Below are 69,358 nucleotides of genomic sequence, written 5' to 3' on the forward strand. Positions count from 1 at the left end.
GGTAGCACAGGGATCCAGCAGGGCAAGAAGGAAGGTAGGAGCAGACAGGGCAAGAGGACAATGGGGGGACTGTCGTGTCCAGGCCACCACGCTGCCCGCAGGGTTCGAGGTAAAGCAGGTGTTATGCAGCTTGTCCTACATACCTTGTATGCCACAAACCCCACCAGGACAGGCTTGGCTGCTGCTACACTCCTGTCTTAGCACCTGTGGCTGGTGTTCCCTGTACCCAGCTCTCTCAGGGCAAGGTGGTAGGAAGAGCTTGTGATGTTCACCGCCCTGCGGCAGCATGGGGTGGGAGAGAAGACACTACCATGGTACAGAGAGGTGACAGTGGCTTGGGCACAGTGTCCTGGTTTCAGCTAGTATAGAGTTGATTTTCCTCTTAGTAGCAGAAAAGAGCAACTAAAAAAAAGAAACCCAACTTTTCTTAGGAGTCGTGGGTTTTTGGAGAATGCACATGTCAAATTACAGTCCGATTGTAAGCCCGCTCTATCAAGTAACCCGTAAGAAGAAAGATTTCAAGTGGAGCCCTGAGCAATGACAAGCCTTTGAACAAATTAAACGGGAGGTAGTTTGTGCAGTAGCCCTTGGGCCAGACCGAGTAGGACAAGATATAGAGAATGTGCTCTACACCGCAGCTGGGGAGAATGGTCCCACCTGGAGCCTCTGGCAGAAAGACCCTGAGGAAACTCGAGGTCAACCCCTTTTGTTTTGGAGTTGGGGATACAGAGGATCTGAGGCCTACTACACTCCAACTGAAAAAGAGAGACTGGCAGCATATGAAGGAGTTTGACCTGCTTTGGAAGTGGTCGGTACTGAAGCACAGCTCCTCCTGGCACCCCGACTGGTCCCCTTTACACATCATGCAACTGATGCTACATGGAGTAAGTGGGTTGCACTGATTACTCAGCCGGCTCGAATAGGAAACCCCAGGAATCCTGAAAGTGACTGTGGACTGGCCAGAAGGTAAATATTTTGGGATATCACCGGAGGAGGAGGTGGCCCATGCTGAAGAAGCCCCACTGTACAACAAGCTACCAGAAAATGAGAAGCAATATGCCCTGTTCACTGATGGGTCCTGTTGTGTTGTGGAAAAGCATCGGAGATGGAAGGCTGCTGCATGGAGTCCTACACAACGAGTTGCAGAAGCTGCTGAGGGAGAAGGTGAATCGAGACAGTTTGCAGAAGTGAAAGCCGTCCAGCTGGCTTTAGATATTGCTGAATGAGGAAAGTGGCCAGTTCTCTATCTCTATACTGATTCATGGATGGTAGCAAATGCCCTATGGGGGTGGTTACAGCAATGGAAGCAGAACAACTGGGAGCGCAGGGGCAAACCCATCTGGGCTGCTGCATTGTGGCAAGATATTGCTGCTTGGGTGGGGAACCTGGCTGTAAAGGTACGCCGTATAGATGCTCACGTGCCCAAGAATCGGGCTACTGAAGAACACCAAAACAGCCAGAAGGTGGATCAGGCTGCTAAGACTAAAGTGGCTCAGGTCGACCTGGACTGGAAACATAAAAGTGAATTATTTATAGCTCAATGGGCCCATGATACCTCAGGCCATCATGGCAGGGATGCAACATACAGATGGGCTTGTGATCGAGGGGTGGACCTGACCACGGATACTATAGCACAGGTTATTCATGATTGTGAAATGTGCTGCAATCAAGCAAGCCAAGCGGTCAAAGCCTCTTTGGTATGGAGGACGACGGCTGAAGAGAGGCCTGGCTGATTGGAGAGGCCTGGCAGATTGATTACATCACACTCCCTCAAACCCGCAATGGCAAGCACTTACAATGGTGGAAGCAACCACCAGATAGTTGGAAACAAATCCTGTGCCCCATGCCACTGCCCGGAACACTATCCTGGGCCTTGAAAAGCAAGTCCTATGGCGACACAGCACCCCAGAAAGAACTGAGTCAGACAATGGGACTCATTTCCGAAACAACCTTTTAGACACTTGGGCCAAAGAACATGGTATTGAGTGGGTGTATCACATCCCCTATCATGCACCAGCCTCTGGGAAGAACAAGTGATACAATGGATTGTTAAAGACTATACTGAAGGCAATGGGTGCTGGGACATTCAAACATTGTGATACACATTTGGCAAAGGCTACCTGGTTAGTCAACACTAGGGGATCTGCCAACCAAGCTGGACCTGCCCAATCAAACCTGTTATGTACTGCAGAAGGGGATAAAGTCCCTGAAAAAAAACATGCTGGGAAAGACAGTCTAGGCAATTCCTGCCTCAGGCAAAGGCAAACCCATCAGTGGGATTGCTTTTGCCCAGGCACCTGGGTGCACTTGGTGGATAATGCAGAAGAATGGGGAAGTCAAATGTGTACCTAAAGGGAATTAAATGTTGGGTGAGAATAGCCCATGATTTGAATTGTATTATGTTAATAATTATATAATACTGTAGGTCATCACTGCCATGATTGCTCTATGTCCTATTATCACAGTAACAGTCACTCAGATAATGATGAATGAATTTCGATAGAGCTGGAAAAGCACAGCGATGTGAAGGAACCAGAACGGGATTCAGCATGTGACGATCCAACACCACACACCATCTTTTCTGCCCTGAATGATTTTTGTGATAGATGGGGCCCAAAGTCAGTCACAGACTAAACAAACTCAGTGGACATTTTATAAACATATATGAAAAGGGGTGATTATTTGGAATGTATTGGAAAGTGTGGGACATGAACATGACATAAATGGTATTGAATAAGGAGTGGATACTGTCCTGGCTTCAGCTGGGATAGAGTTAATTTTCCTGCTAGTAGCTGGTATGGTGCTGTGTTTGGGATTTAGGATGAGAATAATGTTGATAACACACTGATGTTTTAATTGTTGCAGAGCAGTGCTTACACTAAGCCAGGGACTTTTCAGCTTCTCGCTCTGTCCTGCCAGCGGGCAGGCTGGGTGTGCACGAGGGTTTGGGGGGGGACAGACCAAGGACAGCTGACCCAAACTGGCCAAAGGGATATCCCATCCCATAGGACATCATGCTGAGTGATTAATAAGGGGTGGCTGGCTGGGGGGTGTAGGGGGGAGACGGGACATTGGACCACTGCTCAGGGACGGGATGGGCATTGGTCAGCCCAAGTTATTATCATTACTATTATCATTATTATTATTATCATTATTATTATTACTTTTCTGTCCTAATAAGCTGTTTTTATCTCAACCCCCAAGTTTTTACTTTTTTTTTTTCCCCAATTCTCTCCCCCCATCCCACGGCGGGGGGTGGGGGGGGGGGAGGCAGGGGCAGGCAAGTGAACGGCCATGTGGTGCTGAGCTGCTGGCCGGATTAAACCACAACAGCACAGTTTCCAGGGCTCCATCTGAAGCAGTCCAGCTATGCAAAAATGCCAAGACACAGAACATTTAACTCCTCTCCTGTGTCACAATTCAGCATTTACCAACCTGGCCACAGCCTGTCGCTCTGCTGGGCCACCTCGAGTGAGGCAGGCATGAGCCTTGGGATGCACCTCTCACCTTGTCGGTCTCTCCATGAAGATTTGCGCTGTGGACGTACAGAAACACAGACCCAAACACGGAGTGCCCATGCCACCTCCAACCACCCATGCACCAACATTTCCCATGGATATCCCAGGGAATTTTGCACCCAGCCAGCCCTTGCAAAAAATATATATATAAACCTGGGTCCGGGAACACAAGGCTCCTTATTCTCCTGGGCTGAGCAAAGCCACCCCTTTGGTGTTTTTTGGGACAGGGAAGGGGAAGCCACCTCTCAAGACACAGCTCTGGGGCTGCAGCTCCTGCTGCATCGCCCCATCTAGTGGCAAAGGGTGGCCAGAGGGATGTCTGCGGCCCCATTAGTGCGGGGGAGATCAATGAACGGTTGCCCCTCGCCGAGTATTTTTAGCGTGCAAATGTTTCATACTGTAATATATATCCCCTGGTTGGGGCTGAGCATGGCTCCATTTCCTCCCAGCATTACGAGGATGCCGCTGCAGCCAGACTGACGAGGACTGGTTTCAATTATAACGCGAGGAACCACATCTGCGGGGCCGGTCCGTGAGATGCTGTGCCGAGAGCCCGGGCGCGCTGGTAGTTCCAGTAAAGGTACAATGGTTTAAGTGGAAATGACTGGTATTGATCTTGGCAGGCAGAGACCAGCAGAAGTAAAAATAAGCTGCTCTCAATTAACCCGCATTGATCTGAATTAAAAGAAAAATGGATCAGCCCTAAATAAAATACTAGCCTCTCAAGTAAGGGAGACTAGCGGTGGGCAGCTTTTTAGCAGAAACAGGTGTTTGACTCGAGAGAGGAAATGCCTGGTTTTAAAGTGCAGTTCTGGTTAGAAAAATGATGGTATGAGCCTGGATGCTCTTCATCTTTTTTTTCCCTCCGTGGATGTCTTCTGCATCATGGGAACCTCGGTTTGCAGGTGGAAAGAGCTGTTTTCGAGAAGCAGGTTTCCATAAGTCCACCAGAAACTTGTCCCACAGCCAGACTGAAGATAGCCCCAGATGAATAGATTGGGGTTACTCAGCCTTGGCAGCCTGCAGACCTTGCTGCTGTGGTCAGCAGAGCAGGACCCAATGGGGGAGCAATGGATCTTCTTTCCCAAAGGCAAGGGAGCTTTTTGAGTAAAAACAAGGGAGAAACAGCAAAAGGGAGAAGCTCAAGCCCTTCCCTGTTCTTTCAGGGCAGCATTTTGGCAGTCATGAGGCCAATAAGCAGTCCTGCTTTTGATCACAGGGCCAGATACTTCATCCTGCTTTCCTGAATCCCAGTTTCTGTGCTAACAGCGCTAAAAGCTCATTTGCATCAGTCTAATCAGAGAGCTGGCTGGAACACTCATGAGGAAGGCAGAGCTGACATATGAGCTGTGAAAGACAACATTGCCTTCCCCTGTGCATTTTCTAACACAGCACAACAGCTCCTGAAGGGCTATGAGCTGCCAGCAGCCCAGTCCTTGCTTTATTCCAGGACCACCGAGTGGGGAGGGAGCAAAGACGGAGGCAAGGCTTTGGGTAGAAGGGAATTAATTGTCCACCTCATCAACCTACTCTGGACTTGAGCTCATGAGCAGTTTGAACCTTGCTGCTTTCCCCGTGGAGAATTCAGCAGAGGAAGGATCAGGGAGCAAGATGGGGAGCAGAGCCTGGTGGGAAACAACAATGAGCTCCCCTGCAGTTGGGGTGGGTTGTTGAACCTGAACTAGCTCGAGCTAGTCTCCTCGGGTAAATATAGACCAGACCAAGAAGTGGGGGAACTGCTCAGCCCCTCAGCACTGTTTATCAGAAGATTTCCCTTGGCTGGTAAGGAGGAGAAGGCACCTGCCCCACTGCTGACATCCCCTGCCCACACCCACACCTGCCCAGCACTGCCCAGCACTGCCCTGTGTGCCTGTCCTGCTCCTGCTGGAGCCTCTCTTTCAGGTCTCTGCTCTCTCCCATTTCTCTCAAAGCTGAATTTGCCTGACCCATAAGCTCCCTCACAATAACTCCTCATAACAGTCACAGGGATATCAACCATAATAACCCCTCCCTAGGCAGTATATAGCCCCAAAAACTAGGATACAGACCTTACCTCCCTTCTTGCTCTGTCTATAGCTGTCACCACCACCCCAGGATGCAGAAGCAGGATTGTCTCCAATCAGACATATCAACTGTAAAAAGTCCAGAGATGAAGATAAGATGTCTAGAAGAAAGGGCAATGGCAAAAAAAAAGGGGAGGCCAGAGAGGAGATGGATTAATATGCTCAAATACACAAGGCATTCCTGCAGGAAGAGAGGCAGCAGTTCTTGGGGGACAGGACAAGAAGCCATGGATTCCAACAGTAGCACCTAAATTAAACATTTTTAACAAAATAACATTAACATGGCTTGCACAGATTGGGAAACCGAGGCCTTGGGGAAGGAGCTGCAGAGAAGGAAAGGGTGCAGAAACCAGGACATATTCCCTGGTGTTCACAACTCCTTGTCTCACTTTGTAAGCCCTGGACCAGACCTGTCTAATGTGCACTAATGAACCTACCGCCCAAGTGGCTCGGAGAGTGAATGGAGCTGCTCCCCAGGGGCAGCAGGAGAGGGATTTGTGGTGAGGAGAGAAGCTGGCATTGCCCCCATGCAGATGGATTTGTGTGCCAAGCCTTCGCCTGGGGAGCTCGAAGTGTCTGTTCTCCTGGCTCCCCCCAGCAGGATTTGTAAATGGAAAATAATATTTTAAAGTATTAAATGTATTTAAAGGCTTTAAACAGGGAGACACAGATGGGCTTTGAGATCCCCCAGTGGGCAAAGCACCCAGACTGTGGAAGAGCAAAACTTGAACACACACATTTTCCAAAATGTTCTGTCTTTGCATGGAAATTCACAGCGCCCTGAGTTTAAAATACTCTTCTTTCCCCTCCCCAAACTCTCTTGCTTTTCCATAACCTGCAATCTCACCCACCCACCTTCTACTGCCACTTCTCGCTTCTGCTTTCATCTACCAATGCTGGAACCAGCTAATGGAGAGATTCAGACTCAGCTTCAGGTGAGCATCCACCCTGACAAACCTGTCTCTGAATGTGAGCTCTTCCCACACCGAGGGGCTTTGGCTGGGGCTGGTGCCTTCAGAAGACCTCTGGAGTGAGTTCAGGACAGCCCTTTGGGGTGCCTTGTTTGTTGAGACAGCTCCCCAGGTGCTGGATGGGAATCTGGCCTCAGGAATGCGCGTATGGCTAGGAAAAAGGAGTGCAGGCTTCTGGTTCCCTTTGGGAGACCACAGAACTTTTCAGAGTATGGGTAATCTGCAATAAATGCATGAGGCCACCAAGTGCTCAGGACAGCATTTCGAGGGATGTAGCTTGGAGGGTGCCTGACCTCAAATAGACCACTTGGAGCTCCTGCAGGTCACCTAAACAATTTCTGCTTGTGCTCATTAGTGGGGGTGGATGGAGAGGTCTGGAACAAATAGTTTCCAGGGGTGACCAGGCAGGTCCTTCCTGGAAGCCCTTTGGAAGAGCAGTGGCTGAAAACCAGCAAGCCTTGGAGGAGCCACTCTTGGAGGAACCTTAGGAAGGGAGAGGAGGAGTGGAAGTACCATGATAAACACTTTCTGCAAAGGAAACCCAACGCATGCTATGGGTCCGAAGTGTCCCAGTGAGTTCATTGTGTTGCACATGGGTGGCCAAAGCACTGTCAAGCAATAAGTCTCATTACAGTGATTGCTTTTTCCTCAAGAGCCATGAGCAGTACTCTGATACTCTCCAGAGCAAGGTAGGTTGGCAACAGCGGGCAATGGCATGTGTGCAAATCCACTTCTTGGCAATGACTTGCTGGTGAGGGATTGAAGCAGAAACAGACAATCGGGCTTGTTTGGAGGGGAAAAAAAATACTATTTTGAAACAAGATGGAAACCAAGTGAGAGAATTCTCTGGATATCTCATGACCTGTCCATAAAACAAGAATAGCCTCCAGCTTCTTTCTTAAACCTGAGCATCAGCACTGCCTAAAGGAAGCCAACAACAGCTGCAGCGCAGCGCACAGCTGGGGAGTGGCCGCCCCTCGGCCCCGCAGCCAAAGGCAGCACATGCCTGAACCCAGCAGATCCCACCCATCTGCCGGGACAGGGCTCACACACAAGATGCTCCACAACAAGATTTCTTGGCGAAAACCTGACACTGACAGACGAACAATCACCCTGTTGCAAAGCTCCCCGCCTCCAGTCCCGAGGCAAGCTGAACCGCGGAGCCATTCCCCAGCACCCCCTGGCATGGCGACCCAAACTGAACCCCACCTAGGAGCGCTGGTACCCCCCCACACACACTCCTCCCCCCATCACTCTTGGAGAAGGCAAAGGCAGACAAACCATCCCTGGCCTGTGCAAGGCAGAGCCTTGCGGCTTTCCTGTTGGCATGGGCGGTTTAAGGCCCTACAGAGGACAGCACAAAACTTCTGGTCCGCACTCTGCTCGGTTTCCAGTCAGTGCCTATGTGAAGTTATGGTATCTACTAGTTGCAAAGAGACACAGAGTCTAACTTGCATCTTGGCACCTTACTCCCATTGATTTCAGATAGGAGGCAGGTGCCAGAAGAGGAGCAAGAAACGCGCCGAACCTCCTGACTTAGGGCTGAAATACTGCCGCTTCCCCAAATCGTTGCTCCTACACCATCCAGTCTGTGTCTATTTCAGGCACTGATCATGCTCCCAGGTGTACACTAACTGCTGGGAAAAGAGTGGCCCAGCAGCCTGGAGGTAAAATTGGGATCCAAAGGACCTGGCTTCTCACTGCAGAGAGCAGGTGGAGAGCAAGGCTATGAGCAAGTCACCACACTTCGGAGCTGAGTTTCCTGCTATCGGTAAAACAGAGAGAATTTGCCAAGCAAATCTACCTGCTGTGCACCCAAATTCTAGTGTGGATCTGTGTCTTTTCCCTACGTATCTGAGTCCTGGGAGACCCTAACAGAGGAAAGGAGCAGATATAAATGCCATTTCCCACAGGTGCCAGCCGCAGAGGCTGCTCCATGCCCAGCTCAGACAGCGGGACTGGTCCCCGGCTCCAGAGCTCTGCCTTTCTCCCATGTTGGCTGCTTCGATTTGGGTGCTTGGACTGCCTTCGGAGACTTTTTTTTTTTACTTTTTTTTTGGAGAGCACTTTTATTAGGGAAGCCCTGTAATTTTTCCGTTTTGGAAGAACCCCAAATGGGCTTCCCGGCAAAACTAATGTGCAAGCGCTCAGCATTAAGCACTGAGTAATCCTGGAAGTACAGACCTGATGTCTCTACAGGCAGCAATAAACTTTTCAGCACAATACTGTAACCTCAACTCTTCCTCCTTTAATGGCTTTTCTCCATGCCATTAGCATTGCTGCAGAACTTTAGGTGCATGGCATGCACGCATAGGTGCACACAGGGGCAGGGTCTTGGGTGTCAGGGCTCAGGTGCAGCCATTCCCCCAGCCTCCTTGGGGCAGGAAGGAAGTCTTAAGGGTAAAACGCACAGAAATCCCGGCCAGGGTTTGGGTACTTCCTGCCTTCAGTCTGCAGGATGCAATGGCATTGTGCTAACCTGGAAGCAGAGGAAGAGGATGGGGCCATGCTCCGCAAGCCTCTGCTTGGGTGCCACCAGGGTGCAAGACAAGGCTTCTCACCCTGGGATGGGCTGGGACACGGCTCAGTCACCAGGTGCACAGAAATCATGCTGGATGAGGCAAGTCACACAGAGAATGGGACATCAATGCATGGTACCCGCAAGTTGTGTTGTGGCTTCTGCCACCGTGTCCTTGGTCTTGAGCTCAGTACACCGAGAAGCTCTCCCATCACTTCTGAGCCTCAGCTCCTCAAGGAAAGGGCTAGGGGAGGGTAGGAAAATATCCTGGGAGCTCAACCAAGGATTGAGGGAGCTCCCTGGCTCTTGGATGTCTTCAGGGTTGATGAGTGACAGGTCCATGCATCAACTTCTCCTGGCTTCTGTGAGCAGCTGCCACTGGCCAGGGACAAGTTTGGGGCCTGAAGCTTGGTGTGACATCAGGAATACTAAAGAGACGCTGCTCAGATGATATTAACGGGTTGTCTTGTGCTGATCACAGCCTCCTGTCAAAGTGCAGCGTGCCAGGGAGGTGCAGGACTTTGGGGTTAGCAGCTCATTGCCTTGTGACACCTCTCGCAGCAGTGCCAGGGGGCTGCCTTCCCAGTGCTACGTCCTACGCTGTGCAAGGGAACATGTCCCCAAGAGCCTGCAAGCCTCTTTTGGTGACACAGCCAAAACACACTAGTTCAACCAGAAACAACACCTGAAAAACATGACTTCACCCTGCTTCTTCCTGCTCAGTGTGGCAACCTAGTTCCAGTTAGATGGATGGAGACTGGGGCTGGAAAACCTGTTTCCAAGCACAGTTGTACTGGAGCATTCCCAGCTCAGTTCCCATCTTGGCTTCCTGCTCCTCGACCCACCGGGGGCTGAGAGGGCTGTAGAGGAAAAGATTCAGGCCCTGGAGAGCCCTGCGTCAGCTCAGCTGGCTCCTCCGTGCAATTAAAAAGCACTACGCGTTGTCTTGGAGGAAGAGCCAGCGCCTGGACCAAGTGCAAATTGATGCGAGGAGGAAGGGGAGTTTTGTGCCACTCAGCAGCCTGAGCAGCCCCGACATGGAGCAGCCTCGGCTGGGAAGAGCACGGGGCTGGGACCTGCTCTGCTTTTCTCTAATTGCATTACATTACATGAGACGGGGACTAGGGGAGTCTGCCACGAGCTGGGTAGTGTCAGCAAGAGGCCAGAGGGAGGTCCAGACCCCAGCCTGCCTGAGCAAATTGGTGTCCGTGGCCCTGCGAGAAGGAAGATTGTGAGTGACACTGGGGCAGTGAATCGGGGGCAGAAGCGTGGGAAACTGCATCAGCAAGTTTCAGCTCTCAGATCATTTTCTTCTCAGTAAAATTAAAGATATAACACTTCCCTCTGAAAGCAGACTGAGTTTTCTGTCTTCCACTCTCTCTCAAAAAAAAAATAATCTAAATTTTTGGGAAAAAAATAAAACAACTTTTCTCCTGGAACCAATTTTCACAGCCAACTGGTGAGACAGCGCATAAGACACTTTCAGACACTTCAGAAGTGGGCCAACGAGCTCAATAATACAAGCAGGTATCCATGTAGGGTCACCCAGGACATCAGGGTTGTCGTCTGGGTCTTTGCATACAATCTGGCTCCTCCACCCTGTGCAGGATCCGATCCTGCTTCTGGTTCTCAGGTCCCTTGTCCCCAGGTCTGCTAGAAAGGAGTACGAGTCCGAACAACCTCAGGAGACCAAGAGCAAGAAAAATACTTAGAGATGGTTCAAAACTATAGACTCCCAAAAGCTAGGGAACCACCCTTCTTCCTCCTGCCTGCCGGCAGGTGAGTTTAGACAACACGAGGCACCCACCTAAATTAATCAAGGATAACTAGCACTGCCCATGTGCTTTCCAGCCTCCTTTGGGCTAAAGCAAAATCTCACCCAAAACCTTTGAATTTTTGCTTTTCTCAAAAGTTTCAGATTCAGGATTAAAGAATACTGTCCCTGGGACAGGCAGCTCAGAGGAGGAGCTTTGGGATACTTTGGGAAGATTCAGATCTTCCAGAGCAGAGGAGGGCTCCCACCCAGCTGATGGGCAGGTGCAGGCAGGGAGAGGAGGCTGGTGGGCCAGCTCCAGCACTCAGCATCAATACTTCTTCCTTGTGGGCACCAAATATAAACGTAAAACATCCACTCATGGCCTGGGGGCTCTCAGCTGCTCTCTACCATGCTCATCCCCTCCTCTTCCTCTCTGACCCGTGCTTCAGCCTTCCTTGGCTGGCAGATGGGGAGGGGATGGATCCAGACGCTACCCATCCCAAAATGACCTGCAGTCACCGCAGCTGCCTCCCAGCTGTGCCAGCTGACCCCGCAGCGGGCAGGGAGGGGGCTTTTCTCCGGTCTGGAGCAAATAAATAAATAAGTCTTCCCCAGAGCTCCCCAAAGGTGCCATTAAGGAGCAGAGAGTTAGTGATTAGTGGCAACAGGAAAGGGGAAAAAAATTATAAACAAAGAAGTCATCGTCTCGTCCATGGGGAGAGCACTTCTAAAAATCCTTTAACAGGGCTCATTAAATATACATGGCCTCGGTGGCTGGCTATACATCCTGATTAGCCCATGACTTCAGCTCGTGGAGTCCAAGGTGTTTCTGCTCCCCGCTGAGGAAGCAGAGGCAGATGGGCCACCCCGGGCAGGGTCCGTGCCATGCGGGGATGGCTCAGGGATCCTGCTGGTGAGCGCCATGTGATGGGTGCACGCACGAGCTGACGCCTTGCAGGGTGTGAAATGGGGCCAGCCTGGGTGCAAAACACAGTGAGAAGGAAAACAGCAGGGAATAAAAGGCTCCAGAGAGCTGCTGCCACGTGTCTCCCTCCACCTCCAACAGCTGTGACCTCGACATGCGGCTTGGGGAGGGGAATCTTTGGGGGACCTCACCCGGTGGCACCCCGAGCTGCGGGATGCAGCAGGGAGATGCTGGGGGATGCCGTGCACCTCTTGGGAGCAGCCCAGCTCCCAAGGTCCAGGTGGCCAAAGCGTGTGTGTGTGCTCCCTGCACTCCATCCTCCCTTGCTCTTCTGCAGAGCAGGCGGCTCACCCACTCGCTCAATCAGAGGAGCAGTCCAAGGCCTCTTCCTAGCCCCCCTTCCTTTAATAATATTAATATTTTATTACTTTTCATTGGAAGAAACATGCAAATGAATGTGTGTGGGAAGGCCCTGGAGTCTTCCAATGTTAACAAAACAAGTAAACAAGGATTGTCCTCCTTATGAGCGATGTTAACACAATATACAAGTGTTGTTCTGCAATCGATAACCTCATAGGAAACTCTGGTGGCTGGAGGCTCTGTTACTACATTAGCTCGGATTGTCATTAAAAGGATTTCTGCTTTGCTGATCAGATTTATTTTATTTTTCATGAAATGGAATAAGAATTTCTTTCAAACATTACAGTGGGATCAGAGAAACACAGGGCTGCACAGGACCTCATGGACCAATTCCTAGCATCTCAGGAGCTGTCATAAAATTCCCAAACACACCCAAGGAGTGGGGACTATAGTTTGGCAGTATGGCTACAGAATCGAGGCAAAGCTGGCTGTAGCTTCACTGCCCTAGATAACCACAGTGTAGCAAGGAAACAGGCAGCAGGAGGGCTTGAATCCATCATAAACAATGTCCTGATGTCTCTGCTTGGAAAGAAAGATGAAACCAGGAATCCCTGCACCTTTGCACATGGTCTTGTACCGCGTGAGCTAAAGGAGTGTACAGCTCTATAAAGCTCTTAACCAGCTTGGCTACTTGCAGGAGACATGCTGAAGTGGGAAATTTGATCCCAAGATGGATCCTATTGAAAAGCCAAAGTCTCATTCAATAGGAACCTTCCCAAATCAGATATGTCAATGTCCTACAAACAATTTGCCAATTTGCCAAAAATCATAATTATTGTTATATGTTACGTATGGGGTCCATGATGGTTTTGCATAAAAGTATAAGCAAATAGCAGCATGGTATCAGAAAAGAGAAGAAGACAAATACAGCATCCCCTTGCAGCACAATCAAATTAAATATTAGCAAAAGCAGGAGGTGTAGGTGCCAACCAGCCTGTAAGACTGGGTTCTGTAAGAAAGTTTCTTAGGTTCAGTCTCATAAGAATCTCTAAGATTCATAAGGAAAGGGGACTTCTGAGGTCTTGTTGCTCTAACTCACGTATCACAACACTGCAAGCTTTCTTTCATTACACTATTCCAAAACCCTTCTAGTTTCAGTCATCCCTTCATGAATCTTGTGCATTAAAGTTGGAAATACTGCACATGAAACCTGGCTCATGTGGCTCCTTCTAAGAAGCAGCAGCTGCACCAAGCAGACGGGGTGCTCAGGATCAGCACAGCACTCGTGGCTCCCCATGATCAAGATAGTCCCTTCCCAGACCCAAATCCCATGTCTCACTCAATCACTTCCATAAGCATCTCCTTTTGAAACAGCAGCCTGTTTTTCTCACTGTTCAGCCTGGCCTGGGCCGATGGGTAGAGTAATTATGTAAATTCTGCCATCAAAATGATTAGCCATTCCATTTCAGCCAAGAAAATGCTGGAAATTGGCTCATGATTTATTCTGCGTTCTTATTTCATCTCATCCTTTTAACACGGCACTTGGGTCTCCCTGCAGCTCGCTGGCCAATTAGTCGAATCAAAGGAGACACGTAGAAATGCAAACCTTAAACGCAGCTCTGGCCCAGGCATTGGCAGGATCTGGACAGATCCGTTCCCCAGGCGGCTGGGGAAGTGACATCTCCTGTGCCCTGGGGACCCTCCACCAGGCCAGACTTCATCACCTTCATGATGAAGAAATCGCCTCCTTGGGGGTTGGGCAGCTCTTAAGTTCATGAGTTTCACTGTGAAGTGGAGAATCTCTGAGCTTGGTCCGAAGATGAAAGAGACTGGTCTTTCACCACCTCAAACAGTGATAAAACCACACAAATAGGAAGCCCAGCTGAAGGCAACCAGAAGAAACTGAGGCTGGAAGGGGCCATGCGCTCTCCGGCACCCCTGCTCCCTGCCGTGCTGCCACCACAGCATTTTCTCTAACCTGTTTTCAAGTGCCCCCCATGGGATCTCCAGAGCTTCCCTGGGAAATCGTCCATGGCCTGACACGTCTCTTTGTCAAGACATTTCCCTGGGCATTTCATTTTCAATTAAAAGCCCCATTCTTCTTCGTTGTGTTCCCCTTATGCCCTGACATTTCCTCTCCCTCCCTGCACACGCATTTCATTTGATAGCAAAACAGAGAAACAATTCTGTGTATCATCCATCCTGAGCACCACAAACCTGGTCCTAACAGCCTGACTGTCATCTTTCCCTGCTCTCTCCGGATTTTTATTCTGATGCATTAAAATTTTAGATGCTTTCCTCATCCTGAGGCATGGGAGCTCAAGAGGGTCTCCTGGCGATGACCAGAGCCACCCTCCTGTCTGCCATGCCCTTAGCAAACCCCTCCAAAGATGGTCTGTTGGCCTGCTATGTCACCGTACATCATGTGCGTGACTCTTGTGACCCATGGCACTGCACCAAGCCCGTACTGTGCCTGCACAGCCAGGTTATGGGGTGGGAAGGACTCACCCTGCCCCAAGGCGCTGAGCTGCAACCTGCTGACACGTCTCTGGCCAGAGCCGCAGGCTGCTAAGTGGAAGTGACTCCCAGGTTCTCCTGGGGCCACCTCACCATTTATCTCCATGAGAGCGGTGACATCCCAGACTGTGATGCATGAGGCATGCCATGTCCCCCTGCACCGCCACGTCTCTGCATTTTCTGCTTTGCTGCCTCTCCCAGGGGACACCCGTCACTGCTGGGGCGCACTCAGCCCTGCAAGCAGCAACGCTTCCTAGGAGAAAACACATTGCTTGCGCTTTCCTGAAAATAAATAAACAAATAAATAAAAATGCACAGACAAGTCTAAAAGTCCGATAGCTGCTTTTGAACTGCCAGGTTTGCTCCTGCTGTGAGAGTGGGCAGTTTCCAGGGAGGGCTCCTGCTCTTGTGACTGCACCCTGTCGCTTTGCGCAGTGAAGAGATCTGTTTTTTAGCTTTTTAGACCACACCATACGCCGCTGGACTGGTGGACACAAAGCTGTGTGGGTGCTCAGTGCAGCCTGGGTGGGGCGGCGGATCCAGAGCATCCCCCCAGCTGCACCCAATGTACAGGTGCTGGGGTCCTTCGGAGCTCTGAGTACATCAGCTTCTCATTTTCTTCTGCTTTAAGGCCATGAAGTTCAATTCCTTCATTTCTGGACAGGGCGTGAAGCATCCGTCACCTGTGGCCATGCAGGTGGGTACCCCCAGGTGTGCTCCTCAGCCCCAGAAATGGGCTGGGAGAAAAGAAAGAGTTATCATGACTCCAGGTGCCCTGAAGAATGGAGCAGCCCCACCAAAGTTAACATGCCTGTTCATGTGTCACGGCCATGGCACTCAGAACTTTTAAATTAACCTTGCAATCAACCTTTTGGGGGGCAAGGAAAGGAAGGGAAATTTACCTCCGAATAGCATGAGATATAGGAATTTGGGCACTGATTTGGATGGTAACACCTTTCCCAAATTAAAATAGTACAGGAAGGTGGTGAGAGCAACATCCCTCCACGCCACAGCCCTGAACTCTTCTGCTCTGGAGCCAAGGGCAATAAATTACCTACAAGTGACTTTTCTCGTAAATGGTTTTAATTTTTGTTTTTATGTTCGAAGGGGGAACTGCATGATCTATAACACAACAGATTGCTGCTGGTTCTCCCACAGAGCTCCTGGGCATCTCTCAGCCTTTTATATTCTGCTTTCCCATTAATGGGCAGCCCTAAAGCAAAGCCGAGGAGGCTCATTGTCGGTCAAGACCATTCCCAAGACCAAGCTGGAGACGGACAGATGCAGCCAGTGTCCAATAATTGCCTCTTCCACGCCACAGCAGGAGGAAGGAGGTAGTGAAGTCCTAAAGGGAGATGCAGCTGCACCTGCCGGGGCATCCCCCAAACATCCAACAACTCCTCCGGGCTCAGCTCCTCCTTGTAGAGGTTTTCTGGGAGTCAGCTCTCCAGGGACACAAAGATCAGCTTCGAGCCTTTGCTCCACACCTCCATGCATCCTGAAACACCATCATACACCAAGACAGGTGTATGCCATGCCCCCCAGACCCCATCCCATGTCCCTGCCAGCACCTCTGCTGCCTGCAGGCTGCTGTCCCACCCACTACACTGGGCAGTGGAGGAGCAGAGCAGCTCCTTCTCCACTAACGCCATGGAGGTGGTGTGTGCAGAAAAGTGGGGGGGCTGCAAAAATCTTCACAGTGCCTGGGATGCTGTTTCCTGAACATGACCAGCCCTTTGGGAAGAAGACCTCGAGGGGATACAGGCTACGGGGTGGGGAAGGGCCCACTTCATCCCTTTTCAGAAGCCATTCATCTCATTTCGAATAGCAACACGTTGAGTTCAGGTGTCTGGAGTTGGACCAAGGAGGCTGGTAACTCCTGCTCCTCTGTCCCAGCTGATTACTGTCATTATTCTCATTAGCAGCGGCAATGCATTTCCTCCTGACCTTGCCCTTCTGCAAGGTCTGTATCCAGCCTCCACCACTCTCATTTCCCTGTACTATCTCTCATGTCTCTGCTTGCCAGCTTGCGTCAGGACACCCCAGTCTCCCTCCAGCACACACACCTTGCCTATTGCACTCCCTCGGGGGCTCTGGCCACGTGTCGTTTTGTCTCAACACAAACCCAAACTGCTCCCCAAAAGTTGTCCCCATTGCTCATCCACCCCTCCCTCCTCTGGAGGCTACCAGCATTTGGAGGGCCATCAGGATGGTTGGGGGGATGAAGCAGCTGGCATACGTGGAGACGCTGGGCAAGCTCCGTTTCTTACCCTGGAGAAACGAACTCCAAAAGGGAGGATCCAAGTGCTCTGTGACGGGGCATCGTGGAGAAGGTGGACCCAGGCTCCCCAGGCGGTGCTGCAAAAGGGCAGTGGGCATGAGCTGCAGTGAGGGAAGCTCCAGCTGAAAGGGGGAAGCAGGAGGGTGGCCCCCAGGCTCGCAGAGCTCCTGTCCTACGTGGATTTTGCGGTGGTTTCTGTGGCATGGGGAGACGGGTCAGGAACCGGCCCGGCTAAAGCTGACCCGACCAAAATGCACTTTGCTGCCTGAGCTCTGGTGGGCTTCGTCATGGAGAGGCTGTCCTGGGAGCAGCCTCGTCCCTCATCCCGTGGTTTCCGACAGTTCTGCTGCATTTGTGCGCTGGGTCACAAGAGGGAGCAATTGCCCTATCTGTCCTCCCCCGGCTGCAAACCGCCGCGGCGTCCTCGGCCCCCGGCTCCAGGGGTTTGGGGCAGCCTGGATTTGGGCAGGGGTCTCGGAGCAGCACCCAGAAATGTCCCTGCCCCCAAATTTCGGGGCTCAGCAAAGCCAGCGGGATGAGCATGCCTTTGGCTGCACGGCGTGGCTGCACATCTCCGCGTCCGAGTGCCCCCAGGTTTCAGCAGGTACCTGAGAACCCCTCTGGGATGCAGGGCTCACAGCCTGGTATTTTGGGATGCACCTCCTAACTCTGGTGGAGACAGTGGAAGAGCTGCCTCTGGCTCAGGGAATGGCAGGAGTATTTGAGGGACAAGCACCGTAGCAGGGAGGAGACGGCGGGCCAGGGGCATCATGGATGTGGCCACAAAGAGGCTGAGTGTGGCTTCTTCTAGGCACCTGCTCTATCTCGTGCCAGCCAGGATGCTCCCAAACAACCACTTCCATCAGAAAATGATGTTCACTTCAGCTGGAGCTGTTCCACCCCTCCAGTTCTCTCCTCATTAAAAGCATTTGAGAGCAGTGGATGTGTCTCCTTTTTCCAGAGACACGTTCTTCTTAGGACAGCTTTTCCTCCTGAAACCCACTCTGAAGTTGGTCGACACAACAAAGTGGCCTGTTTGGAGCGAGCAGCTCCAAAATTGTCTTTTGGCCTCCCACTTACTGAAAGTGCTCATCCAGCTGGGAAAACTGTGAGAGAGCTCCTTTCTCAGCAACTTTGTCCATCAGAGGCTGGGCCAGCAACTTCCCTCACTCCCCATCCAAGCCAGCAGCACAAGGCAGGGCTGCCCAGACCCCTTGCCCCCCATGCCAAATATTCTGTGGAAGTTCAGGGCCACCCAGCACAAAAGCAAACAGCGTGAAGCCACAGCTGTACAAATATCTGGGACCCCTGGCCAGAACCCTTCCTCTGGGATCCCTGGGACCTCTCAGCGTGTGTGTGGCAAGGGAGGAAGAAATGCTCGAGCCTCCCCCCCATTCCCAGTGGGCTCCACAGTGGGAGCAGCTCCATTTTCTCTCCCATGGAGCTGTAGCTGGGTCTGGGTTTTTCAAGCAACCCTTATGTCCACACCTCCATGCATCTCTGAGCCATCGACCTCCTGCACATGGGTCCGGCCTTTGGGCAATGCCCACTGCCACCACGGGGTAGACGGATGGAGGGGATGCAGGGGGTTCTGGGGGTCTCCTGAGCAGCAGAGAGGCCGTGGATGTGCAGCGAGAGCCCCGTGAGGCTGGAAGGAGTCCCCAGGCTGGATCTATGAGGCAGCCAGATGCTGGCCCCACCAGCTGTGGAAAAACCTGTGACCACCTCACTTGGACCACTGTGGGCTGAAAGTGGTGCTGATGGCGGATGGACTGGGGCTGAAGGTGACAAAACATGCAGGTCTCAGGATGTGATTGTCCCACAGCACCCACACAGGACTGATTGGGTCCAGAACCCCAGTAGGCTTCCCCAGCAGAGCCACGGCAACATTTGCTCCATGGGGCAGCACGCTACCTCTCATCCCTTCCTCAGTGAGACCCTCAGCTTGGGGCAGGAGAGGAGCTCGATTTTCCCAATGTGCCCTCACCTGCTGGGTAGCCAATGAGGCCGAATGTCCCCTGTGTGAGCAGCAGTGCCTCCAAGCCCCGTTAACCACGCTCAGAAAGCCCCAGAATCCTATTTCCCTGGCTGGTCCTTCCTGTCCCCACCAGCTGCCCCGGCCGCTCATTCCAGGCATGTTTCTCATGGCCGTGGAGGAATGCAAAGCCCTGGGGTGTTCAGGAGACCAGCGCAGAGCTCTTCCGAAAAGGGACAGCGGGTGATGTCAGCGGAAGTGTATTTTTAACCCGCATTCGAATGAAAAGGAAATAACTCGGAGGAAACGCATCAAAAAAAAAAAATCCTCCTGACAATGAAAAGCCCAGCTTTGCTTTCAAGTTTTGCTTTTCCCAGGACACTGACTGCCTCCTGCCCTCAGCCAGGAGGGGAAAGGGACAGCGAGGGAGTGACAATGCTGCCCGCGCGCCCTGCAAACAGGATGCCTCGGCTATATAAAGATCAGGGGGTGGAGGAGCGGGACATAGGACGTGCCAGGGGCTTGTGACAGCCCGCGGGCCGCTGCCCCTCGTGAAGACGGGCACGTTGGCTGAGCCACCCCGCACAGAGTGGGGCAGATCTGATGCTGTACAAGCCGCTGGACCTCCCCTCAAGGCTGGCAGAAAGGTGCCTCCATGGCGAGATAAAGCCAAGGGAAACAAAGGAAATGTTTCTGCAAGGAGGAACCTTCACACATTTTATTTTTCATGCCAAGCTATAGCTCAGCAGACAAAAATCCCCACGGCAAAGCCTGTTGCAGAGTCGGGGGTTCCCAGAGCCACGATTGCCATTGAGCTCCCTTCACCCCAGCAGGATTTAGGCCATCATCCAGCAGGGCCCAAATTTCACTCCGAGGGAAGGCTGCTAACTTCAGGTCCACTGCTGCCCCTGGCCAAGGGCGTCCTTTTGGTTGGGAGGAGGCAATGGGAGAACTTCTGCTTGCTCCATAGCGTGGGACATGGGGCACACAGCCCCACTTGGCTGTGGAAGGGACATTTGTTGAAATCTCTCCCAGAAAGTCTCATTAGCACCACACGATGCCCCATTTTCTGGAAGGTATGTGGTTCCCAGGGAAGGAGAGGGAAGGAGGGAGGCATGGAGGGAAGGGAGAGGTGGGACCCTGATGAGGGTGTCTAGCCTGTGGCCCCATGGGATAAAATGTGCTGTGAGGGAGCACAGGGAGTGGATCCCCCACAAAACCATCACTCTGGTGGTGTGCAGGTGGACCTGCAGCCTGGATCTGCGCACTGTCCTTCAACAGGGAACCCAAGGCAGCACCGAGTCAGGGCTGAGGGTCAGCAGCCAGGTGGCGAGAGTGCCCCATGAGGTCCAGGTGGGCGCAGATGTCTCCAGGATGCTTCCAGGGATGGATCCCCTCTTCCTACCTGAAGAACCCCCTGTGATGTGTCCACCTGTGATCTGCAAGGGGCTGAGCCCTGGGCTGTGCACGCAGCTGAGGAAGACATGACATCTCCAACCCGTGTTCCCCATCCTGATGGGGACAGCATTCCCGGGCATCGTCCTGTCCATGGGGCTCTGCCTGCCTCTTCCTTATTTAATTTTTCCAGGGCTGAACTCCATCCAGAAGCTCTTCCCCAGACCTGCGTAGGGGAGTTATTTTTAGGCTCTGGGCAGCAGAGGACAAGAAGAGCTTGGGCTCGGCCGCAGGAAAGCGGAGCTTAGTGAGGCAGGAAGGAGCTGGAGGGTGGGTGCGAGGAGCACTCCCTGCCTGCAGCCACCACGGCTCCTTCCTCTGTCACACGCTGCCAGCTTCCCAGAAACACCGCCCAAGGGGAAGATGCTCGCCCATTCACCCCTGCTCACACGGGTGGGCAGCGCAGGGGTCCGTGTCCCCTTGTCAGTCCGCATGCACACCAAGCAGATGAATTAGGACCAGACCTGCTGGTATTTATTTACTGAAGCAGACACGTGTCTGATCCATGCTGCATGCATATCTTCTTTCCTGCCCCATATTTCTGGGAGAGCCTGCTTGCCTCATTGTTCTGTCTGCCTCCAAAATCAGGTGCCTGCCTTTGCTGCATATCCGATATTTCTGCAGGGAGATTTAATGTGGCATGGGACTTTGTGGTAGATTTACTTCTGTTTTAGGCAAGAAGATGATCTGCAAGAGGAAGCTGGGATTTCTTCCAAGTCTTTCTGAGCTACATCCATGACACCCCTGCAGAAGAATGGTCCTCGTCGCTCAGGAGCTCATCTCCAACCATGGCTTGCAACCAGGCTTGCTGACATGCCACACACACAGCAGCAACCAAGCAGACCAACCTTTGTCTGCAGAGCAGATTTTTCCCTTAAAATAAAGTTTTTCAGCCCCCAAAATTTATTGAAATCCTGATGTGGGGAAATTGTTTCCAGGCTTGCAACAGTGAGTTCCTTGGGTTTGGTAGTGCCGGGTGAGAGAAAAGCAGCAGGGCCAGCTGCTTTGCTGAGACGGGCCCTACCTCCTGCCCTGCAGGTATTCCCACAGCCTCCCCCGGCTTTGATGGACAACTTCCTTCAGGCTGAATGACACTTGGGGACCCACCAGGGTGTGCGAGGGGTTTCAGGGACGGCTGACCCGGCCTCCACCCTGCAAAAGTGACAAGAAAGAGCCCTTGCCCTCTTCTTCGTCCACCTCCGCCCCATTGCCCAGGGGAGCCGGTGAACCCTGTCCCTTGACCTGCGAAGGAGTAGGAGGACAGCAGGACCCGCGGAGGCTGGCTGCCACCGGCTGTCCCCCGGGGTGGCGGGCCACCCCCAGCACTCGCCGCCCCGCATTGTGCAGGGAGGAAGGGGCACAGGGATGGCCCCATCCCACCGGCACCGTGAAAGCCGCCTTTGTCACAGGGCTGTCACCCGGGGCAAGGCGTCATGGCCTCTGGTTTCCAGGACAACGGGAGGAGGAGGAGGACGGGGAGGAAGGTGGGAGACGGCAATGGGAAAAATTCGGACAGCAAGATGCTGAAGCTGAGCCCTGATTTGCAGCAAAGCCCAGTTTGAGGGGATCGGGAGGGTCAGGATGGCCCCACTTGTCCGTACCCCAAGACTGAGTGCAGCGTGCTCCCTTCCGCTTGCACCTCTCGGTCTCAGATCCATCCCATGCCAAGCTCTCCCCTTCCATCAGATTTCAGGGGAGCTCAGAGGTGTTTTCCTGCCTCTTTATGGCTGTGTCAGATGCTGGCAGTCCCACTTCTGTGGACAGCTGCACGGTGATGATGTGCCCACGGAAATGGCTCGTTGCTTGTGAGTAACTCCAGGAGCAACCACGAGTGACGAGGTGCTGCGTATAGTCCTGCAGCACAGTCAGAAAGGGAGGGTGGCAAAGAGTAGATCAACGGGCTGGATATTACAAAATATAGATATATATATCAGAGTTTCCCAGTGAGATCTCAACCTTTGGGATTCTCCTCAGGGGGAATGATGCTAATCCTTCCCCATGGGCTATTTCAAGCAAGGGTGGCCTAGTTGCCGTAGCTGTTCTTGCTGGTTCTAGCTCTGGGGATGCTCTTGTTCTTCCTTAGGTTCAGGTGAGGATGAATATTATATTATACCTGCACAAATTGCTGCCGGTCTCTGAACTCTGCTTGTTCTTTCCTGGGTGCTCTTCTAACGCAAAATGGTTTCAAATGCTGGGGCTTGGGGCCATGGGATCCCATGCTGCATTGGCAAGAGCCAAAAGGGTCACTTGTTACTCAGGGAGAAAACAACAGGGACCTCAGACAAGAGCTTTGTCTTTCCATGGTGACCATCGTGTCCATGGAAAGACAGCATTTGGGTCTTTTGGGATTAATTTTCTTAGGTGAACTGGGATTCTTGCTTGCCTTCCTGGTGTGTTGCTTTCCTTTCTCCCTATGGAAGATGTGTGCCCCACATCCCTGGGAGGTCATAGCAAGGTAGCAGTTCAGAGTTTGAGACACCAGGGCTCTTGATCCCTATAAAACAGCTTGCACGCACCTCTCCCCTCAGCATCGGCTGCCAGCATATGGGAGCATGGCAGACTATTTAAGGAAAACGTCCAATAACGTTACAATTACTTACCATAAAAGCCTCATGTTTCCAATAACAGCCTAATGTTCCAGGCACCTGTCCAGCAAATTCAGATTTTTCCTTACCTGCCCACTGCAGGATTCACATCCATCACATCCCAGCAAACATCTAGGTCTGCAACTGCAAAGCTGCACAGCTCTGGAGGACCTCAAAACCACTGTCACGTCTGCCTGTAGCAGTGACAGTGGCTGGGAGGATCTTTCGTCCCTACTGGAAGTCGTCTGTGGGGACCTACAGCAGGTTGCAAGAAACAGTCAGCATGCAAGAAGCCAAGTTAAAACCAAACATCCACTTGCAACCAGCTCAGCCTGCCCCTGGGAGGTGGCACCTGCCCGGCTTTGGCTACTATTGCAGTTGCAGCATGGCCCCAGGATGGCCACGGCTTCTCCTGCCGGTGGCAGATGAAGACAGGGGGCCCAGTGAGACCAGATGCCACTCTCACCCCCTAACGCAGTCACCCTGATGCTGGAATGAGGCGGAAATGGACAAATGGAGAAAAAACAAAAGGGCTCATAAATGTTTTTCTTGGTCAGATCCCATGAGCCCCATCAGCAGTATCCGCAATGGCTTTTACAGACCAGGCTGGGCAGCACGATTTTGTTCAAGTGTTCCCAGGGAACAAAAAAACATCACGAACATGTGTCTTGCTGAAAACACTCCCTCTGATATGAAACCATGATTGTTCACCAGCAAAGTTACTTGTGGGCTTGGGAAATAATTCACGAGCAGAGGAGATGGTGTAACAGGATGTGGGCATCTAATCTCTCCATACCAGGAGACAGTCATAAGCACTGGCACTTACCCAGCAGTCAGCTACAATTTGTTTGCACACAGGGTTTGCTGGAAAATTGCATCCAGCCGTCCAGTTAATAAAAATCATCTTCACACAGCTCACCGGCAATGTTTGCTGAATGAGAGATGGCTGCTAAATTATTCACTCTGCACCATTGGAGTCTCAGCGGTGGAAGAGAGGGAAGGAAGATTTCGCTGCTGCTAGTCATGTTATGCTGTCGATTCATTCTCAGGGCTGGGAGTCTACCATCTGGTACTAAACTCACCAAGAAAAATGAGGAAAAAAAAAAGGCAACATTTTTAAGCACTGATTGCTCATCGTACAGCAGCTCTAGAGAACATTTTCTAACATTCATGAGAAGTACGAATCTAGAGGGAAGTGCAGAGCGGAAGGGATAATATGCCATTTAGAGTATTCCACCTACACAGATGTAGAGGCAATATATGAGGGCACAAAATCCCATTCTGCCTATCCACTTTGGTACACCGAGGTCAATGGAGAGGCTAGATGTAACGTAACCTCCTAGATGTGTCCCTGGGAGACACTTTCCTGTCACTCCAAGCTCTCTTTGGCTGCTGAGCTGCCTTTCAGCCCACTTGGATTTTGATGGATTTTAACCCTGATGAGCAATTTGGAAGAAGATCAGCATGATAGGAGATCCTTGTTCCTCGCTGCATAACTGGAAATGCCCAGAGAGCAAGTGTGGAAAAATTGCTGCTGGAGATTCAAGGCCAGGTGCTTTGGTGCTCGCAGTGGAAGTGTTTTGGTGGAACTGCGTGGCTCTGGATGCATCACCTGCGTTTGGAAACACACCCGGCCCTGCTGCACAGCACGCTGAGCAATTCATTTTATCAGGAGCCAAACAGAGGAGATGCCTTAAGGAGCAGGACGGAGCGTGTCCCCGCAGTCAGAGCTGCAGAAGAAGATAGAGCACCTTGGCTGGATATGAAAGGCCCCAGAAGAACAAAAGAGGAGGAGGAAACAAAAGTCAGATGGGAAAACAAGCTCGCTAACTTGTTCAAAGAGCCACAGGCTGTCAGCACTGAGCACTAGCGATTTTGGGGGGCTTTAGTAAAGGATTGAGTGGTGGAGATAAAAGCACCACATGATTCATTAATGTCTTATGTGGCCTAGACAGGAAGGAGGACAAAGATGCACAACTGCCATGGACTTCCTATGCTGCATCGCAACACTGGGAAGAATTGAAACAACTGCAAGATGTCCTGGGTAGGTCCGTTAACAGAGATGCTTATTCCTTTCTATGCCTTTTTGCTCCAGGCCACCCATCTTTCACCTTCAGTATGGCTCTGGGGATGATAGAGGCTGGCATTACACTGGGAGATGAAGATGGAGCTTGAATCAGGTTAAGATCTTCATTGTGCTGTACCTTGGACTTAAAGCATCCACAAGACCCTCAGAGTGCTACCAAGGCTATAGCCTTCACTAAGATGCAGTCCAGACACACATCCCATGAGCTTTATAGCTGAAGCTGTTGATTCACTCACCACACAGGTCACTTTTTCACCAGCTTTCAGGCCTGGTGTTCCCTAATGCAAGAAGAACCCACTGATGGAAGGGGGCAGAACCTGGCTGTTTCTCCTCAGCACCTCCTTACATGTCCCTTGCCACGTACTCTGCCCCTTGGCCTCTTCCTTTGGCCACAGCAGCTCATAGCAGAGCAAAAAATGCTTTGACACAAGCTTGAATTTCCAGTCCTCTTTGGCTTCTTCCACCTCTCCCATCTCCTCCTGCTCTGGACTGGTAAAGCTGCTGCTTTCTTCTCACCCCCATCATCTTACCGGTAAAGAAGAGATGCCTCTGCACATCCACAGGTGCTGGATCCTCCGTTCATTTTCTTGCTCTCTTTCCCTTTCTTTCTCAAGTTGGTCTTCATGTGCTTGAGGAACTGAGGCACATTTAGTAAAATGCCCCCCCCCCAAAAAATACTCATGAAGTTCCATATCCACACCCCAGGTAAGCCATGATTGTGCTCATGCCAGGTACAAAAAGGGGCATTTTTCCCCTTATTTATTCTCAGTCTCATTCAGCCCATTTCTTTCCCTCTGAAACATGGTGGGCTTTTAGCTTGGGCACTGGGGGGGTGGGGGGGTGGGTATTTGATTTTTAATGCTTACTTATTTATTTTTGACATTGCACAGGCCATTCCAGCACCCGCTTTATCTCCAGTGATCTTTGACCCCTGCATGTCAGGAGTTCAATCTGGTACGTTCCACTCTTTGCCCCCACTTAATTCTTTTTTAGCTGCTCGGCCTTTGAAACCTGGTGCCATATGCCAGCCCAAAAGAGCCCTGATCAATACCAGGGGACCGTGTCCCTGTAACCTTGCAACCTGCACCGTAAAGGGCAGAGGGCAGAGCAGAGCGTTGGCCATGTTTTCATTACGAGATTTCAGCTGCGGTTGTTGGAGGGGGAGGGAGAGCCTTTCTGTCTCACTTTCTTTCTTGCTTTCTTTTCATGAAATTTAGCCCAGCTGGAACACCAGTGCTCCTGGCTGCTTGTCGACTCCTCTGCTTCATTTAATGAAAGTGAGCAAGAGAACCACTGAAAATTGAGATGCCTGGGAAGTTAGAATGGAAAGATCAGCAGCACATCTTGGTGGAAGAAAGGAATTGTTTGTGTCTGTCCTTTTCAGATATCCTGGGCACTTTGGGGGTGCAAAGTCTTGATGGCCCTTGTAATGAAGGGACCCATGAAAAATTGCTTGGTCTGCACAGAAGAGCCCTGGAGACATTGCAAAGCAGGCACCCAATTTCTCCCCCCAAAAGCTCAATTTCTCGCATGGCCGAGCCTCTGCCCAAAGGATGGGTCTGTAGGAAGATGCTGGGGATGTCCAGCTGTCCCTGCACCCCACATTTCAGGTATGGGGCAGTGTGTGGGGTTGTTTGAACCTCACCTACGCAAGGGACACAAGTCAAGGGCCACCACATTTTAAAGCCACCCCTTCTTCAGGCACACACCTGCCTCTTAGTCATCTCTTTTGACTCTGCACAAAGAAAAAGTATATCTGCCTGCTTTCTGCCCTGCTTGCTTTCATTTTTAGAAGGAGATGAAGGGGGAAAAGTTTGCAGTGCCTCCATGGGACAGCAGAGCTGGAACAGCTCCCAAAGGGAGATTTAACCCAGCCTCACCTTGTCAGAGAGGGAAACCCAGCAGCTAAGGCTAAGAGAAAGCCAGTCCCCCAAGAACAGCCAGCTACCAAGTAATACAGCGTAGAGAGACAGAAATTCTCCTTCGGCACAGCATCTTCTCTGTCTGCTGCTGTGGGTCCCATCCCCATGGTGTTCGGCACCAGGGACCATGTGGCAGGACCAGGCTGATGGTGCTCTTGCCCCGTTTGCAACACATCAACACACTGCTTGCCTCGGGCAGAGGTCATGTGCAGTGCCATGTCCATAGGCAGGAGAAAGCTACTCCCAACACAAGCAGCAGACCTCCAAGAGGTGCAGGACAGAGCATGGCCATGCCACCGGCCACCACCGTGCAAGCCATGAAGTGCCTGGACCACTGGTTCAGCACTCACGTCCTGCTAAACCTCCTGGTTCCCCAAGGTGCTCAGCATCTGTTTTCGCAGGTGTCCAGAGGAGCAGGATGGGACCAAGCCAAAACCTTGAGCAGCAACACCTGGAGAGGGCCAGTGGGGTGATTTGTGTGGCATGGTTCTGGCTGCTGGCTGACGAGTTTAATTCCTGGTGTTATCATGACTGCCCAACCCAGCCACATGCAGACCTTCCCTTCTCACCTTTGTTTCCACCTCTCCACAGAGGGAGGAACGTGCCAAGCTCTGCAGGACACTGACTCCCGTCATGACAGCGCTTCTGCCCGACCCTCTCAGTTTGGGGCCAGTGGTTTCTCTAAGCCAGTTAGGGGGCATTTTTGAGCTGAGCTGAGTTGCAAACTTCCCCCTTACCCTAAATACCCAAAGACCCATGGGGTGAAAACGTCCTGGCTCTCCCCAAGGTGTCTGGGATATTCCCTGAGGCTGGAGAGCAAGGAGTTCCCCATTTTGCATTGCACTGTGACCCAAGAGTTTGTCCAAGGACAGGGACGATGGGACATTTTATACTTTTGATTGAGTGCACGGTACCCATGGGTGGCAAGGGGAGCTGATACCCCAGACAGAGGGCACTGCTGCGCACCATCTAATTAACCCTTCTGGCTGCTTCGATTAAAAATAAAGGGGCCTTCAGGTCCCTGCTGGAGTGGCCTATTTTACGTGTGCATCTCCTTGGTTTTGCCTCAGCATATGATGTTCAGGAGGCGGTTATTTCAGGAAAGGTACGCTATAGATAACTGATCCGCCAGCCAGGTGTCATGTTCCTTCATTTATTTTCAATTACTTTGTCTCATTAGCTCCGGTGAGAATTGCCTGGTGTCAATTCATTTGGTCACCTCCGTGCCTGCTGCACCTCTCCGGAGGCACTTCTCCAGTGTGGTGTGATCTCTCCCTGGGGGACACTGTTACAAAACAGCTCTGCTTCTCTTTCAGCTTCATCTTGTTCTCATCCTCCAGGCCACCCCCAGCTTCCTGCCCCTTCTCAGGGACACACAGAGTTTCTGGAGAAAAGCTGTGACCAGGTGAGAAACCAAGTCCTTGGGGTGCGAGCCACCCCTCTGCTCCTCAGGGCGCTCATCACAGCGATAAGCAAGGGAAGCACCAGTGCCAGCATGCTCAAGCTGCAAAGGTTTCCTGCAAACCTCCTCCCCAAGCACATCTGGCTGTCGTTACTGACCAGGAGGCCAGCACAAGGCCCCTGGACCTGCTCTGTCCCTTGCCTCATTGCTCTGAAACTCATTTGTCTCCTCAGCTGCTGAACACTGGGCCAGCTCAGGAGTTTGTGTGCAAGAAGTGAAGTTTGTGTGCAAGCAACAAGGGGGCTTGTGCTGTCAGGGGAAGTCTTCGTCTCCATTTCATGGGGAACACTCTCAGGCAGAGCTGTCAGGATGAAGGTGGGAACCCAGGACCTCCTGGACCCTCATTTCAGTTTCCACGTGTTGTGTGCACACACACATACAGAGCTGCCTCCATGCCCTCAGTGCAGAGCCCACTTCTCCTGGCCAACAACCATGGTCACCCTTTTATCTGGGGCAGCACTGTGTGCCTGCAGATCTAACTCAAGAATGCCCCAAAGCCATCAGAGCTTCAGGGTAAGGTGGGTTCAGGTAGGCTCAGGGCTCATCCTGCTGCTTGCATGGACTCTCTTTTTAGCCCTTTTCTCCTTCCCACTGACACCAACACCATGCTGTGCCCCTCCAGCTTCTCGTCCCTCTACAGCCCAGCACAGATGTCCATCCATCTGTGCCCTAGCTCCACGAAACAGGGTGGGGACAACTGCTGGGACAGACGGCGCCATGCAGAGAAATGGGGACACTCCTGGCAGGAGGAGATGCCAATGCCATTCCAGATGTGTCTGGAAGAGCCAAGCCAGCCAGCCTCCCTCTAGCCACAGATTCTTCCTGCTTTCTGACACAGAGCTTTGTGATTAAAGCCCTCCAAATCCAAATTCCCAGATGACAGGGGAAGTCCAGACCCGGAGTTTAGATCTAGTTGGTCCTCTAGCTGAACCCACGGCGGGTTCTCACGGTGGACCACCACGAAATATCCTTGTGCTTGCTTACGGCACTGGGCACCTTTTTACCTGCCAGAGCTGCTCTCCAAGTGTGATCTGAGCCATCCCTGGCATGTCCCCACTCTCTCTGGCACTGCTGAGCTGGCAGGGCTGGTGGCATGGGCTGCTCATCTGCCTGCTCACTGTCAGCAGCATGGCCAGCTCAGCACTGATGGTGACAGCAGCAGGGACCAAGAAGGGCATGATGTAATTTTCAGATCCGTCGGGGAGTTTTCAGCAGCGATGGCTGGAAAAAAACAGCATTTTCCTTGTGAAAAAGGGCACATTCACTCTGGTTTCAATGAGAAAGAAATAAATAGAAAGCCTGGTAGTGACTGTCCTTAATTGATTAGTCATTTCTGCAGATGATAATTGCACATCAAAAGACAGAGATCCTACTGTTTCATGCAAATGTCCTTACGAATAACAGCAAGACACAGGGGAAGTGGGTACAGGAAATAAATCCTTTAAGAATCTGCCCAGGAGAATTTACAGTTTGAGGTTCATTTCGGGAAGACAGTTTTGCTCTGAACATGCCTGGAAGAAATATCCTCAATCTCCCAAGCATCAGAAACACGGAGAGAGAGGAGGCCACGGGAGTGTCCACTGGCCAGGAGAAAGCATTGCTTCTTCAGACCCCAGTGGGGAACTTCACAGTAGCGCTGGCTGATGAGCCAGGGTTTGAGACCTTCACTGCTACTCATGCAGCAACCCCCAATTTGGGGTTCTTCCCACACACTGCAGTTTCCTGAGCTCTTTGACCTGTGTCTGAGGTGTCCAGTCCCACTTCTTCTCCCCAGGCTGTCACATCTGGGACACCAGCTGAACCGCCATCTCCGCGGCTCCTATGAGAACCTCCGTGCTCATTTAATTATTTCAGTGAAGCTGCTAGCCCTGGTGTCTGGCAAAAGAGGCTTGTGAGCATGACTCAGTCAGCCTCCAAAAGCAGCAGCGAAAAACAAGAATCTGCTGTGAGCTGCATCTTGATTTTTTTAAGCCAACCTCGTGATGTTTTGCAGGGCCAAACGCTGGGTCTGTAATATTAGGACAGTGCCATAAACTGCAGGCATTTTGGGGTGCTCATAACCAAACTGGCCATTTTGCAAAAGGACCGTGGCACATTGCCATCTCTGGGGACGTGGAGACCCTCTTGCTTATAGGGAGCAAGACCCTCTGCATCTTCAGGGCTGCAGTCTCAGCACGGGAGAGTATTTTGCAGGTGTTATCTCTTGTTTGGGCTATTTCAGATGTTCCCAGCTGCTCCCTCACTGCTCCAGGTGAATCCCAACCCCATGATCTTTCCAGGGCCCCATATCCCAGAGTTTGCTGAGCAGCTGTAAGCAAAGCAGACCTGGGGGCATTGTCAAATTGTGCTCTCATATCTGCTCGGACCCAAGCAGCGTTTACTTCTTCAGGCCAGAGCAGTGGCCAGAGGTCTACAGAGCAACAAGCTGCTCTCAGCCCTACGTGGAGGGTGACTATGGAAGACCTAGGAGATGTTTGTGACTGTGGAGAAGCCGTTCTGCAAATTCCTCCAGCCTGAGCTTCTGCTGTGTGGTCCCTACAGCCTATGGTGACAGCTGGGAACTAGATTTGACCTTCTACCCCACCTTATCCAGCTCTGTATGCCCAGGTTCCTACCATATCACCTTCAGCATGAGGGTTAAAAAGAGCTGGCATTTAAGTATCCCTTCATCTCCTCCTCACTCTGACTGATGAAGTCACCGGCAGCGTTTAGGATCCGCAGGTACAGCCGAATTCCCCTGCCGACCCGCGGGAGCAGCAGCCAGGTTCAGATCTGCTACCTCCAGACGTCCCTCACGGAGGACTGTTGAGAGCTCCTTCCCCTTTTGTAGTCAGTGAAGAGAAATAGGCACTTTCAGGGCATGAGTCATCTGACCTATTTAGCCATCTTAGGAAGAGATGAATGAGTCCTTAAGAGGGCTTGTTTCTTTCCGCTGTCTAGACAGACAACCTCTCGCCTGCAGACACCTACCCTTGCTCTCCAGGCTGGGGAGGGCTGCTGGCTTCTGGTGGGTTTCCAGTTCAAGCAGAGTGCTGGGTCATGCCTGGATATCCAGGAGAGATTTGCGATTGGGCCAGTTTTGCTCCCTCAGAAGATGAGGGAAGATTTCAACGCCAAAAGGGTGGAAACCCACTCTTGCTTCTGCCTCCAGGGGAGGGCTTCATGGGCCTAGGACCGCATGGCACGAGCCGCTCGGGTCTGGACGCCATCTGGCCATGTTAGCCAAGAGAAGGCGGTTTATTATTCTCAGCTAAGCCGACAAGAGTGAGTCACCCCCCCGGTGGCACAGCTACGTGTCCATGACCCACACAGCCCCACCAGCCAGCCCGTGGCGCTGGGCCCAGCAGCGTGTGCCATGGTGTGCTTGGGCCTGTGAGGCCTTGGTCTGCACAGGGGCGCGAAGCACCAAGGACTGCAGTTCAAAAGATTGCCCTGCTTTCCAATTACCATGACTCTGAGATTCCTGGGACTATCATGAATTTCTCTGTGCAAGAGAAGGGAAGTGTCTAAGGAAGCGATTACCAGCTTTTTCATGTAGTCTGTGAACCTGTGCTTCTTTGTTAATCTGGCATTAGGGCTCAGGTCCTGAGCTTTCCTTCAACTTTCCTCTATGATTTACAGATCATAAAGATACGTAGATGCCAGTAAGATTGGTGGCGTGAACTGATAGGGACAGATTAGGCTTGGGAAGGTGGAACTACACAAACCAAAAAGGCTCCAGCATATTTAAAAAAAGCTATGCATCTAGGAACAAAACTGGTTGGCTGTGTCTAAGAATGAGGGACTCTGTCAATGAAATGAGGCAATGGGTGACAAATGGCCCAAAGTCATCTTTTGTTTTAGAAGCAGGGGGAGAGTGAGTCACAGCAGGGATTGGACTCAGATCTGTCCTCCAAAGCCCTGAAGCAAATCCCAAATGCTGTGGCTGAGGCCTTGGCACATGTTTTGGAAAGCACACTCTGGCACCAGAGATGGTACAAAGAGGACTCCAAAACCAATGAAACAGACTGAGAAAAGGCTTTATGGTGTGAGGCTTGGAGAATGCAAGCTTTTAGTGAAGCACAAAGGTTGAGAGGGGTCTTGAGCACAGGTCTACCTCAGCAAAACCATCCTGTGAAAGAGGAGACAGGGTCAAGGGCTGGGCACTGAAGCCAGGGAGTTCAGACTGGGCTACGGGAAGTGCCACTATCCGTGGGCTTCATTGGCCACTGAATCTATAGGAAGGGACTTTATGCCCTGGAAGTGCCTGAATAAAGATCCAGCATCTGTGTGGCAGGGGAGCTCCACGTGAACAGAAGATACTCTTGAGCCGAGAAGTTGTTACTGGGCTCTGCACATGCAGATGCATTTAACACTGGCCTGTAATGTGCAGGCAGATCCGGGCACGTCTGCTCCAGCAGCTGCTGGTGCTGCGGCATAGATTTGTCCCTCAGAGGCCAAACACATCGTTGAGGTGCCTCCTGCAGCCGGTGGGGAGAGACAGCTATGGACAAGCCACAGTTCCTCCTGCAGATGTCCACTGCCCTGTGGCAGCACCCCAATTCTCCTGGCAGCAGAAGGGCTTCAGAGATGTGTCGTGGTGACCAAAATCCCCCAGATCTCAGCGATTTCTTACCTCACTCCCTCCTTTTGCTGCCCAGGAACCCACCCTGTCTCAAGGATCTGGGCCATTCACAGCAAGGAAGCACTCACTGAGATTCGTGAGGTTTTTTTGAGCATCAGAAGGGCTCCCAGGGGAGATGTTGGAGAGCCCAGACTGATCCCCACCACCACCCATCCCATGCCAGCAGTGCCCATGCAGAGCCAGCACCTGTTAAGAGCCCTTCCAAAGCCTGAGTCATGCCCTGGCCGCCATGAAGACAAGAAGACACGTTCAAAATTAATATATATTTTTATTGAATATTTGCTCTAAGTGGGCTTGTGAAGCCACCCATAGAATTACTTCTTTCATCTCAGCAGTGGTTCAGTAACAGTTATTAGCTTTGCAAGAGAAGAAAACCAAACAGAAGGGGGTGCATTAAAATAAATAGGTTATTTTTTCTTATCTTTAAAATAAACTTTTGAAATAAATACTTTGTGTTTTTTTTTTTTTTAATTTTATTTTTTCCCCTTAAAAGGTACAAGAGTATTGTCAAAAAACAGCCATCAGGTTATAAACATGTATTATACCTTATAGAAAGGAACCCAAATAAAGGCAGCCGGGGAGGGACCTCTTTATACACTGTACAGAATGCCTTTGTACCAATTAAACGGAGAAGGAGAGGCTTCGGTTCTTGCTACGAGACCCTCCTTTGAAGCCAAGGGGACCCGTCTTCTCAGCAGAACTTTGTGCTGAGGACCCCTGGGGAGGCAGGGGGCTGCCTGTCTGCCGAGCATCATGAAGGCCTGGGGGAGCCCTTGGGAGAAGATGGGCAGAGGAGAAGGGGAGGAGAAGGGGGAAAGGGGCTCCAGGCAGGGAAGGAGGGGACCAGCCCTGCCAGCTCCAGGGGGGCCACAACACCAGGGAGGGTTTGGTCCTGCTGAGGCCCTTTGGGTGCTGCAGGAAGGCGCAGCAGGACGGAGACCCAGTGTGAGCCCTCTGCCCCTGCAGCCCAGTGCTTCCCCTGGCTCAGCACTGGGACATTCACCATGCCCCTAAGGGGCATTTATTCTCTCCCCATCCATCCAACACCCCTCCTGCCTGCGGGCCCTTGCGGGGCACCTTTCAGCCCCCTGGATTATGCCCTCAGGGGATTCTTCTGTGACAAGCACCCCAGGCAGACCAAGCCTCGCCTGGGCAGGTTCCTGCTCTGGGGGCACAGAGCGGTTACTAGAAGGAGACGGAGCTTGCAAGAGATCCCAATGCTCACTGAAAAGTACCCCAAACCATGCCAAGCCCAAAGGAGAGCACAGCTCTGGTTCAGATCCCAACCAGCAACGTGCAGCTGCTGCGAGCATCCTGCAGGAGTGGGCTCCGTGGGCTCCCAGAAGGAGGCGAGCCTCACCTGGAGCCTACTAAAAAGCACCAATGGGCTTTGGGGTGGGGAGTAGGGGGTACATCCTTCTCTACTTTCCCCACACGCTGATCACAAAAAGACCTTCCAATATCCAATGCAGCCTCAAAACACCCACGGACCAGAGAGAGCGAGCAACCTAACAGAGCAGATGCTGGAAACAAGGCTGGGGCATGGCGCATCCCCCCCCGGGCCAGCCCACTCGCACAAACCCTACAGCAGCTTCTCTCGCCCCGCCACTCATCCCTCTTTATTGCACTAAAGCAGCTGTCTGCAAACTGTAATTTTGTGCTTTGGCATCTTTTGGTCGATGACACTTCCCCACCGGTCTTTGGGATCATACTTGAGGATGGGGAAGAGCCAACTCAACAGGATTTTATGGGGATAGGAGAATACAATCCCAAAGAGCTTCTCCCCCCCAAACCCAACGCTACAAATCAATTTTATTATTTTTTTTGGGTGATCCTTAGCTGCCAGCTTCTGCTTTGATGCGAGGCACCAAGGTTTCTCAGGGGTAGGTGGCAACCCGAGCAGCAGCCCAAGGAGCACCTCTGCCCTTCCACCAGGAGGGCTGGAGGAGCTGGTATGGGATGGAGTCTTCACCCCGGTCCCCAGTAACCTCTCCTCAACAGTGTCCATACATTTACCAGTATTGAAGGAGGGGAGCGGGGCTGGGGGAATGGCACAGAGCAAGCACCATCAGGAGTCTTTGGAGATCCGGATGGGAAGAGCAGAGCAGGGGGAGCTCAGGTCCTGCTCAGCAGCTCCTGCCCTGCCTCCTGCTCCTTTGGCACCTGAGTCTCTCTTTCCTTAAATTTGCCCTAACATGTTTCTTGGAAAAGGAGCCCACGACCAGCACAGACACACAACGTGGAGAAATGCTCTCTTGTGAAGCAGATCCATCCTTGTCGGGTCACAGGGGTGCAGGGAAAACAGAGGACTTGACATGTGACTCTCCAAAAAGAAAACCAGAAAAGACACGTCGGGACAGAGAGAAACCCAAACTGTCAGGACAAGCAGCTGCAAACAAACATCTGGAGCAGATGTTATCTGACTCATTACAGGGTGGGGCAGGAAAGGGGCTCACAATTCCAACCAAAATTGGAGTCCTCTCGAAAGGGAAACCAAACTATCTGGCAGGCAGAGATGGGGAAGGAGCAGGATGGATCTGGTCTGAAGACATTAGGAAAAGCTTGGGAGAAAAAAAAAAAAAAAAATGATCAGAGACTGCCCACAGTCTTCCTGACAGCAGAAGAGCTCAAAGAACCAGAGCTGGCCTCCTCTGAGAGCTTTTGGCAAATCCCAACCTGTCTTTTCTGCCGAGAGCAAGTAATGGGAGCTCTTCGAGGCCCCTCCAGATGAGCAGGAAGCAGTAACCCCGCATGAAGCCTCCATGAACAGGGTAGGGCCAGACAGTCCTGAACATCTCCAGCCCATGCAACTATAAGACCTGGACGTGGCTCTGCATTTTACCCTCAACACAGCCAAACCGAGCCCTGCATGGCCTGACAGCCCTCCGTGCCCACCCGGGGCTCCCTTCCTGTCAATGCCCGTCTGCGTGCCCCATATTCCATACGATATATCTCACAGACTTGGCATTTCTTGCAGATCAGACATCCAAGAGACCTGGCCGGACTCCGCAGCCCTGCGCCCAGGCTGTGGCATGGTTCCCTATGGGAAATGGGACTTCCGCACTGACCCAGAAAAAGCCCATTAAGCAGAAGACATCCTGGCCTCTTATCAATCACAGAAGGCAAATTTGCTGCAGTTGTAGTGCAGGGCTCCACCTCGCCATGCTGGTGCCAAGCCAAACTGGCGCTGAGGAGCTGGTATCTGGACAGCCATCTCCTCATCCGGCAGCTCCAGCACCTGGGGGAGGTCACCCCATGCTTGCATGACTTGGGAGGCCGTGAAAATGATGAAGCTTCACATGTTGAGTCATTCCACCATCAGGAGAGGAAGCAATGAATTGCAAAGATACAGAGGTGGTAACTAAATTTACAAGACAGCTCCATTTAAAAAGGAGGAGGAAAAAAAATCAAAGTAGAGCAAGTTGGAAAATTCTGTTCATTAGTTTTCTTCTAAAAGTTTCAATGAACTATTTCACATTCTCATTGAAGTGAGACAGTTCAAATCCTCAATGGAAAAAAAAAAGGGGGGGGGGGGTTGGATTTTTACCCTAAAAAGATTTACACTTTCTAGGAGGAATAAGTTTAATCAGCGCCAATAGAGAAGTGAACAGAGTGTTGAAAAGGAAGGGTGCCTCTTGGTGGAAGTCTCTCCCCGAAACACTGCTTGGAAATAGGGAGCCAAGCAACTGTTGGCATATGGAAAAATACATTTGCAAAATATTTTACAACCAATGCCACAGAGATGGACTTGTCTTGTGGTGGTACAGACACCTACAGGCTATTTTCTGAGAAGGTTATTGCCTTAAAACCCAAATGGCTGGCCATGGAGGACCTGCAAACTGCTCGGGCATCATCTTCTCCCTTCTGAACACCAGGAGATCCTTGCTGCAAGCCCCAGCACCACCCTGAATTCCCTACCACTCACGGAGGTGGGCTCTCTGTCTGGCCAGAGGAAACATCTTCCATCAGCACCCCTCAGGCTCCAGGTGAGACCAGGGTCAGGATCTCAGTCGTGCCCGTAACACGCCCCAGGCACAAACTTCACACCACGGATGGGATCCACCTCCCCTGCCACAAGTTCAACATCTGGGTCCCTTAGAGTCAAGGGAGTCGGGCACCGCCAGAGCACGATTTAATTAATGTTTTCAAGGGGGATGAATCACTCCCTGGAGCTGCTTTTTTCTGCAGCAGAGGGAGCTTGGATCAGACGCGGATTTTAGATAGCAAATGTATGGGAAGATGAATCCCATCATGAAAGCCTACCTCCTGGCTCACTGCAAGCCAGCACTAAATCCTACCCCCTCTCTGCAGCCTGCAAACCTCCCTGTCCCCCTCTCCCGACTACCCAGGAACTAAAGGTCTAGGATTAGCAATAAACAGACTTGGAAATCATCTTCCAGCATGTGCAAGTGTACCAGGAAGCCAAACCTTGCATCTGGCACCATTCACAGCAGTATCATGGATATTATTAGTAATAGTCCTAGCCATCCTAACGTTATATTTATATATACAAAAATAGATCCACAGAACTCTACGGAAAGAGGTGGCTGAGTGAATGCAATGGGCAAGCCCTGGACGGCAGGGTCTTGGAGGAAGCCAAGGGAGACGTTGCATATATTTCTCCAGGGGAACCATTCACTTCCCTCCGCACACACACGTCTTGAGGGAGGGACGGGTGGGCAGAGCCGAGCGCTGGGACAGCATCCCAGCTCCAAACTCCCCCGACCCATGGCCGATGCAAGCGGAGATGGGGGTCCAGGTCCGGGAGGATCGCCCCCCAGCTGCAGCAATGGGATTGACTTTTTATCATAGCACATAAATCATGGAGCACTGACCCTGTCTCAGGTTTCCTTCTGGTCTGCAGATGGCCCAGCCCAAGGGCTCGGTTCAGCCCCATTTCCAGTTTGCCAACGCTGTCACAGAATGCCCTCAGCAGTGACACTGGTGGTGGTGTGGCACGCTGATGGCAAAGGAAAGCAAGGCGAGGACTCAAAGGCAACCTCCGCAGGGAGGGAAGGTCAGGTTCCCGTCTTTGGACATCCCTTTCTGCTCTCCATTTTCCCCAACCCAAAGCAGGGCCCCCCCACTGGGGAGTCCCCCCACATCAGTGCTAAGTGGCAGGGAGAGCAGCGCTGGCTGTTGATAGTTGGGTTTAGGGACTCTTTTAAAGTGAATTCAGTGCTGGTGGAAGGTACCAGACAGGCAGAAGGCAGATCTAGGGAACAGGATGGTGGGACAAAGCTCCTATCCCCATGGCTACTTCACCCTACCCCCAAGGACAAGCCTGTGAGGGTAGAAGGGGAGGTGCAGCATCTGCTCAGTGATGGGACAGAGCTTGGGGGGAGCACCAACCCCCTCCCATCCCACCAGGTTTGCACTTTGGAGGCAGCCCCTCCAGCACTGCACCTCCAGGCGTGGAGGAATGAATGGCTATTTCAAACCAGCATCTCGCTCTCCATCAAATCCCAGGGGGACCTTCCCCTCGCTGCAGCTGGGCGGGAGCCAAAAGGTTTCGAAAGCTTCCCACACCTTCCCTTCCTCTTGGAGGCAGCACAAAATGAGATGCCATCTCATTTCAGAGCTAGCTGGCATCTCCCAGTGGCTTCCAAGCAGGCGGGGAAGCCGCTGCTGCCTGGGGGAGCCCTGCAGCACCTGGGGAAGTGGGCTGTGGGCAGTGGCAGAAAGTGGAGACCACCCATGAAAAGTGCTGGAAGGAGAGGAGGAGAGAACGAGTCCAGGCTCCTGGAGGACTCCGGCTTGGGATGCGTGGAACCACCTCTTCCTCCCGTGGGAAGAGCCACAGCCTGCGTGCTCCTGGTGGCCGGGGGACCCTGAGTCTCGTTCCCAAGAGGAGGCGGTGGGCAGGGGGAGCACAGCAGAGCGGAGGGAGCCAAAGGAGGACAGGGATGAAGGGGAGAGGAGGAGGAAGAGGAATCAAGCCTGCTTCTCCTCCCCGGGAGGGTCATACCGGCTTATCCAGCGTCTTGGGGAAAGGCGTGCCGCTGGAGGAGGAGATCTTTCTGCACACCGTGTTGGTGTGGGTCTGGCAGCGGCAGCCGGGGCGTTTCAGGCCGTCGTAACCCCGCTGGCAAAGTTTGAGGCACCCCAAGGTGGGAAAGTAGCAGCAGAGGCAGGGCATGAGGAGGGAGAGGAAGCTCATGGCAGCCCAGCGGGCGCAGCAGGACCCCGGCCCACAGGAGCAGGGGTCATCGGCGCAGGTGTCCTCGTCGTCGGTGGAGCAGTGGTAGAAGAGACCCTTGACGCAGCAGAGGCAAGTCCCATAGTCGAGGAGGCTCTCGGGGGAGCAGAGGCAGCGCTGGTTGCAGAGCCAGCAGGAGGGCAGGCTGCGCGCGGCCGTGCAGCGGGCGCACTTGCACCGCCCGCACTCCTCGCAGATGAAGAGGTGCCCGGCGTGCAGGCTGGGCTTCTCCACCGCCCCCTTCAGCGGAGACTCCTCCGGCTTCAGCTCGCCGGCCCGGGGCTGCGTCCGGATGAGCGAGTGGCCCGAGTGGGACGGTGTCAGGCTGCTCAGGAGGCGCTGGTCGGAGGCGGTGGTGCTTTGGGACACGGAGCTGGCCGTGCTGGAATGGCTCATGGGTTGCTGCAGGGGTGGCATCTGGTGCTGCTGGCTGTGGCTGCGGTGCAGGTCCGGGAAGGTGGAAGACACCAGGCGGTCCTGAGGCCACTCCTGCTTGTGCGGTGGCTGCGACAGGGACGGGTTGGAGCGGGCTTGCTGGAAGCAGGCAGCCGGCCTCTCCACGTAGTTGTTGCTGGCACGGATGGAGCGGATTTGGTCAATGGACAGGACCTGCTGGAAGTCCTCGGCGGGTGGGTCCATCGTCTCGTCGCAGCTGAGCTCAGCCACACTGGAAGAGAGCTGCATTTCCAGGAGCAAAGAGACCCTGCGGCATCAGGGCACATATAAAAATCCTAAAACAGGGCAGGAAGACAGAGAAAACATTCATGTTACATTTCATAACGAGACCGTCCCTACAGCCCTGGGAGCAAAGACTGACCGCAGAGCTCCTAACGAAGTTATTCCCACAGCAAGCCTCAAAGTACTCCTGAGCCTGGGGAGACTTTGGCCCGGACATTTCCAAAAAGCGGGACTGTGAGAGCTGTCCCTTGACAAAGGAGGGTGCAGCATCTCCCCATGCTTTCCATGTCCTTCCCGAGGAGGTTCCCCATCCTCCTGCCAGCACTGATGGGCGCTGTCCTTCCTCCCTAGAGGAGGGGAAATGTGAAGCTGAGGCTTGTCCAGTGCCGGAGCTGGGAACAGCATCTCCTCCAGATCAGGAGACTGTCATGAGCCAGGGGCACAGAGAAGGAGGGGAACCAAACACATTTGATTTCAAGCAGCAACAGCAACAAATCACCACTAATACGACATGTGCTTGGCCAGGGACTGGGACTCCCCTAGTCCTGGCATCTCCCACTGCAGGGTCCAGGTTTCCCACTTGCATCCCCATCCTGAACACCAAGGAAGGGCAAGTGTCTCCTTAACCCCACCACAAGCACAGTGTGAAGCTGGCAAAGCTGATTTAGCAGCTTGTCTTGCTCCTGCACTGAAGCTGCCACGCAAAAATGGAGCAGCAGCAGGGATGCCCTTCATTGCATGCCAGTACCCATCCAGAAGCTTTCCCCCCAGCAAAATCATGTCCAGATTTCAACGTCGGATATGTGCTTTTCGTGTGCAGCCAGCTTCCCCGGGACAAAGCCATTTTCTGGCAGATCAAATGTGTGATCCACGGGTGACACCGATATTGTCACGGTGCCCACAGGAAGGCTGTGTTTCGATAGGAAGCTCCCTGTGGCCAGCAGGCCAGGCAGTGGCTTTCAAGTAGGTGAGGGGCCACAGGTAGAATCTGCTCATGCAGCAGAGAGAGGCAGAGGGAAGATTGATTTTCATTAGCTAGGCTGACCTTGAAGAGCAGGGAAAAGCAAAGGCAACTTACTTCGACTGTTAAAGCAAGATCTGCCCTCTCCCATCCCCCTTCCCGGAAAGAAAAGGCAACCAATCTGCTTAGATTTGTTGTTTTTTCCTTTGCAAGGAGCCCATCTCCAAGCTGTCTCGAGCGAGATGCTCGCCCCATCCAGGGCAATGCGGGCAGCGAGGGGGTCACTCTCCCTGGCTGCCCACAGCTGGTTTGGTACCGATTTCTTTAGCGGCAATAGCAAGGTGAGCTGAGAGGGCACGGCTGGCCCAGACAATTTTTGTGAACATGCTTCCAGGATGGGAAACAGCCTCCTGCCTTCTGTTACCTGCTGCCGCTGAGCACATCACCCGGAGGCTCTTGCTGAGGCAAGGGCTGGAGAGCTGGAGCGCTCCGGACCCCTGCGGAGATGTGGCACATCTGTGGATGGGACCGTGCAGGAGGGAGCAGAGCCACCTCAGTGGGGTCCTGTGTCCCTCGGGACCCAGATCCCATCTCGGGGGGGATCACAATGATTTACACCCAGTGCAGGAGGGGCTCCTCGCATCTGGGTGTCCGTCCCCTCCATCCTGGGTGCTGGGATTTGGTGGGATTTGGGCTTTAGGATTCCAGCCAGGCAGACGGGGGGCTCTGGGCAGGTTCCCGTGGGGGGCTTCAAGCAAGTTGTGAGCCAAAGGGAGAGACCAGGGACAGTGGAGGGTCCCACGGGGATGGAAAGAGTGGAACTGAGAAACTGAGAGCAGGCAAAGAGCAGACCCAGCACAGCTACGCCCAATCCTCCAGGCAAGAAGCAGAGCTCAGGAGACACGAGAGCCATGCTTAGGCAGGAGGAGCAGCGCGGCGGACACTGCAAGGTGGGGGGGACAGCAGGCAGTAGGAACGCACAGCGCATTGCAGCCGGGACACTTGGGATCTGGGTCCCGGCCTTGGATGCAGCACCCAGGGCGTGACAAGTCCTAGGAGGACCCACAGCAGGGTCCGGATGCTCCTGGACCTACCATCCCCAGACGCAGGGGTTAGACAGAGGTGTCCCCTTCTGGGACCTGAGCAGACATGAAATGGGGGTGGAGGACCTGTGGGTCCCCTGGTACAGTGGGATGGGGGAAGAGGGGCTGGATGAGCGGGGTGGGGACCCCACTTGCTCCCATCCCTCCCTGCTCCAGACAGAAACCAGCCGGGCTGGGGGGGCTGCAGCAGGTCCCTGCCCTGTCCCCAAAGCGTTGTCCCCACTCCCTGCCTACCTGCCCGGCCGGGGGGGGGACCGGGGCAGCGTGTCCCCAGCCTCCTCCTCACACCCTGCCTGCCAAGCGGGCATGCCAGCCCCGGAAACCGGGCGAGCTTTATGGCCGCCAGCAGCCCCAAACATATAAAGTTCGTGTGATAATGGGCCAGAGGAGGGGATCGTAAAAGCAAATGATTTACAGGCGCTGGAGGCGGCTGCGAGCCGGGGCCGAGCCTCGCAGAGCTCCCAGGTGGGAGAAGAGGGGGGCTTCACCCACGCTCTCCCCTCCGGCGCCCCCCGGTGCCCACGCGTGGCCGGGCTCCCACCCGCACCCCCGTGCCCATCCCCGCCGCCTCCGGGCGCCCGCAGCCCTCCCCGCACGCCCCCCACGCGGGACACCCCGAACCCACGCACCCCGCGCTGGCAGCCGGCACCCCCCTTTCCCACCTTTTTCCCTATTTCTTCCTGCTCCCCGTTCCTCCCCCGCGGCCACCCCCGCGCCCCAGCGCCCACGCGTGCCCCCCGCCCCGTCCCCACTCACCCCGCCGCCGCTCCATCCGCCGTGCCCAGCCGCCGCCAGCCCCCGCCGCGGGGCTGCCTAGGGGCGGGCGACGGGCATGGGCGGGGGGCACCGCCCGCCCCCCCGGCCCCGCAGCCGGGGGCAGCGAGGGAGAGCCCGGGAGGGCTGCCCGGGCCGGGTTTGTGAATGCAGGCAGCTCCCCGGAGCTCCTTGTGAATGGGGGCAGCGTGGAGGATGGGAGGGAGGGAGGGATTTATTGCTGCCCGTTAGCATCTCTCGCTCTCCCTCTCTCTCTCTGCCGCTCGCCTTCCCGGAGCTGGAGCTCTTAATGCTTACCTAAGTGGCGTCATCCAGCTGAAATTGAATCGGCCCATTAGCGGTCCCCACAGAGCCCTGTGCATCCGCTCCCCAGATAATGACTGCAACAGAGCCGAGAGCTGCGGGATGCAGCAGGCGCTATTTAAACATTTCCGTCTCCTCTCGGGCTCCGCTTCCCCCCTCCGCGCCCACCAGCACGGCCCCGCTCTCCCCGGCCCTGGTCCCCGGGGGCCGCGGGTGGCAGCCCGGCGTAAGCCCTCAGATCAGTCGCCGTGGCCGAGCTGTGTCGGGTTTGGCCATGGGAGCAAGGGCTGGGAGCGACGCGCGCTGTCACCTCGACACGGAACTGGCCAGGCGATGGGCACCGTCACCTGCCCTCTGATCCCCGTCCCAGTCACCTCTTCCTGGGCATCTCAGGAGCATCAGTAGAGCCTGGATGCTGTCCACACCTTACTCTACTAAAAAGTCCACGCCGATGACCAAATTAGCTCCTGTGATAGAAGCTCAGAGGCTGGGAAGGGGCTTCTGCATGCCAGGCTCCTCCACACCAGCCCCCGGCTCTCTGTTCTCCCAGAAACAAACCTCAGCCTCAAGGTCCTTACGGGATGGGGACCTTCTGTCCCAAACGCTGCGCCCTCCCTCCTCGTGCTGCCTGCTCTGAGGCTTGGGTGCACTGAGGACCCTTGTGACACCCCTCGGCCCCATCCAGAGGTAACTGGACGGGGATTAGCAGCTCTGAAGATACAAGACCTCTGCATGTTGGACGGGGCTACGGACCCTGCTGGAGCTCCCAGCCTCACTTTGTTCCCCTCGAGCCCTCCTGAATCCTTTTCTAGTGGTGTTTGTTGGCCTGGCAAACAACATCAGCAGCTCGGGGGATGCTGAGGACCCATTTCTGAGGAGCTGGGCTGAAGCCAGCACAGAACCCACTTCCCAGGGCAGGGCAGGTCTGGGTGCGTGGCAGCGGGACGGGCTGGCGGGGCAGAAGACGGCACAGCACGTGGGCACTAACCAGGAGGATCCCACTGACCTCAGTGGCTCCCTCCCAGTTCACGCCAGCAGAAGGCCAGCAGTGACCAGGGCCTCTGCCCTCCAGTGGCACCCAGCTGAGCCCTTCCAGGCTCATTTTTTTGCTGAGCATTTCTCCGTCTACATGGGATGCCTCCAGAGATGCTCCTCCAGGAGGGGTGAAGGCAGCCCTGAGAGCATCCCTCAGCCTGGGCTCCGGGCAGAGCCTCAACGCCGCGTCTCCACGCTCCAACCAGTCCCTCCTCTTCTCCACATCGCTCTCAGCGCAGGCTTTAAAGGCGCAGAAAGGAACGAGGTGCCCAAATCCCAGCGACCGCCGGCTGGCTGCCAGCGCCTGCCTCCGAACAGCACGTGTGCGTCCTGTCCTCCCTTTCTCTCAGCCCCAATCTCTCACTCCCACCTCGAGGCGCGCGGTGATTCAGGCTTTCCCTCCGCCGGCTCACAGCATCCCTGGCGCAGCCCGCGTCGTGCTCAGCCCGCGCCGCTTTATTCCTCACCGGCTGCCGAGGGAGGGCCGAGAGGCATGAATGCGGAGATGCCGAGACAAGTGGGAGGGTGGGAAGCGGAGGGAGAATAGCAGCCTCCTGGGGAGTTATTGACCGCAGCATCTCCGAAGAGGAGGGCTGGGAACCGGAATGAATGTGCAGAGGAGAAAAGTTTAGGGATGCTCCCAAAGGAAGGGTCTGGGACTAAGCCTCCAGCAGGTTTTAGGAGGGATTTTCGCCATAGGGATGAGGATGCAGACCCCTGGCCATGCACTGCCACAACATAAGCGGTATCAGAGGATGATGCGAGACCCCCTTGGCTCTAGGATAATCTCTCCCCATGAGTGGAGGCGAGCGGAGGATTTAGCATCCCTCCCGCAGCGCTGTGCCCCGTGTCCCCAAGCTACCTGCGACAGCCAGCCAAGCCTGATCCTGGCTCCCCCGCTGGGTTGGCGTCACTCCTCCCAGCTTGAATCCGCCGCCTTTTAACCCCTCAAATGCCCTTGGGGTCCTGTCCTAAGGGGTGGGGAGAGAAGCAGCTCCCCTGAGTCCTGTTCTCTGCTCTTATTTTGGAGCATCTCATCCTGGGACAGCTGACAGTAATAGAAGTGGGGAGTTACCCATTTTCCTTTCCTCAACAGGAGAAAAAAAAAAAAAGTGTTTTTTTGGAGATGTGCAGAAACAAGCGCACATTTTAACGAAGGCAAAAGGGCTAAATCGGGAGCCTGAAGTACTCAGCTGGGATTTTAATGCAACCAGGAGAGCCTGGTGCCTCCAAGCTTCAGCACCCCCGGTCACCCTGTGCAGGCGGTGGGACAATTCACTGCCGGGAACCAGTCGGGAGAGGGGAATGTCCCAGGGCAAGGCTGAAGGTGTCTGATCTCTTCTGATGCTGGTAGCCAAGCTTGGGCACCGGGGGAGGGAAAATTCATCTTCAGCTAAAGATGATGCGGGGGGGAGGAAAACAAGGTGGGGGGAAAAAGAGAACATGCGATTCCCCTGATTAAATCAGGCAGAAACAAAGAAGTGCTGGTGCCCTCTAATTTTTAGATTCACAGATTTTAGGGCCAGAAGGGACGGTGATGTTCATCTAGCCTGACAGTCTGCATTATGTGAAAGCCACTTGAAGCCAGACAGTGCCACCCGCTCTTCAGAAGCAACAGCCAGTGCAGGGAAAGGTATCGAAAGGCTGCAGCTCTCCCAGGGTGCAGGGGCATGTGGCTCCAAAAACGTGCCTCGGTGAGGAGGAACCAGGTACAGCCACCCCACCGGGCTTGAAACAAACAGATGGCAGCACAGGGAGGGGGAAAACATAATTTCCCTTCCATATCACACAGTTCCTCTGCTCAGCAGGCAGTGGGGAGAAAAGCAAGCCCTTCCTTGCGCTTTCCTTCCGAACCTTTCTTAATCCCTGGAAAGAAACTGCCGTGCAAGACTTCTGGCCCGGAGACGTCTCTCGGTTGCTCTGGAGTCAAACCTCGCTCTGCTAACCCTGCCTGCGCTGGCGCGGCTCGGCAGCAGGCAGGGCTGAGCCCCGCGGGCCGGATCCTGCGCCCCTGGCTCAGCCTGCGGCACCGCGGAGGCGCAGCCATTGAGTGCAGTGAGAGCTTTTTCTCTGAAGATGGAGCCAGGCAGCACCGAACACCAACGAAGAGCTCAGGATGCGTCCTTTTAATGAGCTGAGACTGGAACACGCCGAGGGAGCAGAAGCTGCCCAGATCCTGCGGGAGACGTGCTGAGTGGGTCCTGCTGACTCACGGGTGCAGATGGCGCGGTCCCCACGCGGCGGCGGCGAGGCAGGAGGTGGCATCTCGGGGGGAGCATCCAGCACCTGATCCCCACCAAATGGTGGGCACAGCAGCCTCTCCCCACGTCCCGTTGCAGCTAGCGAGCAGCAAGTGTTGGCCAAAGCTGGTGCTGGTGCTGAGTACCAGCATCGACAAGCTCCACGTGCTCTTCTTCTGCAAAAAAAATGTGTTTGGGACCATGAGGTTCCCCCACCAAAATCCACGTTGCCCTCCCAGCTGAGAAACCACGGTGCAGAGCAAAGAGCACTGGAGAAGCAAGTGGATGTGCAACACGGAGACCTGGGCACACGCACTGCTCCACGGGGCTCATGGGCACGTGTCCCCAAGCCCTCAGGTCCACCTCTCTCCCTGGATCCTACACCTTGTGCTCCCTCCGTGGCTTCTCCACCACCCTGATCTTCTCCAGCAGCCATCGCCAGCCATCGCTTTGGGCCTACTGGCTTTCCAGAGGTGCCAGATGAAGTTCCACCATAGCTTTCAGGAAGTCCTCCTGCAGGTGCCCGGCTGTCCCCAGCTCTCTGCAGACCCATGCACCCAAGACATCTTCCACCTCTCGTTCCCCTCCCAGCCCAGGTACCTGACCCGAGCATCCTCCCGCACCCAGGTACCACCTGCCCACTCCAAACCCAACCCAACGAGCAAAGCTCATCCCCCGCGGATGGGGCAGGGGGCGGCTCCCCCCAATTTCTTTTCCTTCAGCTCTTTGAGCTCCGATTTCAATGTCACTTTAACTTGAGCGCGTGTGTACAGGGGAGAAAGGCTCGGTATTAAATTGCCAATCTGGTCACATGTTGCCTGGGATTTGGCCGTAGCTAAGCAGCACCACCCCCGCATTCACTTTTTTGGCTGGTGACTCCTCTGCTCGGCGTAAGGCAGAGTCGGTGAAGAATAGGGGGGAAAAAAAGAAAAAAAAAAAAAAGCAAAAAGGCGAGTCATTGTGAATGTCAGGAGCTCCTCAGCTGCGGGTGTGACAGCGATCCTCCCCCTCCAAACTCACTCCGGGTGAGAGCCAAAGGGAGAGGGATTTCATTAGGATCTGGTAGCGGGCTATTTTCAGAGCTGACATCCTACCCACGGCTAAAAATAGCTGGTCCCCTCCACGCAAACCAGGGTTTCTGTTCTGTTAAACTTTAATAAACCTCAGCAAGGCTCAGACCTTGCTTTCTCCCCACACTTTGCTCCCTTGCTTGCTCTGCTCCCTTCCAGCATCCATCCCTTTGCCCCATCCCTCAGTTCCCACCACCCGGGTGCCCTCTCCCATCTCCCACCCACGGGGAGCCCATCCCAGATGCTTGCTGGAGCATCCCCAAGCAAGGGCCACCCCAGAAGGGTGCAGGAGCACCAGAGCCACCAAGGGAAGAGCAAAGCTGCAGCAGGACCTCGCTTTGCTCATGGTCGGGGAGCCCAGGACACCTCTAAGAGGTGCATCAACTAAAAATCGTGTCTGTCCCCCCTGTCCCACTGCTGCTGGCCCTTGTCTCTCTGGGGGCTGCTGGCAATTCCCTCCCTTCATCAGCACCGCCACCTCGCAGGTAGTTGGAGCCATTTATAGCCCACGCTGACCCTGCTTTTCTAAAGAAAACATGAATTTAACTCCTTCTGATGCTCCTCTTGACTCAGCCCATCCTGGTGGTCCAAAACACCTCAATTTGGAATAACCAAGCTCTTCCCTGCTCCATGTACATCCCAGCCCCAAATATTCCTCCTTTCTCTGTCCGTAGCATGGCCAGCCACGCTGGGTTCTTCCTGCTCTTAGGATGGAGAAAAGGTTTGTTAAAGGATGCTCAAAGCCTTCTCAGCTCTCCCAAATCGGGGAACAGCTCCATCCCTGCCTGCTCCGAGCATCCTTCGCACCACATCCCCGTGCAGGCTGGCACAGGGGCAGGGCTGGCTGGGGGGGGACAAGCTGGCATGCCACGGGGACAGCGGGGACGGTGTCATCGGGACGGGGACGATGCGCTCGCCTGCTGCCTCGCGCTGGGTGCATGCCGGCCCTTCGGAGCCCCTGGCCGCCGGCCAGCCAGCCATTTCCTGGTAATCTAATAGCCGCAGCAGATGAACCGAAAATGCATTTCCTGCCACCGTGCTGTAAAATTTTTTTATTAATGTAAGGAGAGAAATGCAGTGCTGGTCCGGGGCTGCCAGGGCGGGGGGCAGCGAGGACCTCGGTGGAGAAGCTGGGGCTGGGGGACGTGGGGACGGTGCCATGGGGATGGTCGGGAGGGTGCTGGACATCCCCTGGGGACACACACGGATGTCAATAGAGACCAGGCTGGGGTCACATTAAAATTCATCCTTTGGTCCGGCTTCAGGTTCCCAGCCCTGCAGGAGAATCTCGGCCCTGCCCTGCCACCTCCGGCATCGCTGCCTGGGGAAGGATGGGGTCTGGGGACAGGGGTGGCCCTGGGCTGCCTCCTGCCACCCTGGGCAGCACGTCCCGCTCGTGCCATGCACGTGTCCTGGTGCCATGCACCCTCGGGGACGGGGGACACTCCCCTGGAGCTTTGCAGCTCCAGGATGTGCCGAGCCAGGCGTCGCTCGCAGGGAAACTGAGGCACAGGTGGGGAAGTGCCTGTCATCCACTGGAGAGCCGTGTCCTTGAAAGCCACCCGAGACAGGAACACCGATGCTGCGGGTCCCTCCCCGTTGTGTCGCTCCCTGGGGACATGGTGTGATGCTCTGCATGGTGCAGACACCACCTCCACGAGGATCCCGGCCAGGGAAGGGACACCCCAGGGAAAATCCCACAGTAAGGGACAGGCACGGCGCTGCCGGGCAAGGAGGGCTGCATGGATGCTTGTAGGAGGAGTTGGGGCACCAGGAGGTGGGCACAAGAGCCCACAGCCCTCGTGGGCTTTGTTCTGCACCATCAACGGGCTCAGCACCCCCTTCAGCATCCCGCTCACCCCAACCCAAACACCACCCCCAATCCCACGCCACCACCCCAGGACGTCAGTGACACCCCAGGGGCTTTGCTGCCACCTCGGCGGGCACAGCCCTGGGGCTGCGGGGCCGGAGACGTCGGCGCAGCCCTTTTCCCACCCGGAGCCTGCTCCCTGCGCCAAGGCAGAGCTAAATTGGAAAAACACACACAATGACCTCTTGTGGAATGTAGTATGAATATTTGATAGGTCTAATGTAATCATATCCAATCGATACAGGCAGGAATATCTCTCCCTCCTCCCGCGCTCTCACTCTGCCCTGTCCCTTCCTCTCTTTTCCTCTCTCTCCCTCACTCTCTCTTTCATTAATGCATTCTCCACTTTACATTATTTATTAACTTCCTTCCTTTTTTCTTTTTTTTTTTTTAATTTAGAAAAAATAAATTAAATAACAGTGGTTATCTGGAGGCTCGAACCCTCCTGCCTAAGCGCTTTTGGGCCAGGCAAAAACTTTGCTGACCTTCTCTCACCTCCCTGCCTTCCTCCACCGAAGCAGAGAGGCACCTAAATGCTGCCCCATGTCTTAAAAACATTTTGCCAGAGGCTGCAAAGGATTTGGGCTCGTGGATGCTTAAAGCCCCAAAATGGGCTGGGGAAGGCAAGGAGGAGGTTGAAGCTCCTGGTGTAGGGCTGGGCTCTCCTCAGGTTCTTGCAGGGCTTCCCAGAGGTGCCGAGCACATTGTGGCAGCTCCCCAGGGATGCTGCTGCTCCAAGCTGCCCTGCCAGAGTGGACTGAGCACTGGAGCCCCCCTGGAAATCAGGAAATTAAGTTGGTTTGTGGCTCCTGACTCGATTTACCCCTTCTGGTGGGTGTGATCACTTATTTTTGGTCTGCAGCCATCTGGGAAGGATCCATCCTGCTCCCCTGCTATGGGAGGTGTAGAAGACCCTCAGGGCATGGCCAGAGGAGGAGGTTGGCTGACAAGGAGGAACTGTAGGGAAAGAGCTCCAGGTAGCAGCATCCAAGCTGCGTGCTGTCCTCAGGGCCAGCGGGCACAGAGCCAGCAAGGTGGCCGAGTGGTGCCGGGGGTGCCCCAGGACCCACCGAGCACCCCCAGAAAGACGCCGGTGCCCACCACTGCAGGAGGCCGCGGGGCTTGGGGTGGCTGCTGGGGACCGTGGGGAGGTTTGGGAGGTTGACTTTGCTGGGGGGAGTTCGAGTCCCTCCTTCCTCCTGCACAAGGACAGCAGCAGGGGATAGCGGGGGGCAGCACCCACACTCCCCTAAGGGGGAGGCATCCCAAGCACCCGGTTGTCTTCAGGGCTCCCAACTGCTGCAGAGCAAAGGGCATCGGGAGCGATTTCTCCGTCTCTAACAGAGAGAGACCCCCTGGCTACCTTCTTGCCCCACCGTTTCCCACCTCGCCTCTCCCTGCAGCACCTCCAGCATCTTCGTTCAGCCCACAAGAGCCTCTCCTCCTGCTCCCTGTGGGGTCTGCAGTGGCCCTGGGCATCGCTGGGTGCCCGCGGTTGAGCAGGACCCACCTCGAGCAGACGAAGGTGAAGGTCTGTTAGGAGGGCACACCCCCGCCACCTCGTGTTAACTGCGAGGGAGATTTGCCCCAGAGGGAAATTTCGGTGGGAGAGGGAGCAGGAAGGGGTCTCTCGCCCCTGCCCTGCCCACACGTAGGGCTCTGGCTACCCCAGTGCTCGATCCCTTGGGGGCTCTCCTCGTTGCGGTCCCAAATCAGGATGAAGCACGGTCCCAGCCGCACCACGGGGCTCAGAGGCAAGGCTGAGACAGCGGGGAGACGCTCTCCTCGCAGACATCGCCCTGCTGCCCCGAGAAAGGTCCCGGGAGCACTTGTGGGGTCCCAGCACTTCCCGCTCCATCCCTGCCAGCTCCGGGCACCCCAGCAGCGTCCTCCTGGTCCGGGTCCCCACCACGGGGCCGCGGCGACAAGCCGCGCGGAGGAGCCGAGGGAGCGAAGGCAGCTGGCAGCCCCAGGCCAAGCTAATCGGAGAGCAACCGTGACGTCGGGGCAGGGGAAGCGGGGTCCCGGCCTTTCCCAGGCCCCGCCGTGCTCCGCGCTCCGCTTCCCTGCCAGTTTATCGGCCGCTGGAGCGCGACCAAGGGAACATCGGCCAGGGGAGAACAAACAAACATCCGAGCCTGGGCTTCCTTCCTTCCTTCGAATAACCAAAAAATTAAAAAAAAATAAAAAAAAAGGGGGGGAGGGGAGGGGAATTAAACTGACTTTAAATAAATAAATACATAGAATAAAAAATTGAATAAGCCAAGTAACTAAGCATTTGGGTTTCCATCGGTACGCGGTGCGTTCCTGGGGAGCGGGAGCTTGGCCTGGGGGAGAAGCCGCGATGGAGCGGTGGGCAGATCGCCCCCGCAGGCGCCACGAAGTCCACCTGGACTCTCGCATCCCGAACACAGCCCGCTGTCCCCTGTTCCCAGACAGTTCAGAAGGGAAGTCCTGGTGGGTAGAGGCTGGTTTGGTCTCACTGCGGCTTTGTGGCAACAGCCCACGGACCCTGCTCTCCTCAACCTTTCTAGAAGGTCCTCTGGACTTCCCTGGATGTTGCTGTGTTGTGATGCTTTTTGTTGGGTTGGGTTGGCTTAGGTTGGGTTGTGTCGGGTCATTCATTGTGGGTTGGGCTGCGTTGGGTCACTCATTTGGGGTTGGGTTGAGGTGGGCTGGGCTGCACCACTTTGGCTGAGCTGCGCTCTTTTAGTGGTACTGGGTTGACCTGGGCTGGACGGTGACGTTCAGGTTGGGCGGCTCTGCATTCGAATTAACCAGTTCCTACACCCACACTGGCATTTTTCAGTATTTTTGTCCTAAAAGCCACTTCCAGGAATATCCCCTATCTGCTCAGCCATCCTTTGTTCCTGCAGCTCACATGGAAACTGCCGCGTTTCCTGTAAAACCGCGATTTCCCTGTCCTGACCTGCGGAAATATCCCCCAGATTTCGCCGGTGCGAGGCCACGTGCAGCGATAAACCCGCCTGCGCCCTGCACGCCGAGGAAAACACCGCTCGGCATCAGCACCAGCAGCCTGACCTCCGAGAAATCCCGCGAGCACGAGCCACCAGAGGGGAGCGAGCGAGCCCAGCGGAGGATACATCTGTAGGATGCGGAGCAGCGACGCGCTGCTGACCCCGGAGCCCCGCGGCGCTGGAGCTGGCGGCCAGGACTGGCAGGGCCTTTCCCATGCAGAGGGCTAATTCTGTCCCCTCGGGGCCGGATGTGCTATCTCGTCACCAGCACCCGGCCGGGGAAGGGAAGAGCATTGTGTGGGCTGCTGCTTTTTTTAAAACCCGCTCGTGACCCCAGCAGGAGCATGCGAGCGAGAGGCATCGCTGGAGGAAAGGGGGTGGGGGGGGAAAGAGAAAATTCCCAGCTCCCGACTCTCGCTGGGAAATCCCCAGAAAGCTCCCAGGCACTTTCTTTCCCAGCACCCGAGACCCTCCGCGCCCAGGCCACGTGGCTTGGGCACGTCCTCAGGCGGGACCACGAAGCCTGGTGAGCTCCAGACCGTGCTCACTCCTTGAGAGAAACTCCCCCAGGACGTCCTGATCCTGAGTGCAGCCAGCACACACCGCAGGGATCTGCCACCACCCAAATCCCCAACCTCTCCCCCTCCTCTGGGCACACAGCAGCCCAGGAAAGGCCGGCGACAAATTCTCATGGAGGCCGAGATGCCTCTGCCGTGAGCTCACCGAGTGACTAACTTGTTTATCTCCTCTGGGAGCTGCACCAAGCTTTTGGGAAGCAGCAGATCCCCGCCAGCTCCTCTGCCTGTTCCAGGCGCCTCCCCCACCCCTTTCCTGAATAAACACGCTCGAAAAACAGAGCTGTGGCGACATGCGACCGCTCAGCGGCAGCACGGCAACATCGAGGACTCGGGAGGCGTGAATTTTGGAAAACCACATGCGGAAATCATGGCAGAGCACGGCGGCGATGCCTGGGATCAGCACTCTCAGGGCGCAATCCATTACAGCAGGGTTTGTCGGCGCTGGGGAGGTTCTGCCATCAGCACCGCTGCCACTGCAGGTTGTCCCCAGCTAAGAGATGTCCTGGACTCTCCAGCCAAGGCCCCCAGAGCACCTGCAGGAAGAGGATCAGGGGGATAATTGCTGATAGGATGAGCAGGGGGAGGACCACCTCCTGCCTACAGCACCACCACGTCTGTAATACCTGTATGCCTATGACGGGTTACAGCACCACCATACCCGTGGTGCTTAGGGACATGGTTTAGTGGGTGACATTGGTAGTAGGGGGATGGTTGGTCCAGATGATCTTGAAGCTCTTTTCCAACCTTGATGATTCTACGATTCTATAATATTTCTGTCTATGATGGCTTACAGAACCACCATATCTGTGTTTGTGTGTCTGTGACGGGTTACAGCACCACGTCTATAATACCTGTATGTCTATGTCTATAATACCTGTATGCCTACGACAGGTTACAGCACCACCATACCTATACCTGCATGTCTACGACGCACCACCATATATATACCTGTATGTCTATAACAAGTTACAGCACCACCATATCTATACCTGTATATATCTGAGGGGTCACAGCACCACCACATCTATAATATCTCTATGTCTATGACAGGTCACAGCACCACCACGTCTGTAATACCTCTATGTCTATGACGGGTTACAGAACCACCATGTCTGTAACACCTGTATGTGCCTGAGGGGTCCCAGCACCACCACCACATCTACAATACCCCTATGTCTATGATGGCTCCCCCATGCCCCCAGCGCCACCCCCGAGCCCCCCCCTCCAGATACAGCTCCCGAGGCCCGCACCCCGCGACCCGCGGCGGCCCCACACGCGGCCCCGGGCTCCTGTGCGCCAAAACCTCGGCGTTTCGCCCCAAAACGCCGGGCCCAGGAACACCCCACCGCCCCCGTCCCCCCACAAGATGGCGGCCGTGAGCAGCCGCTGTGCGCATGCGCCACGCCCCTCCCCGCGACTTTCTATGCGGCAGCGCGCCTCTCTATGGTCTCTGTGGGCGCTCTAGGCTGAGCCAAGTGAAGCTCCTCCCCCCTCCCCGGCTGGCGGCGCTCTGCCCTTCTTCCGCCAGCTCTATGGCCTCTCTATAGCCGCCCGCCCGTCTCTAGGGCGGCGCTCTCAGACCTCCCAGGCCTCGATGGCGGGCGGCGCTCTAGCCGCGGCCTCCCTCCTCTCGGTGGCCTGGCCCCGCCTCGGGAGCGGGGGGCGGGGCCGGGGCTGCGGCGGCGCCTGGCGGCGGGTGCGGGCCGGGGGGGGGCCGGGGGGCGTTTTGGGGGAATTTCCGCGGGGTTTGGGGGTCGGTGCGGGAGGGTGCTTCGGTGTGACCCCGGCAGGGTTGGGGATTGATTCCGGCGGGGTGTCTTGGTGTGATTTCGGCAGGGTTTGGGTTCGGTTTCGGCAGGGTGTTTTGGGTTTAATTTCGGCAGGCTTGGGGTTTAATTTCAGCAGGGTTTGGGTTTGGTTTCAGCGGGGTATCGTGGTTTAATTTCGGCAAGTTGCTTTGGTTCAATTTCAGGAGGGTTTAGGTTTGATTTCAGCAGGGTTTTCGGTTTAATTTCGGGAGGGTTTTTGGTTTAATTTCAGCAAGTTTTAGGTTTGATTTCAGCAGGGTGTTTTGGTTTAGTTTCAGCAGGGTTTAGGTTTAATTTCAGTAGTGATTTTTTTTTGGTTTAATTTCAGTAGGTTTTTTTTTTCCTGGTTTAATTTCAGCAGGGTTTTGGGTTTAATTTCGGAAGTTTTTTTGACTTAATGTCTGCAGGGTGTTTTGGCTTAATTTCAGTAGGGTTTTTTTTGGTGTAACTTTAGCAGGTTTAAGGTTTAATTTCAGTACGGTGATTCGGTTTAATTTAGGCTGGGTTTAGGTTTAATTTCAGTAGGTTTTTTTTTTGGGGGGGGGTTTAATTTCTGTAGGGCTTTGGGGTTTAATTTCAGCAGGGTTTCTGTGTAATTTCGGCAGGGTGCTTTGGTATAATTTCAATAGCTTTTTTTTGGTGTAATTTCGGCAGGGTGCTTTGGTTTAATTTCATCCTTTTCTCTGTCCCCCCCAGCAAGACAGCAGGCCCAGCCCCAGCAGCCGCCCAGCCCCGCAGCGGAGGAGCGATGCCCACCGGGGGCGGCCCAGGCAGGAGCGGGGGCACCCCCCAGCACGGCCCCTCGGACACCGGGCCCTGGCTCTGCGCCCTCCTGTAGCTCGCCCAGGCCCAGGTAACGAAGGCTGGCAGCCAGCCGTGCCTCACAGCAGAGCTGCTTTCTCCCCTTCCCTTCCCAATGGCATCCCCTCCCTGCCTGGGAGCGCTGCCTGGCCCCGCTCAGGGCCCAGAGAAGTCAAAGGGAATGATTTAATAGCAGTTCACCCCCGTAAGCGTGCGTCCCTACTGGGGTCACACCGCAGGGGCTGGCTCCCGTGCCGCAGAAAAGCTTTAGAGCCCTGCGGGAGGCTTTGCCTTCGAGGTAGGTGGAGAAGGTGCAGTAAGGAAGGGGTCTGGAGTCCGGCGGTTGGTGCTGAACCTGGGGGGAGCGGGTAATTGATTTTTACTTCTAGGAAAATGAAGTAGCTGCGAAGCTGGCAGTGTCTGTGATGTCTTCATTAGGCTGCTTAATTTAATTGAAAATTTTCTGTTGCTGGGAAGGGCTGGAAGGGGAATCTGATACCTGACAGCTGAGATCTAATATAGCTGTCTGCCACAGCAGCGCAGGCCTGCCGGGGGAGGAAGGAGCCTTTCTCAGCAGGGGACAGCCAATCTGCCTTTTGTTTCTTTTGTAATTAATAGGTAAGCTATGCCAGTTTGGGCTGTTAAACCTTAAGCTCTGCTGACAAAGAAGCGTCTGTGTGTGTGAGACTCCTGTTCCAGGGGACTTGACCCGCCGCAGGGGTTCATCGCTTGGGTTAGTTCACGTCCCTCAGCTGGTTCTGGGGCAGCAGCCCCCCTTTTTGTCAGTGTCCCCTTTTCGAAGGCTGCCGTCGCTCATGCATTGGCACTGCGTGGTGTTTGGGTGCCTCCTCCAAAGCTACTAGAAATGAAAGATTAAAAAACGAGCCAAGTGTGTAAGGGTTTTTGTGCTATTGAAATCTGTGCATTTCTTACAGATCAGAAAACTTTGCTTTATACTGAGAGACTGGACGTTTTGAAATGCTTAATGGAAAATAGATAATTTTTTCGGATGCCAAATAAGCTTGAAAAACAGGCTGGGCATGCTGTCACAGAGTGATGAAACAGGTCTGTTCACAGCTCCAGCAGTTACAGCAGCAGAGTGGCTTGCTGAACACCAGCGGGCCGCTCTCACGATGCTCTGGGAAGGTTTTTGCTAAAGGCTGGATGAAGTCCACAGATTAGAGTTCTTCCTCCTTCCATATATATATAGATAGATGGGAAATACTTGGTTACTAATTTTGTTCAACTTGGTATGTTTTTATTTCTCAAAATGGGAATTGTGGCTTTTTTTTCCAAGAGCTTTAAACAGCACAATTGGTTACTCCGAATGCTTCTTGCATTGGCAGTGAGCAGACTACTGAGGGACTGGGAGGAAAGTCTCCTGGACTAATGAGCCCCTTGTGAGGCTCTTCCTTCCTCCTCCTCTCCCAGCATGTTTCTCGTCTTCACGCTCTCAGGAGCCTTACAGTGTTCTTCAAATCACAATATATTCAAGTTTTCTGCCTTTCCTGCAGCTCTGTGCTACCTGCTCAGCCTGTCACCTCTACTCATTCACCAGGTGATGGAGTCTCGGATAAGATGAGGCAAGCACGATGCTCCGTACAGTGTCTGCACAGGACCTTGTCTTGCTTTGACAGAGGGGCAGAGTTGGAAATTGAAGATCTCACCCTTTTGAAAGTCAGTTTGCCTTTACATGAAGGGTAGTTTACTGTCTTCTTCCTCCTGATGATCATTCATTATGGATTTAAAGGGAAATTTGGTCTTGAAACCTTGCAGCTGGTGCATTTCACTGGTGTCCAGGTGAGGTGTGTGTGATGTGGACAACATAAAGATCAGAAGTGTAGACATGAGGTGAACAGGAGGAGTGGGAGAAAGAGTGAACTGTTCACATAACTGATTTCAGTCAGGAGAGAGCTGTTAGCTTTGGTTAAACAAGCTCAAAGACAAAATGTAAATTCTCTCTAATTATGTAGATTTGTGTGTGTGTGTTCAGCTCCTCTTAGTTTTAATGTCTTTTGGAAAGATTTAATTTATGGCTTCTCTGAGCTGTTTGTGGTGTCTGCTTCCAGCAAGAACAGCAGAGAAGCGAGAGGTCTCATTGATTAGATTAAATATCTGGGTCACTTACCATTTTACCTGTGTTTATCCTCTGGTAAGTTTTGATACTGGAAGAAGACAGAGATAAAAAGAACATGTGCAGAAAGATAACTATGGCTGGAGCTGCCCCAGGCGGAGGCCACTTTCTAAATGGATTTATAGATGAGCTTTTCCTATCAGCTTTGTGTCCTGCGCGGTCCTGCGTGAGGAGATAGGAAGCTTATTTGCACACGCCTGCTTCTTTTTATCCCCTCTAAGTTAGTGGATATTCTTGAGATCCAAAAGCCAAAAAGGAGCGAGTCTTCCCTTGTTTTTTTTCTTTCATGAAGCGTGGTCTTGAGCTTTGTGAGTGGTAACTCGTGGCTTGGTGAGTTAAATCATTTCTTTGAACTTTGTAAACCCAATAACCACCAGATAACTCCTGATTGCCTAGCTCCTCTTGCAAATTTCCTTCACTTAGTTATTAAGTTTGTGTATCAAATCCAACCCAAATCCAGCTGATTTGCAGCACGGCCAGGTTCCCAGCAGTCCACTTAGGTGGGAATATTGCACTTCAGCAGGCACAGAAATCAGAATCTTCTTTCTGCAGCTCTAAAGCTGTTAGTGACTTGTGCAGACTGCGGCCAAGCACCTTGCAGAACACAGTGGTTTGCATATTGCTCTCAAACTGCATTATCTTGATAAAAACATTTCCACTTTCTTTTTTTTTTTTTTCCTAGAGTTCTCAGTCTATTTATTTCCTACTCAGCAAATTGTTTTCTGTGAGTATGCCACTTCTGTGCCGATTTTACTGTTCTTACTAACTTTTGATATCTCTGCAGTAAGTCAGCTATGAAGGGGAGAAGCAGGTCGGACAGCTGAGGCACCAGTCTGTGCTCTTCAGGTAGAAAGTGAAGGGCAGTCAGAAAACTGGGATAAGAAATTTTTCCTGTGCCTGCGTCTTGTCCAGTGATACTGCATTTCTACGTGCTTCAGATCAAAGCGTTGTTGAAATCCTGCTGGGTTTAGACCTGTCCTCTGGAACTTAATGAACACGTGACAGAGCATTTAGTGTGGTTTCACATCTTAAAACTTGCAGGGTTTTTGCCTTTTGATTGCACTGAAGTGTTACAAACCAGCCTGTGGGAAGTCACCTTCTCATCTCTGGTCAAAAGTTAACTGTGGCTGGTTCCTCTTCCATGCTGGCTGTGCCCTTTGGCAGAAAGAGATCTTTCTCCTCCTCCTCCTCATTGTTTTGCATACTTTTTCTAGAACTGACCTAATTACTGGATTCCTCTAGTTCTTGCTTCTGTAACCATAACCAAGGTCGATTTTCTCTGCTTCCCTGGTCAACTCTGTCCAGGAAGGGGAAATTCGTATTGGGAAGGCCAACGAGGGCACGAGACCTGCAGCAGATGAGGTTTTGCCAGTGTTTTGTAAAGAACACACAGCTGTCTCTTCTGGAAGTGATAAATCCTGAGATCTCATTTACTTCTTCTCAGGACTATTTTTCTGCTGGAGATTAGGGTGGTCACAAAATAAGTCAGATGCCCTTCTCTGTTCTCCTTCTGTTTCCAACTGGTGTGCTTGGATTGGATTCGCTTATTTGTTTTAAAAAAGTCATCACTCCCCTAATGGTTAATTCCTTGCTGCTTCCATTGCACCCAGTTTTTAAGGGCAGCCAGCTTTCACTTGCCAGCTTCACAGCCCTCCTGGGTGTTGGTGATGTCTACAGAAGTATCCGCTGCAGCTGACTGAAATTTTGCAGAGATCACCGCGTGGTCTGTGTGATGCCACCAGTCACAGCAGCACAGCTGTCTCACCTTGTTCTCCTTCTCGTCCTCAGGATGTGGTGCCGGAGGCTGGCATGCCTGCTGGGCCTGCCGTGCTGGCGGAGTGGACGCGCTGGGCATGGCTCGCTGGGGCTGCCCCGCAGCACAAGGACCGTCCCCGCTGCTGCGGCTCGCTGCCATCACACAGCCCCGGAGTCCCTGAGCTGTGCCTGGCAGCTGCACGGCGATCACCTGGGTAGGTGTGTGGTTTTGAGCCTGCTTCTGAGCTTCCTGGGGAGGGGAGCGAGGTCTTCCTGACCTTGTTTCCCAGTAGTGATTCTCTTCTGAAACAGGTCATGGTTTTTTAGAGGGGTGCGTGCTGGAGTCTGCGTTTTACGTTCCCTTTAGGAATTCCCAAAGGCAGGATGGAGCAGGTTTGTCTGCTGGCATTAAGTCTTTTATGAGAAACGAAGCAATGATAACTGAGAAATCAAGCGATTCCTGAACTCTGACTGCATCTGAATCTTGCCCTGTCCGTCAGTTGTTCGCTGTGTAATGCTCGGGGCTGTGACTTGCAAGTGGGGTGGCTTGTTCGGTGTGTCCCCAGCTCTCTGCCTTGCCCCCGCTTGCAGGTTTTCCTTAAAACAACAGTGTGTGAAACACAGTAGTTCAGAGCAGTTTCGTAAGCAGCCTGTTTGTGTGGCTGGATGGCATGAGCACGAAAGGCTTTTTGATGCCAGGCATCCCTCACTGTGAGACAGCTTAAGGAAAAGCAAGCAATGTATGCCTTAATGTAAGCAAGCCAGTTATAAATTCAGTCTAATGCTGCTTCGTCCTCTGGTTTTTCGAGACAACTTAGCAACCGAAGCACATTTCTCCATGGTCTGCTTCGTTTGGTACCTGCAGATACCCAGCATCAGCCTGGTGATGTCTGCTGAGGCTGGTCAGAAGGCATTGGTACTGTGGAATCCCTTGTAAGCATATCTCTAAAGGGAATTGCCGAGTGTTTTATCCAACGTAGTCACCCCCTGAGAAAGGATGTTGTTGTTTCATCCCTCGGATACTTGGATCTCAAAGCTGAGCAGCAGTAGAGCAGGAAGGGCTCTTCTGTTGTCCATGCTGGCTCTGACCCCCCTCTGAAGGCCTTTGGGCTGTCCCAGGAGGGAACAAGGAGTTGAGGCTTTGTAGCAGTGATGAACGGGTATCAAAGCTCTGTGCTGAGGTCATGGTGTTGTCTAATGTGTGTTTAGTTTGCATGTCGATGTGATTAGTTGGTTGATTCTTATCTGTATTGGTGTGATGGGGTCTGCACCTACATGGGAGGGAGAGAGGGAACCTTGTTGTGTGCAGCAGCTGCTGGGCAGCTCCAAATTTACTTGTTGAAGAGAGAAGATAGACATAAATACATGGCCAGTGTTTGTTAGCCACGCTTCTTCTCGCTGTTGCAGGATGAGGCTGCCTGTGGACTTGGTAAGAGGAGAGACCATGGCAAGATCACTGACAGTGATATTCTTAATTTCTTCAGTATTTTGCATGGTCTTCAAGTGAAAAGCTAGCTTCAGTTGCACAAAGAGGTGCTAAGTCTAACAGCCTCTGCATCCCCTAGAAGTGGGATCGTAACTTGTGGGTTCTCCTGTTATGTTTTCTTTCTCATTGTTCACACCAGAGCATCTTCTGTGCCCATCTCCCTTTGCAGAGCTCAGGTATGCGAACACACTGATGCGCTTCGATTTCGTCTGGCTGCGGGACCACTGCCGCTCAGCTTCCTGCTACAACGCCAAGACGAACCAGCGCAGCTTGGACACAGCTAGCGTGGACCTGGGAATCAAACCCAAGGCTGTCCGAGTGGATGAGACCACACTCTTCCTCACGTGTGAGTATCAAAACGCCCATCTTTCATGGACCACCAGCCCTGTTTGGAAGGAGGCTGGTTGATAGATCCTGCTCTTAAGGCTGCCCTCTCCTAGAAAACCTTATCTCTAAATCAGGAGCTGTTTTGGGAGGAGATGTAGCTCTAAGCAGATCTTAAACACTGCTCTTCTGAGCAGGGCTGTTGCTGTAAACACAACTCAGCCTTACTTATGTCTGGTTTTCTTCTCCCCCTTACCTCCTCCCTCCCCTCTTGAGTGCATCTCCAGTGTCTGGGTAGTTTATTGGTTTGTTTGAGTGTGGGAGCCGTGCAGATACTGAAGAGATCAGTCAAGAAATGGTTGACTTTCTTTTCCTTACCCTGTCCTACTTGAACTGGTGTCTCTGATTAGAATTCACATCTTGTGTCCTTTCTCCTCTGCTTCCCGGCTGCTTTCTTTGTTCTGCTGCAATTTACTTTCATTTATTGTACCCTCGTTTGTGGGATTGTCATCAGTGCTTCTTCTTCAGTGTCCTGTCACTAGAAAACAAAACCACTGAAGTAGAAATGCTTAGGCCTGGATTTGGAGTTGTTGACAATACCTGTAGGACTCGTGGCCTAAACCAGGTAATACTTAAACTTTCATCAAGGTTCAAAAGAGTCTGTCATTAGGCAAAATTAGAAGGGGATTGTCCTAGATTGATGGTTGCAGTGGCTGTGATCTCTCTGTCTGTTCGGTGCGATTGCAGCGACTGTGACCCTGCTCATTTGCCACAGGGCCGGATGGGCACGTTACGCGGTACGGGCTGGAGTGGCTGGTGAAGAACAGCTACGAGGGGCAGAAGCAGCGGGTCATGCACCCGCGGATCCTCTGGAACGCAGAAATCTACCGCCAAGCCCAGGTCCCATCCGTCGACTGCCGGAGCTTCCTGGAGACGGACGAGGGGCTGAAGGAGTTCCTGCAAAACTTCCTGCTGTATGGGATCGCTTTTGTTGAGAATGTCACTCCCACCAAAGAGGACACGCAAATCTTAGCAGAAAGGATCAGCTTAATCAGGTAACTGGGGCTGCCCCAGGAAGGCCACAGACAGCTTTGTAGATGAGCCATGAATGGGAGGCTGTCGCTTCCTTTTTCTTTGGAAAGGTGCTGCCCTCATATCCTATGTATTGTGCAGTATGGCCTGGTTTGCAGATGAAGGGTCCGGGTCATGTACAGTCCCTGGCCAGTCCACGTGAACTGAGATGCGGCACTGCACTGTGGGATCTGGCCTCTTTTTGTGGGGAGGCCTGGAGTCACTAGGTTATAGAGCTGCCTCAGGAGCATACGATGACTTTTGTGATAGTGGGACTGTGCACAGAGAGGAGTGACTGAGGGAAGTAGCCTGTCTGGGAAGACTTGAGCTTTGCAAGGAGAGACATTTCCTGTTATGACTTGAAAGGTTAGGAGGTCAGCCCTGGCCCTGGGAGCCAGGGAGATCAAAAACAATTCGTAGCTCTCGCTAAAGAAAAATACTGGGAAACATTTCTTCTGTGTTTAAAACACACCAACAGCATGGCAAGCCTGGGTTTGAGTTTTGAGTTTTATCCAAGCTGCACAAACCGCTAAACTTGCCATGGTCCATTAGAAGAGGATGGATTTCTATTGATGAATAGCCACTCCAAATAGAAATAAAGGTCTCGAGGAACATCCAGCCAACATTCTTCTCCAGATTCTTAACCTCTTCCTGTAGCCCCCGAGTAGTGTTTGTTGCTACCAGGTCTTTGCCTTCTCCGTATTTCCTGCCATGCACATTGTAGGGGGAGGTGGGTGAAAACGGAATATCTTATGAACAGAGATGGGGATAGTGCTCTAGGTGGGTACAAGCAAGGGTACAGACCTGTACAACAAAGTACAAACCTGTGCTCTGGTAACTCCTAACGTTGCTCAGTGCTTCCTTGGTTTGATGGGCTGATCTTCAGAGTGAAGTTGTGTATTTGTGGAGGAGGAGGAGACTTATTGCCATCAGTCTTCTGAAGGAGGAAAGAAATTGAATAGTAGAAGGAGGCATTAGAAGCACCATCTCTTTGACAGTGTGAATCCTGTTAACTTGGCGTGCTTTGCTGTTTGAATTCACTCTGTACATGCTGTGTGTAAGATAACGGGGAGTAACCTCAAGTGGAAGAGAGGATCTGTTTTACCTCGACACTGATCCCTGCAGCACTCTGATAACTGCCCACCTCTCTTGCAGGGAGACCATTTATGGCAGAATGTGGTACTTCACCTCCGACTTCTCCCGGGGAGACACTGCCTACACCAAGCTGGCTCTGGATCGGCACACCGACACAACCTATTTCCAGGAGCCCTGCGGGTACGTGCTGCTGCTGCTGCTCCACACACACAGCGCAGAAGGCAGGCGTGATTCACGGTGATGCAGTTTAGACTTCAGCGTCTCCAGCTCTGCTGATGGGATTTAGTGGTACTAGTCGCACAGTAATTCTGGATCCTGCATGATTCCTCTGGAGTGGGGTAGTCTGTAGTCTTTCCTGTGCTTGGAACTCCAAGGTCTTCCAGAATGCAGGCAGTGCAGGAGTTGGCTGTTACCTGGCTGGCTGCTCCTTGGCACTTGCTGTGGTTTAAGTAGCCCTCCTCACCCACATCAGCACTGTCTGTTTTACTGGCAGAGCTTTAGTGGTAGCCTCTGGGGAAGGAGGGAGCAGCTCGCCTCTGCACAGCCTGCAGCAGCTGTCTCTGCCCTCCCAAGCTGCGTGAGTGGTGCCAGATGTACGTGCTGTCCTCACGTATGCCCTGTGTGGTCGCTCTGCTTCAAACTGGTTGGGATTTGCATCTTGGCAATAGTGCAGCCCTGTAGGTAGTCAGAAACCAGGCTTCTGCAGCCCTTCAAAGTTCACACCTGTCTGTGCTTTAAAAAAAAAAAAAAAAAAGTTTGTAGCTACAGTTGTTTCCCAAATGCTAGTTTGCAAACTGCTTTTCCAATATAGCCTCCTGGCTGCAAGTTTTATACCTGGTTGGAGAAAGAAGGGCAGCAGCCCTGATCATGATTCCCACTAAAGTGCTGGAGGCTTAATTTCTACCTTCATTTTTCTATGTGTCTGCTTTCATCTCAATGAAGAAAAGAATCAAGGAAATGGCCCTGGGGGAGAACTGATGGAAGTACTGTGACTTCATATGGAAGTAGCAATACAAAGGCTAGGAGAAGCCATCTAGTCTACACCTCCTGCCCTAGGGCAGGATTAGTTCTTCCCAAGTGAGGCCGTTAAGTTGCTAAGCATCTTAATGGGCAGGGTCTGTGAGGCAGAGCTGGAAAAGTAGAGGAAGGCCCAGGGGTGCGATCTACTGCCTGCATATGGATTTCAGAGCAGCCCTTCAGACCAGGAAGGGTCGTACTACCCAAGGAGGCACCCTGGTTGCCCATGCCCAACCTAGCACAAAGCTTTTGGGGGTGGTAGCTTTTGTTCTGAAGCAGCTAGGTGCCAGAAGCAAGGTAAGCAGTTTTTAGTGTGCTAGAAGTAGATACATAAAACTTAAATCCTGCCACGTCTTTCAAGACTGATCTAGTTGGCTCCTGTGTTTTCAGTGAACAGCCAACTGTTCGTAGAGCCCATGTGCTTTCATGGCCTGCAGTTACCTGCTTGCCTGACTTGTTTTAGGAGCTCACAAAATCTCCCCAAAGTCAAATGCTGAAGTAACTAGTAATCAGAGCTTCAGCCTACAGATACACTTTGATTAAGCTGCTCAGTGTGAGAACTATAGAGCTCATTAGCTATTTCCATACCTTTATTTTCTACTTGGAAAGGTTCCCTTTCTTTCAGGTAGGTATATTCTCATCTGCAGTAAACAATGACGGTGTGGACCAGGCTAGTAGGGCTAACTACTAATGCTTGTAATCCTGCAAAACCTTAGTTGTGCAGGAAGAACATGAATTTCTTGCTTTCCTGAGCCCCCATCTCCACCAGAAATCCTTTCTGCTCAGACTGCTTCAGACTTATTCTGAAACGCTTTAAACTGTCTTTGACCTGCTTCTAGAGGAAAGGAGGTGTTTTTTTTCAAGAAAGATTTGTTCATTTGAATGTCTGCTTTCTCTACTGCTTTGGGTGAAATCAGCTAAATCTGACAGGTCTCGAGTTACCTTTTTGTAAAGGGTAGAGGAGAGGAACCCCTCAAGACATGGGAAAGACTGCAGCATTATCTCACTCAATGGGCAGCAAAGAGCCTGCCTTCAAAAGAGACTTTCTCAGTGCTCCAGGCTGCACAGGTGGTTGCCTTCAAGGAGCAGAGCCACGAGGGCTTGGGCATCCTCAGCTCCCGTCCTTGTGGACTGACTGACTGAAATTATTCTGAATCTTCTGTGGTTTTAAGGGTTCGTTGAGCCAAGGTGAAAAGGTGCCGGTGAGGCTGGAACTGGGAGCTCGTGCCACATCACTTGCTGTGGGACTGGGTTAAGAGGCCTCAAAGGAGATCAGGAGATGAAGTTCTGCCCAAAAAGGTTGCATTCATCTTTCTGACAGGTGAACTTGGTACACCATGAAAACTGGCAGTGCGCGGCTCAAGGCAGCTCCTGGGTGTTTGTTTCTGAGAATGCAAGATCTAATAGGCTTGGATGAAGGGAAAGAAAGAATCTTCAGAAAAGTAAAAGAGCAAAAGCTGTTTAGCTGAATTGGACAGCTTCCTGCTAGGGAGGCAGTGCCCCTGTAGGTAGGTTTCTTGTTCAGGACTCCCCTGCTCCAGGCTTCCCGAGAGGTCTTTAACATGTCGACTCAGGGGGCTTATCCTGATTACCTGTGAGAGACCCTGATTTATGTGCCTTTGTGTGAGAGTCATCCTGAGTTCCCCTTGTAGTTGCTGGAGACCTCAGTAGTACCACCAGCATGTCTTCAGCTGCCCTCTTGTTCGGAGATGTTCTCGGGAAGTTAGTTTTATGCTTTTGAACCTCTCCATCCTGCTGGCCAGATGGACCTTGGCAGACACGTGCCTGCACCACTTGAAGTCTCCCAGCTCGCATAGTTTGATCTCGGAGATGGTGTAGGCAGTAGCCCTCTTCTCAGAAGTCCAAATGTATGAGAGCTGAAGAAACATCAGGCAGAGCTGCTGCTGGCTGGGCAGTCTCCATTCCTTAGCAGGTCTTAGTGAAATGCAGGAGAGTACAGATAAGCCTGTCATAACCGGCAGATGCATCAGTCTACATTAGTCTGGGTCTGGGGAAGCACATGCTCTCCACAGGAGAGACGCCTGAGGTCTTTTCTTTTGTGCTCTGGATTCTCTCACCCCTGCAGCATCCAAGTGTTTCACTGCCTCAAGCACGAGGGGACGGGCGGGCGGACGCTGCTGGTGGACGGCTTCTACGCGGCGGAGCAGGTTCTCCGGCAAGCCCCCGATCAATTTGAGCTGCTAAGCAAGGTGCCACTAAAGCACGAGTACGTCGAGAACGTGGGAGATTGTCACAACCACATGATCGGAGTTGGGCCAGTCCTCAACGTCTATCCCTGGAACAACGAACTTTATCTGATCAGGTAACATCAGTGTGAGGGAGGCCTTGTGCATACAGGGATAGGGTTCTGTCAAAATGTAGTGGTTTTCAGAAGAAAATTTAGGCAGAAAACCAACGTATGTTTGATGGACGGGGTGAAACCACAAAAGCACCATGTGTTTCCTCCTGGGTTTTGTAATGCTGCTTTTGAGGAAGTGTCAGAACCACTGATACAAAGATGGGCATCACTGCTGGGCTTTGTTTTTAGCTCCTGTTACCTTTAGCTCCGTGCCCTCTGCCCCAGTCAGGACTAGTTCAAGGGCTTGGCTTCACACATTCTTGCCACTGTGTGTGTTTTGTAGGAGCAGCACCGTTAGATCTGGGTATGAGCAAATGCCCATCCTACTGCCAGTCGTTAGAGCCTCCCTGGAGTGACCCTGATCCTGCCCCATGTGAAGTGTCCAAGCTCATGTTACTTCATTTGAGAGGCAGTGGGATTCAGCTCTCCTCAAAAAGTCTCTGAAAGCTAGCTTGGCATGCAAGGGACGAGGAGAACACAGGGCGGTCCCCTTCTAAAAGGTAGCTTGGGCTTCTTTTTGAAATTCCATCTTGGCTTAGCACAGGAGGTCATCCAGCACTATTTTGCACTTTTATGCTAAAAAAACCAGTCTCATCCTTTGCTGTGTCTGTAGCACCAGCTAGTGCGAGCTGCTGGCACTAGTGCCCCCTTATCCAAGTGAGCAGCTTGCCTCTGTTTAGAGCCTGGCCTTTCCTTAATAGCATGGAGCTTCTGGCCGACCAGACAGCAAGCTGCTAGATTGTGTGGGCTTCGTTTCTCGTGAGGAAATAAGTTTTCAATATACCTTGCTGCTGATGGGCTTCTCTTTAATTCCCACTTTTCCTTCCCCAACACTGAGATAGCATGTGGCAGCTTTCCATGAAAAACAGCAAAAACTGTGGTGGCAGCAAACTCTCCCTTGATCCACATGTTGTGTAGTCTCCCAAAAGTCCTGCACTTGCAGCATAACCTGCCTACTCATCTCGTAGCCTCCCTTAAATGCTGGCTAAGCTGCCTCTTCAGAGGTTCCCTACGGGAACACCTTGCTGCACTTTACTCTTGGGGCCACATAAGCAGTCTTTTTTCTGTCTTCTTTACCTCCAGATACAATAACTACGATCGTGCAGTCATCAACACTGTGCCTTACGATGTTGTACATCGCTGGTACACTGCTCACCGCACACTCACCGCCGAGCTCAGGAGACCAGAAAATGAGCTGTGGGTCAAACTGAAGCCAGGCAAGGTAGGACTCGGAGGCTCACATGTGTTTGGTACGGGCAGGGAGGCCGGGTGCTCTTCTGGATGTTGCCACATAGGTAAATGCTTCAGGCAAACCCTGTGCTGAAATTTCCCTCTTTACAGCTGTTTTAAGGTGCCTTGTATTCCAGTAATGGCATCTGTTGCATGTGTGTTCTTACTTTTGTGAAACAATATTAGCTTCCAGGCAAAGTAGAAGTAATTGATTCAAACTCAGCCTCAGAGGACAGTTAGCCCAGACCGGGTGAGAGGAGGAAGATATTTTCAGTCACTGAATGAGGACCCTTGGAAGCAGGGGGGCTGGGAGCACTTACTCTTTGGCCTCTGACTTGTTCCAGAAGCAGAAAATCTTCTTTTAATGGAAAAGTAAAAGGCACGTGGAAAGCTGAATTTACTTCTGTTCTGAGGTTATATCTGAATCCTTACAATGCCAGCAGATCACAGGAGACCTGAGCTCTCTTCACTGTCCCAGAAATGCCTTAGCACGTCTTGGGACTAAAAGGGAAAAGCTCTGCCCTGAGTATGAAAGGCCGATGCTGGGTGCAGTTTTGGAAGAGCTTGAAGTGCTAGAGCTTCATTCACAGACTTAGAGGCTTCTTCCACCAGCTGTGCCTGCTTGAAAGGGTTTTTATTCCTACAGGGTCTAGGTGGGTCTAGATTCAGCCTGAACCTAGGGCCCCAGACATGAAAGAGTGAAGATGTTCACGTCAAAGAGCCCCTACAGCTCACTGTTCTCAAGGATGCCTGGGGAAAAGTGACATGTTGGAGGCTGAAGATGGCCAGTTTCCGTTACTGGTGCACAATTGCCCAACCTCTGCAGCACAAAAGCAAAGAAATGACCCAGAAATACTTTGCTAGCTGACCTGTTTTAACCTGTGGTTAGCAGCAGAGCCGAGCTGCTGGCTTCAGGTACTACAGCTGTACTAGATCATATCAGACATCTGTGTACAGTTTCATGCTGAATGGGGAGGTTACAGCGCTGAATGGGAAGGCTGCGCAGTCTGTGGTGTGTCCCTGCCTGCTCTTCCAGGCTCTGGGGATCTCCAGCTCCAGGACCTGTCGCATCAGCGGGTCCTGGCTCAGCTGCGGTGGTCACCCTCGTCCTGACAGCCTCTCCTCTTCCCTTGCAGGCACTCTTCATAGACAACTGGCGCGTCCTGCACGGGCGGGAAGCGTTCACAGGGTACCGCCAGCTCTGTGGCTGCTACCTGACGAGAGACGATGTGCTGAACACCGCGCGCTTACTGGGACTGCAAGCCTAGCGCTGGCCACCCACCGCGGGGAGGCAGAGCTCTGTGCTGCTGTGTCACCACGATGAAGACGTTGCGCGTACCTCAGACACCTCCACCCTCTCAGAGCAGTTCTCTCTGCCTGCCTGGGAGAGGGAGCAGGTGGAAGCCAAAGGTTATGGGAGCTTTATGGGACTGCATTCTGCCTTTGTCCAAGCAGGTTCAGCTCTTGCTAT

The 69,358-nt window shown here is 53.1% G+C and overlaps 2 protein-coding genes and 2 long non-coding RNA genes across 8 annotated transcripts in view; 2 read left to right on the forward strand and 2 right to left on the reverse strand.

The window, feature by feature from the left end:
* Positions 1-21,369: 21,369 nt before the first annotated feature.
* On the reverse strand, positions 21,370-23,368 carry LOC118245440 (uncharacterized). Of its 2 annotated transcripts, none has more exons than XR_007708794.1 (3): positions 23,014-23,368; positions 21,941-22,193; positions 21,370-21,491 (listed from the first exon to the last, which is right to left on the reverse strand). It is a non-coding gene; the product is annotated as an uncharacterized LOC118245440 (long non-coding RNA). The 2 variants fall into 2 exon arrangements; XR_004777861.1 differs by lacking the exon at positions 23,014-23,368 and adding an exon at positions 22,453-22,560.
* An 826-nt stretch (positions 23,369-24,194) lies between these two features.
* LOC118245503 (uncharacterized) lies at positions 24,195-26,741 on the forward strand. The gene is made up of 3 exons (XR_004777872.2): positions 24,195-24,968; positions 25,901-25,964; positions 26,228-26,741. It is a non-coding gene; the product is annotated as an uncharacterized LOC118245503 (long non-coding RNA).
* Positions 26,742-33,266: 6,525 nt separating this feature from the next.
* SPRY3 (sprouty RTK signaling antagonist 3) lies at positions 33,267-42,876 on the reverse strand. Its single transcript, XM_035541792.2, has 2 exons — positions 42,716-42,876; positions 33,267-39,948 (listed from the first exon to the last, which is right to left on the reverse strand). The coding sequence occupies exon 2, from the start codon at positions 39,899-39,901 to the stop codon at positions 38,981-38,983; it is 921 nt and encodes a 306-aa protein (XP_035397685.1). The 5' UTR covers positions 39,902-39,948; positions 42,716-42,876; the 3' UTR covers positions 33,267-38,980.
* Positions 42,877-54,443: 11,567 nt separating this feature from the next.
* The window catches only part of TMLHE (trimethyllysine hydroxylase, epsilon), a 17,610-nt gene continuing 2,695 nt past the window's right edge, over positions 54,444-69,358 (forward strand). Inside the window, exons 1-9 of one of the 4 annotated variants that reach the window (XM_035541703.2) lie at positions 54,444-54,503; positions 55,312-55,468; positions 59,339-59,520; positions 60,961-61,137; positions 61,891-62,170; positions 63,342-63,461; positions 66,385-66,621; positions 67,741-67,879; positions 69,024-69,358. The exon at positions 69,024-69,358 is cut by the window's right edge and continues 2,695 nt beyond it. In XM_035541703.2, the coding sequence (XP_035397596.1) occupies positions 59,340-59,520; positions 60,961-61,137; positions 61,891-62,170; positions 63,342-63,461; positions 66,385-66,621; positions 67,741-67,879; positions 69,024-69,155 (1,266 nt within the window). In that variant the 5' untranslated portion in view covers positions 54,444-54,503; positions 55,312-55,468; position 59,339 and the 3' untranslated portion in view covers positions 69,156-69,358. Of the gene's footprint in view, positions 54,504-54,528; positions 54,561-55,311; positions 55,469-55,959; positions 56,035-57,058; positions 57,217-59,338; positions 59,521-60,960; positions 61,138-61,890; positions 62,171-63,341; positions 63,462-66,384; positions 66,622-67,740; positions 67,880-69,023 lie in introns of those variants that run through there. The other 3 variants (XM_050713395.1, XM_035541704.1, XM_035541702.1) reach the window with 3 other exon arrangements.

The sequence above is a fragment of the Cygnus atratus genome, chromosome 13 (assembly GCF_013377495.2).
Source record: "Cygnus atratus isolate AKBS03 ecotype Queensland, Australia chromosome 13, CAtr_DNAZoo_HiC_assembly, whole genome shotgun sequence".
Taxonomy (NCBI): domain Eukaryota; kingdom Metazoa; phylum Chordata; class Aves; order Anseriformes; family Anatidae; genus Cygnus; species Cygnus atratus.

Bases quoted from the DNA above. Each gene is read 5' to 3' on its own strand.
- SPRY3 (XM_035541792.2), bottom strand. From the start codon at position 39,901: ATGCAGCTCTCTTCCAGTGTGGCTGAGCTCAGCTGCGACGAGACGATG.